General features: G+C 41.0%; 2 protein-coding genes across 5 annotated transcripts in view; one reads left to right on the top strand and one right to left on the bottom strand.

Annotated features, from left to right (window-relative positions):
- Positions 1–15,904: 15,904 nt before the first annotated feature.
- Positions 15,905–49,035, bottom strand: LOC133558305 (G protein-activated inward rectifier potassium channel 1-like). The gene is made up of 3 exons (XM_061909571.1): positions 48,267–49,035; positions 28,310–28,526; positions 15,905–20,413 (listed from the first exon to the last, which is right to left on the bottom strand). Exons 1-3 carry the CDS (start codon positions 48,933–48,935, stop codon positions 19,749–19,751), a joined length of 1,551 nt encoding a protein of 516 aa, XP_061765555.1. The 5' UTR covers positions 48,936–49,035; the 3' UTR covers positions 15,905–19,748.
- A 15,372-nt stretch (positions 49,036–64,407) lies between these two features.
- LOC133558304 (zinc finger protein 281-like) overlaps positions 64,408–72,089 on the top strand; it is a 20,512-nt gene continuing 12,830 nt past the window's right edge. Inside the window, exon 1 of one of the 4 annotated variants that reach the window (XM_061909568.1) lies at positions 64,408–64,639. The gene's annotated coding sequence lies outside the window, so the exon portion shown is untranslated. Of the gene's footprint in view, positions 64,644–64,677; positions 64,795–72,089 lie in introns of those variants that run through there. The other 3 variants (XM_061909567.1, XM_061909570.1, XM_061909569.1) reach the window with 3 other exon arrangements.

The following is a 72,089-nucleotide window of genomic DNA, read 5'->3' as shown; positions in this document are numbered from 1 at the left end:
AGTTTCCTCCTTCGGGTGGCAGGGCTCTCCCTTAGAGATAGGGTGAGAAGCTCCGCCATCCGGGGGGAGCTCAAAGTAAAGCCGTTGCTCCTCCAAATCAAGAGGAGCCAAATGAGATGGTTCGGGCATCTAGTCAGGAACACCTAGGGAGGTGTTTAGGGCACGTCCAACCGGTAGGAGGCCGTTGGGAAGACTATGTCTCCCGGCTGGCCTGGGAACGCCTCAGGATACCCGGGGAAGAGCTGGACGAAGTGGCTGGGGAGAGGGAAGTCTGGGCTTCCTTGCTTAGGCTGCTGCCCCCGCGACCTGACCTCAGATAAGCGGAAGAAGATGGATGGATGGGTCATGAGGACTGTTGTTGTCAAGTTGACTGAACAAATTGCTCATCACAACTAAGAAGAGTTATGACAACTTCACCCAGACAAAAGTGCGGAAACTCATGAAAAACCCGTAATAATAAGTTCAGTGGACTTCAGAAAGTTAGTCAGGTTAAAGTTAAAGAACCACTGATAGTCACACCATACTTGCCAACTCTCCCGGTTTTCCCGGTAGACTCTCGAATTTCAGTGCCTCTCCCGAAAATCTCCCGGAGTAACCATTCTCCCGAATTTCTCCCGATTTCCACCCAGACAACAATATTGGGGGCGCGCCTTAAAGGCACTGCCTTTGGCGTCCTCTAGAACCTGTCATCACGTCTGTTTTTCCTCCATACAAACAGCGTGCCAGCCCAGTCACATAATACATGCCGCTTTTACACACACTTAAGTGAATGCAACGCATACTTGCATACTTGATCAACAGCCATACAGGTCACACTGAAGGTGGCCGTGTAAACAAATTTAACACTGTTACAAATATGCGCCACACTGTGAACCCGCACCAGACAAGAATGACAAACACATTTTGGGAGAACATCCGCTCCGTAACACAACATAAACACAACAGAACAAATACTCAGAACCCCTTGCAGCACTAACTCTTCTGGGACGCTACAGTATACACCCCCCCGCTACCATTTTGTCCAATGCCATTGTTGGTATTTTGTCCATACTATTGTTGGTATTTTGTCTAATACCATTTTTGGTATTTTTCCATTACCATTGTTGGTATTTTGTCCATTACCATCGTTGGTATTTTGTCTAATACTATTATTGGTATTTTGTCCATTACCATTGTTGGTATTTTGTCTTTTACCATTGTTGGTATTTTGTCTAATACCATTTTTGATATTTCGTCCCTTACCATTTTTGGTATTTTAACCATTACCTTTATTGGTATTTTGTCCATTACTATTGTTGGTATTTTGTCCATAACCATCATTGGTATTTTGTTTAAACTATTATTGGTATTTTGTCTATTACCATTGTTGGTATTTTGTCCATTACCATTGTTGGTATTTTGTCCATTAGCATTGTTGGTATTTTATCTAATACCATTATTAGTATTTTGTCCATAACCATTGTTGGTATTCTGTCCATTACAATTGTTGGTATTTTGTCTATTACCATTGTTGGTATTTTGTCTAATACCCTTTTTGGTATTTTGTCAATTACCATTGTTGGTATTTTGTCCATTACTATTGTTGGTATTTTGTCCATTACCATCGTTGGTATTTTATCTAATACTATTATTGGCATTTTGTCCATTACCATCCATCCATCCATCCATTTCCTACCGCTTATTCCCTTTCGGAGTCGCGGGGGGCGCTGGCGCCTATCTCAGCTACAATCGGGCAGAAGGCAGGGTACACCCTGGACAAGTCGCCACCTCATCACAGGGCTAACACAGATAGACAGACAACATTCACACTCACATTCTCACACTAGGGCCAATTTAATGTTGCCAATCAACCTATCCCCATTACCTTTTGTCCATTACCTTTGTAGGTATTTTGTATATTACCATTGTTGGTATTTTTTCTATTACCATTGTTGGTATTTTGTTTATTACCATCGTTGGTATTTTGTCTATTACTATTGTTAGTATTTTGACTTATACCATTGTTGTTATTTTGTCTATTACCATTGTTGGTATGTTGTCTAATACCATTTTTGGTATTTTGTCAATTACAATTGTTGGTATTTTGTCCATTACCATTGTTTGTATTTTGTCCATTACCATTGTTGGTATTTTGTTTATTACCATCGTTGGTATTTTGTCTAATACTATTATTGGTATTTTGTCTATTACCATTGTTGGTGTTTTGTCAATTACCATTGTTAGTATTTTGACTAACACCATTGTTGTTATTTTGTATATTACCATTGTTGGTATTTTGTATATTACCATTGTTGGTGTTTTTTCTATTACCATTGTTGGTATTTTGTTTATTACCATCGTTGGTATGTTGTCTAATACTATTATTGGTATTTTGACTAATAACAATGTTGTTATTTTGTCTATTACCATTGTTAGTATTTTGACTAATACCATTGTTGGTATTTTATCTATTACCATTATTGGTATATTGTCCATTACCATTATTGGTATTTTGTCCATTACCATTGTTAGTATCGTTCATTCTTCTTATATTGTTGTTATAAATTGTTGTAATAATAATTTGTTACCTGTGGTAATACCACCATAATATAACATCCTTGAACAAAATAACAATGCAGCTCAATGTATTAATCACTGACTGGGGAACCGGGGGTGGGATTAAACAAGTAAGTTCCAAGCCGCAGCTGCGATTGGACCTGGATAGCCTCCGGGAAGAAGTAGTGGACTACCAATTGCTTGGCAGTGAAGATCTTCCTCAGGAAGCAAATATTGACCGGTTTTGGGCCATGCTAGGGAGAGATGGAAGATTCCAGACTCTAGTGCATTTGATGAAAGCACTTTTGTGCGTGCCACACCGCAATGCATCATCAAAGAGGGTGTTCAGCATGGTTAGAAAAATAGTGACAGAGAATAGAACAAGGAATGACAATTCAACCCTTAACTCAACAATGAGTAGATGAGTGTTATGTGTGTGCATATGTGTAAATAAATGAACACTGAAATTGAAGTATTTCTCTTATATATATATATAGCTAGAATTCACTGAAAGTCAAGTATTTCTTTTATATATATATATATATAAATATATATATATATGTGAAAAACTTGACTTGGTGATAGCTGTAAATATACTCCTCCCCTCTTAACCCCGCCCCCCCACCCCCACCTCCCGAAATCGTAGATCTCAAGGTTGGCAAGTATGGCACAGGCGTTAGTGCATCTGCCTCACAATACGAAGGTCCCAAGTAGTCCTGAGTTCAATCCAGGCTCGGGATCTTTTTGTGTGGAGTTTGCATGTTCTCCCCGTGTGAATGCGTGGGTTCCCTCCGGGTACTCCGGCTTCCTCTCACCGCCAAATACATGCACCTGGGGATAGGTTGATTGGCAACACTAAATAGGCCCTAGTTTGTGAATGTGACTGTGAATGTTGTTCGTCTATCTGTTTTGGGCCTGCGATGAAGCGGCGACTTGTCCAGGGTGTACCCCGCCCTCAGCCCCAATGCAGCTGAGATAGGCGCCAGCACCCACGCAACCCCAAAAGGGATAAGCAGCAGGAAATGGATGGATGGATGGAAGTTGTTTGTTTCATTTTTAAAATAAGAAATTCTTCTAAGATAATAGTTAAAATGATGATTTAGGAAGTACTTAGTTAATAACCAAAAAAGACATTGATTAAAACAACATGTGGCCGCACACAAATGTGCTATTTGAGTTTGAATTATACCTTGTGCGTCTACGTCTCCAGCAGCAGCAGTAGATTCATGTTTTTTCATAGTTGTCTTTTGCACCTGTAAATGGCTCGTTGTCATGCAAACCGGTCAAAGTTCACCCACCACTCGGCACGTCGCAGCTCGCAGGACTAATGACGACGTGATTTTTCAGCAGCCACCATCTTTCGAGCAATTTTCGCTCATTGACTATGGATGAGCATCTGGTCAACGCAGACGTGTGATGCCATTGCCTCCTGAGTGTTTTTTCTAACCTAACCAGCACGCCTACTGTGTTGCCTGTGCTGTTATTTCTCTGACACATACCCCACATGGTGGCGCTGTTATTGATCCCCAAAGTGGTTTGACAAAAACAGATTATTCTTAAACCTCAGTGATACTAAAATAATGCTGTTTGGTAACAGTAAAAGGGAAAGTCAAACACTAATACAAATAAACAGAATAGAAATTGAAAGAATAAATTATATTACATTTCTAGATGATGATTGATGATAAAATCAACTGGAAATCTTATGTAAAAAATATACAACATAAAGTACCAAGAAACACGTCAATAATGAACAAAGCAAAACATGTTCTGGACCAGGGGTCGGCAACCCAAAATATTGAAAGAGCCATATTGGACCAAAAATACAAAAAAAAAATCCATCTGGAGCCGCAAAAAATTAAAAGCCATACTACATACAGACGGTGTGTCATGAGATATCAATTAAATTATGAGGACTTAAATGAAACTAAATGAGCTCAAAAATAGCTACAAATGAGGCATAATGATGCAATATGTACATACAGCTCGCCTAAATAGCGTGTTAGCATCGATTAACTTGCCGTCATGCAGTGACCAAATATGTCTGATTAGCACTCCACACAAGTCAATAACGTCAACAAAACTCACCTTTGTGTATTCATGCACAACGTTGATAGTTTAGTAGACAAAATGAGACAGAAAAAGAAGTGGCATAAAACACGTCTTAGAAAGTCGGAGAAAGTTATACATGAAAACAAACTACGGTAAGTTCAAGGACCGCCAAAATTAGTAGGACAAAACGGCGCTCGCCAAATACTCGAATCAGTGAAGCATGTTTGATATAAACTGTGTGCTTTATAACAATTAGGGAGGTTTGTGTCATGTTGGTCCTCCTACAGAAACCCTATTAAAACAAAAAATATGTTTTTTCCCCCCATCATTTTTTTCCATTTTTCATACATTTTTGAAAAGGCTCTAGGGAGCCACTAGGGCGGCGATAAAAAGCCTCATGTGGCTCCAGAGCCACGGGTTGCCGACCCCCGTTCTAGACCAAAAATCACTCCATATTCTCTACTGCTCGCTAGTTACCATATCTGAGTTATTGTGTAGAAATATGGGGAAATAACTACAAAAGTGCACTTCATTCATTAACGGTGTTACAAAAAAGATCAGTACAATAACACATAATGTTAGATATAGAGAATATACAAACTCTTTATTTATGGAATCGAAAATACTGAAATTTCACGACATAGTGAATTTGCAAACAGCCAAAATGATAGACAAAGCAAACTATAACCTGCTACCCAAGAATATACAACAATTCTTCTCAAGAGAAGAGGAGAAATATATTCTTAGAGGAAAAATGTAATTTATAACATTTGTACGCACGTACAACACTTTACACCTTCAGTATATCAGTATGTAGAATTAAATCTTGAAATGGACTAAGCAAAGAAATCAAACAATGTACTAAAATGATCCGCTTCAAGAGACTCTTCAAAATTAAAGTGTTTACAAAGTACAAAGAAGAAGAACCATGATAAAGATTCTGAATTTATTTCATACATCCATTCATTTTCTAGATAATCTTACTCATCTAATATTTATTATTTATTTCTATTGTTATTACTTATGGGGTATATTGTAAATAAATAGAGAACAGGAAGTTCACAAATGTTTTAGCAACTTAAAGGAAAAGGGGTAGGATTAAATAAGCTCTGCTTCTTGTTGTATAGAGAAACTGGAAATTGTGATGAATCATGTTGTATGCATGCATGTTCCAAATAAAATCGAACTCAACTCAACTCAAAGTGTAACTCTGGTGACTTGAACATTCCCCACACAGCTCTACAAAACATGGAGACTCTAAGGTGTTTCGTTGAATCATTGAGAAAGTTTGTACATACAAGCATGTGTGTGTAACATTTAAAGGCCTACTGAAATGAGATTTTCTTATTCAAACGGGAATAGCAGGTCCATTCTATGTGTCATACTTGATCATTTTGCGATATTGCCATATTTTTGCTGAAAGTATTTAGAAGAGAAAATTGACGATGAAGGTCGCCACTTTTGGTACTTCCTGAAAAAGCCTCGCCTTTACCGGAAGTCGCAGACCCCTCACATATTCACATTGATTCTAATGGGAGCCTCCAACAAAAACAGTTTTTCGGACCGAGAAAACGACAATTTCCCCATTAATTTGAGCGAGGATAAAAGATTTGTGTTTAAGGATATTGATAGCGACGGACTAGAAAGAAAAAAAACCCCGATAGCATTGGGACGGATTCCAATGTTTTTAAACACATTTAATAGGATAATTCTGGGAAATCCGTCATCTTTCTATTGTGTTGCTAGTGTTTTAGTGAGTTTAACAGTACCTGATAGTCGGAGGGGTACATCCACGGGTGTTGATGTCATGTCTCACGGGTATCGACGGGTGCTGTACGGACGGCACAAGCTCAACTGATATCCGGTAAGTCGCGACTTTTTAACCACAATTTTCTCACCGAAACCTGCTGGTTGACATTCGGTTTGCTTGACCACACTCTGATCCATAGGAAAGTTTCAGCCCCGGGAATTTTAAACAAGGAATCACCGTGTGTTTGTGTGGCTAAAGGCTAAAGCTTCCCAACTCCATCTTTCTACTGTGACTCCTCCAATATTAATTGAACAAATCGCAAAAGATTCAGCAACACAGATGTCCAAAATACTGTGTAATTATGTCGTTAAAGCAGACGACTTTTACCTGTGTGTGCGTAGCGCTCATACTTCCTTAAAAAGCGTGACGTCCTGCGTACACGTCATCATTACACGACGTTTCCAAGACGAAACTCCCGGGAAATTTAAAATTGTAATTTAGTAAACTAAAAAAGCCGTATTGGCATGTGTTGCAACGTTAATATTTCATCATTGATGTATAAACTATCAGACTGCGTGGTGGGTAGTCGTGGGTTTCAGTAGGCCTTTAAGCAAGGTTGGTAATAAAAACATGGCAACAATCAGACAGAAAAGTATTTAAGACCCAACTAACTGTCCGTGAACTCACCATATTTTGCAGCCATTTGTCATTTCATATTGGCGATTTTGAGGGGTTTTACAAAATTGAACTCGTCCTCTACGTTTTGTCTCAGTGCTGTCACATTTGAGCCATGATTACCTGATAGATGGACAACGTTGAAGTCTCGGAAAATATATTTTTTCTGTCTAAGCATGTGGCAAAGCTTGATCCCATTCAACAATCAATGGATTGCATTCATCAGCCTGCTGTAATCCTCTCTGAGCCCTATGGGAGACAAACCTCCCAACATGTTCTTGCAGCTCTTAAGTGCCCTTTAATTGTTTTTGTAAAGCCGGCCCAGTGGACAGGAGTCGTCATCTCAGCGTGTTGTTTAGGTGACGCGTCCCTCAAGGTCACCAGTGTCCTCGCCCTCTGGGAAGGCTGTTCTTTTCATATACTATTCCAAAGTATGGTCCAGTCTGATGGAAATGATGTATTATGACGCAATCTACAGCTAAAATGATGCACAAAGAAAACTATAACCTGGTACCCAAGAATTATTCCCTACAAAAAAGGAGAAATAAATCCGGAGGGAAAACTTTCAATTGAAAACATTTATATGCACGTACCGTGCAACACTCAAGACAGTTCAATTCAACTGGTGGCCTGGGGGTCTATTCCAAACCTATCAGCATCCAAGCTCATTTCAAAGTTTGGTAGCCAAATTCCTAAAACTACTTGAATGCCCCTGTTCTCAGGACAATCAATCACAACTGGACTCTCTGACTTGTCTTAGAAGCAGGGATGGGAATTTTCCACGGATCCGCGGAAATACGCCGTTTTTGGCGCCACCAGGTTGGGGTGTAACGGTACGTGTATTTGTGTTGAAGCGTTTCGGTACGGGGGTTCCGGTTCGGTGCAGAGGAGTACCGAACGAGTTCCACACGAACATATGAAGTAGCCGCCTATGCTAAAGTCTTAACAAGATGCTCCACTCCGTTCTGCCTCTGTGTCTGTCTGTACACAACACCCTGCATTGTCCCTCCCACACAACCATCTGATTGGTTACAACCGTAGCGATAACAAGCCAATCAGCAGTGCGTATTCAGAGCGTACAGTATCGAGTCAGCGCTTCAGCGTCGAGCAGATAGGCGTTTAGCAGGTGAGCAGCGGACTCTCCAAATTATACTAAACACTTCCAAGTCAACTACTTTCAAAACATCACTATAAGCTCACTCGCAGTCCTGTTTGAGGTGAAGGCTAGTTAGCTTTTAGCGTAACGTTAGCTCATTTTGCTGTGTGTGTGTGTGTGTGTGTGTGTGTGTGTGTGCGTGTGTGTGTGTTGAAGCAGCAAAAAAGGACATTATATTAAATGAAGAGTTTGTGTCTCTGATAGTTGATATAATAATATAAGTGCATAATTAAGCCTACATGAACTCCATGGTGTTTAGGTATGAATAGTCTCTCCTATTGCTACTGTAATATTTTTTCAGCTATAGTTATATTAATCATTAGTAATGTAGCAGCCGGGTTTTGAATGGCAGGGTCCCTGCTATCACATGTTGATACAAATATAACATTTAAAAAATAAAAATCAGCTACAGGCTTCCCAAATGCTGTAATAAATTAAGCATGATGAATTGACTTGAAACTGTTTAACGTTGCACTTTTTATATGTAGAAGAAAAGTTGTGTCATTTTATTTCATCTAAGCAACAACTTGAAGCAGTTTAATGTGGATTAACGTGGGCAGAATTATTACAGTTGGTAATAATTGTGGTGAAGAAGGAGCTGAGCCGGAAGGCAAAACTCTCAATTTACCGGTCGATCTACGTTCCCATCCTCACCTATGGTCATGAGCTTTGGGTCATGACCGAAAGGATAAGATCACGGGTACAAGCGGCCGAAAAGAGTTTCCTCCGCCGTGTGGCGGGGCTCTCCCTTAGAGATAGGGTGAGAAGCTCCGCCATCCGGGAGGAACTCAAAGTAAAGCCGCTGCTCCTTCACATCGAGAGGAGCCAGATGAGGTGGTTCGGGCATCTGGTCAGGATGCCACCCGAACGCCTCCCAAGGGAGGCGTTTAGGGCACGTCCAACCGGTAGGAGGCCACGGGGAAGACCCAGGACACGTTGGGAAGACTATGTCTCCCGGCTGGCCTGGGAACGCCTCGGGATCCCCCGAGAAGAGCTAGACGAAGTGGCTGGGGAGAGGGAAGTCTGGGTTTCCCTGCTTAGGCTGTTGCACCCGCGACCCGACCTCGGATAAGCGGAAGATGATGGATGGATGGATGGATGGAATTATTACAGTGTTCCCAATGTTAAAAGGATAAAGCCTGTTGTGATCCGGCTTCCGGATCACACATCTCTAGCATGTTTGTCCTTTTTGTATTGTCCTATGTTTTGCACTCTGCCGATCCCGTTGCTAACACTTCCTTTTTTTGTATTGTCACCATGGCAACCTAATTACGCCTCCTGCACGGACTCACTACGCACACCTGTTTTGAATTATTTGTGTTGTATTTAAGACCACCTGCTACCTTAGTTCCTCCTGGTCGGTTCGTTTGCTCTATGCAACAGTTGCGTTGTTTATTCATTTTTGCATTCAGCCTGCTAATTCGTAGTTTACCCTCCGCGCGCTCGGCTCGTGCTTCTGTACCTGGGACTTTGAACTCTGCCTGTTGCTAGTCTTAGCATTTAGCTTTCCGTGCGTTGGCACACCTTTTCTTTCCGTTTTGGTTATTGATATTAAAACCTGCTCCAACCTCCATTCCTGCCTGCTCCAGTCCTTAGCATCGAGAGGTGAAACTCCTCGCGCATCCAAGATGCATCCTCAACGTAACAAAAGCCATTGTTTACAAAATGTATATTTTGTTGTTTTCTTACTGTACCGAAAATGAACCGAACCATGACCTCTAAACCGAGGTACGTACCGAACCGAAATTTTCATATACCGTTACACCCCTACCGCCAGGGTCATTTCTGTGAATCGTTTAAATCCGGGGAGAAAATTATAGGGGGGGTTAGGTACTTGTGGTTTTTGTCTCTGCGTTGACCTAGTTATCAGTACAAGGCAGAGAATTCCCGCGAAAAATATATTGCCAATGTGTGAAGGCACCAGATTGGCTATCTCTACTATCAGCTGACAACATCAACCAATGACATTGCCCGTTATAGGCGTCTGCATGCGTCGTTTGCCAACAATATCTAGTCACTGATCCTCAATTATTGTGAGCGTTTCTGAACTCGTATTCTGTTTATATTGGTTGTGTAAACTTTATACATAAATTTCATCACATGATACATTTTTATTAAAATATTTTGGTCAGGAGAATATTGTTAGAATTTGACTCAAAATAGCAGGAAATGCATCCTGAGCTAATATATTTAAAAAAAATTCTGGGGGGGCATGCCCCCAGACCGGGCCTTCCGCAAAGCGGTGTTTTAGGTTAAAAAAATGTTCAGCTGATTTTGTAAATCTTCATTCCCATCCCTGTAGAAGACGTTTGGTCTCTCATCCAAGTAGGCTTCATCAGTTCATTCCCATCGACTTAGATTGGTCACATCTAGTCTTACAACATGGATTGGTCAGATATGGATATTATATGCAATTGATCAAATACCCTGAGAATACAATGACCTGGATGAATGAGAACATCCATTGACAACGCTCCTGTTGTATAGAGTTTGAATTGTGTGAAATGAATTATAGAAAAATAATACTGCATTACATCTGTGTGTGGGATTGATTGCGCTGAGCACAAAGGCAAACAAAGTGAAGCAGTGATTTCAAATATTTTTTTTAGCACTTGCAAAATGTTTTGTCCTCTTCTTGCAGTTTTTCTTTTTTTTAAAGCAATAATACATTTGTCCCCTGAAAGCAGCGCAAAAATATTTGTTTGACATGTTGGTAAATCCAATCCGGGTGGGCAGGAAGTTATTTAAAATTGATTTGCATGGACTTGTTTTGTCACATTCAATATATTTCCAGAAGTATTTGGCCACCTGCCTTGACTCACATGTGAACTTGAAGTGGCATCTCATTCCTAACCCATAGGGTTCAATATGATGTCGGGCCACCTTTTGCAGCTACTACAGCTTCAACTCTTCTAAGAAGGCTGTCCACAAGGTTGCGGAGTGTGTTTATAGGAATTTGCCACCATTCTTCCAAAAGCGCATTGGTGAGGTTACACACTGATGTTGGTCGAAAAGGCCTGGCTCTCAGTCTCCGTTCTAATTCATCCCAAAGGTGTTCAGGTCAGGACTCTGTGCAGGCCAGTCAAGTTTATCCACACCAGACTCTGTCATCCATGTCTTTATGGACCTTGCTTTGCGCATGTTGGAAGAGGAAGGGGCCCGCTCCAAACTGTTCCCACAAGGTTGGGAGCATGGAATTGTCCAAAATATTTTGGTAGCCTGGAGCATTCAAAGTTCTTTTCACTGGAATTAAGGGGCTAAGCCCAAATCCTGAAAAACAACCATCCATCCATCCATTTTCTAAAACAACCCCACACCATAATTTCTTCTCCACCAAATTTCACACTCATGTACCGTTCTCCTGGTAACCTCCAAACACAGACTTGTCCATCAGATTTCCAAGTGGAAAAGTGTGATTCATGACTCCAGAGAAGGCGTCTCCACTGCTCTAGTCCAGTGATGACGTGCTTTACATCACCACCAGAGTTTGTTCCCAAAACGCTTCCACGTTCTTATAATAAAGCCGACAGTTGACTTTGGAATATTTAGGAGCGAGGAAATTTCATGACTGGATTTGTTACACAGGTGGCATCCTTTGACAGTGATGAGCTCTTGAGAGCGGCCCATTTTTTCACAAATGTTTGTAGAAACACTCTCCAAAAAAAAAGTCTGCGGGCTATAGAGCGTTTTCCGTTCGGGCTCCAGTACTCTGGAATGCCCTCCCGGTAACAGTTCGAGATGCTACCTCAGTAGAAGCATTTAAGTCTCATCTTAAAACTCATCTGTATACTCTAGCCTTTAAATAGACCTCCTTTTTAGACCAGTTGATCTGCCGCTTCTTTTCTTTCTCCTATGTCCCCCCCTCCCTTGTGGAGGGGGTCCGGTCCGATGACCATGGATGAAGTACTGACTGTCCAGAGTCGAGACCCAGGATGGACCGCTCGTCGGGACCCAGGATGGACCGCTCGCCTGTATTGGTTGGGGACATCTCTACGCTGCTGTTCCGCTTGAGATGGTTTCCTGTGGACGGGACTCTCACTGCTGTCTTGGAGCCACTATGGATTGAACTTTCACAGTATCATGTTAGACCCGCTCGACATCCATTGCTTTCGGTCCCCTAGAGGGGGGGGGTTGCCCACATCTGAGGTCCTCTCCAAGGTTTCTCATAGTCAGCATTGTCGCTGGCGTCCCACTGAATGTGAATTCTCCCTGCCCACTGGGTGTGAGTTTTCCTTGCCCTTTTGTGGGTTCTTCCGAGGATGTTGTAGTCGTAATGATTTGTGCAGTCCTTTGAGACATTTGTGATTTGGGGCTATATAAATAAACATTGATTGATTGATTGATTGATGCCTAAGTGCTCGATTTTATACACCTATGGCCGGCCGGGCCAAGTGATTCGGACACCTGAGATCATTTGGATGGGTGGCCAAATACTTTTGGCAATGTAGTGTATATTGCAAGCAACAAGGGGAAAATAGATCAAATTAGATAAAAAATAGCACTATCACTCATATGAAACTTTTTTTTCACGTACAATACAGCAGTACCTCTGTTTATGTATGTACTTCTAAGATTTTTTTTTTTTTTTTACCAAAATGATGCCTTATACCAGTGGTTCTCAAATGGGGGTACGTGTACCCCTGGGGGTACTTGAAGGTATGTCAAGGGGTACGTGAGATTTTTTTAAAATATTGTAAAAATAGCAACGATTCAAAAATCCTTTATACATATATTTATTGAATAATACTTCAACAAAATATGAATGTAAGTTCATAAAGTGTGAAAAGAAATGCAACATATTCAGTGTTGACAGCTATATTTTTTGTGGACATGTTCCATAAAAGGGTGGAGTGCCATCTCCGGGTTGGGGAGGAGACCCTGCCCCAAGTGGAGGAGTTCAAGTACTTAGGAGTCTTGTTCACGAGTGGGGGAAGAGTGGATCGTGAGATCGACAGGCGGATCGGTGCGGCGTCTTCAGTAATGCGGACGTTGTATCGATCCGTTGTGGTGAAGAAGGAGCTGAGCCGGAAGGCAAAGCTCTCAATTTACCGGTCGATCTACGTTCCCATCCTCACCTATGGTCATGAGCTTTGGGTCATGACCGAAAGGATAAGATCACGGGTACAATCGGGCGAAATGAGTTTCCTCCGCCGTGTGGCGGGTCTCTCCCTTAGAGATAGGGTGAGAAGCTCTGCCATCCGGGAGGAACTCAAAGTAAAGCCGCTGCACCTTCACATCGAGAGGAGCCAGATGAGGTGGTTCGGGCATCTGGTCAGGATGCCACCCGAACGCCTCCCTAGGGAGGTGTTTAGGGCACGTCCAACCGGTAGGAGGCCACGGGGAAGACCCAGGACACGTTGGGAAGACTATGTCTCCCGGCTGGCCTGGGAACGCCTCGGGATCCCCCGGGAAGAGCTAGACGAAGTGGCTGGGGAGAGGGAAGTCTGGGCTTCCCTGCTTAGGCCGCTGCCCCCGCGACCCGACCTCGGATAAGCGGAAGATGATGGATGGATGGATGGATGGATGTTCCATAAATATTGATGTTAAAGATTTCTTTTTTTGTGAAGAAATGTTTAGAATTAAGTTCATGAATCCAGATGGATCTCTATTACAATCCCCAAAGAGGGCACTTTAAGTTGATGATTAATTCTAGGAGTAGAAATTTTATTTATAATTGAATCACTTGTTTATTTTTCAACACGTTTTTAGTTATTTCTACATCTTTTTTTCCAAATAGTTCAAGAAAGACCACTACAAATGAGCAATATTTTGCACTGTTATACAATTTAATAAATCAGAAACTGATGACACAGTGCTGTATTTTACTTCATCTCTTTTTTTCAACCGAAAATGATTAGGGGGTACTTGAATTTAAAAAAAAATGTTCACAGGGGGTACATCACTGAAAATAGGTTGAGAACCACTGCCTTATACCATCTGTTATCGTACTGTTTACACAATTCCGTCTTCGTTGAACCTTTATTTACTAGGAAAAAAGGAGGTACCTCTGTAAAGTCATGAGCACCCGGGAGTGACACCATTTTTTTTGTAAAAAAAGCCGATTGGCTAATGACAATAGATGACAAAAATATATTTATTTTTGTTCATTTCACTAACCCTGGTGATTATTGGTGGTAATACATGTTAGTTTGTGTTTTCTTTAAATATGGCTAATTTTTGATTAAAATATGGATTTACACTATGGCAGTGGTTCTCAACCTTTTTTCAGTGATGTACCCCCTGTGAACATTTTTTTTAATTCAAGTACCCCCTAATCAGAGCAAAGCATTTTTGGTTGAAAAAAAAAGATAAAGAAGTATAATACAGCACTATGTCATCAGTTTCTGATTTATTAAATTGTATAACAGTGCAAAATATTGCTCATTTGTAGGGGTCTTTCTTGAACTATTTGGAAAAAAAGATATACAAATGACTAAAAACTTGTTGAAAAATAAACAAGTGATTCAATTATAAATACATATTTTTAAAGTGCCCTATTTGGGGATTGTAATCCATCTGGATTCATCAACTTAATTCTAAACATCCATCCATCCATTTTCTACCGCTTGTTCCCTTTTGGGGTCGCGGGGGGCGCTGGCGCCTATCTCAGCTACAATCGGGCGGAAGGCGGGGTACGCCCTGCACAAGTCGCCACCTCATCGTAGGGCCAACATTTCTTCACAAAAAAATAAATCTTAAACATCAATATTTATGGAACATGTCCACAAAAAATCTAGCTGTCAACACTGAATATTGCATTGTTGCATTTCTTTTCACCGTTTATGAACATCCATTCATATTTTGTTGAAGTATTATTCAATAAATATATTTATAAAGGATTTTTGAATTGTTGCTATTTTTAGAATTTTTTTTTTAAATCTCACGTACCCCTTGGCATACCTTCAAGTACCCCCAGGGGTACGGGTACCCCCATTTGAGAACCACTGCACTATGGGGTGTCCACATTATTCACATGCGTATAAAGTTAAAGTACCAATGATTGCCACACACACGCTAAGTGGGGTGAAAATATAATCCGCATTAGACCCATCCCCTTGTTCACCCTCTGGGAGGTGAGGGGAGCAGTGAGCAGCAGCGGTGGCCGCGCTCGGGAATCATTTTCATGATTTAACCCCCAATTCCAACCCTTGATGTTGAAGTAACATTAGTGGCGCCCCCTATGGCTTGTGCAGTGCAGTACTTTATAATCATTAGACAAATGTTTAATGATCTATGAGCAATTAGATTGTTTGATGGTGGCCATGTTTTTTAAACCACCCTTGCTCCGTCTTCCACCAAATTTCGTTGGGATTCAGTCAAACACCTCAAGGTTATGGAGGGCGTTTTTTTTTTTTTTTTTCGACAAGTGAGAAATTTTAAGTCAATTTGACACAAAGGGTTTAAAAACAGCACCGCCATGTAGTTATATTTGTCATTAAAAATGTGGGAAAAAGGGAAAACAAGGACAGCCCACGTGAGGGCCGTGCTTCAGAGGATGACCCTGTACTGTACACGTTTCTGCCCAACAGCTTGAGGTATTTCACAGTGAGTTTCAGAAATGTTAACGCTATAGTTGCAAAAACAATACATGTATATTAGTAATATCATGGCAATCAACAAATTGGACATTTCATCTGTCCCCTTATACCACAGTGGCCTTTCGTAAATATAAGAAATAAAAACACACATTGAGTGATTAAACTGTAAATGGCATGAACCTGAATTGTATATCAGTGATTCTCTTCAGTCAAACTGCCAGCTTGCTAACCCTTCCAATGTCTTCCATATTTGTATGAATATTATTGAGTTTGTTGTAATTAACCAGTGTTAAATAAGTCTCACAGTGAGGTATTTGAGGGCCGAAATGTAGCCTCGATGCTGGAAGTTGAATAGGGTATTGTGAACATACTGTTTTGTGTGTCTGTTCATATTCTTATGCTTATCCAAAGTGGGGTTGCGGGGGCAGCAGCCTAAGCAGAGAAGACCAGACTTCCCTCTCCCCAGCTACTTAGTCTAGCTCTTCCCGGGGGATCTCAAGGTGTTCCCCGGCCAGCTGTGAGACATAGACTCTCCCCCTTGGTCTCCTACCGGTCGGACACACCCTAAACAACTCCCCAGGGAGGCGTATGGGTGGAGTTCTGACCAGATGCCCAAACCAACTCATCTCGCTTGTCTCGATGTGGAGGAGCAGCGGCTTTACAGAGTTTCTCACCCTATCTCTAAGGGAGAGCCCCGCCACCCGAAGGAAGAAACTCATTTCGACCGCCTCTACCCGTGATCTTCTCCTTTCCGTCATAACCCAAAACTCATGACCATAGGTGAGGATGGGACCGAAGATCAACTGGTAAATTGAGAGCTTTGCCTTCCGGCTCAGCTCCTTTTCCACTACAACGGACCAATGCAGACCCTGCACCGATCCACCTGTCCATCTCACGATCCACTCATCCCTCACTCGTGAACAAGACCACAAGGTACTTGAACTCCTCATGAGCTGTCTCCAAGTAGGCTTTATCCTCTTTTTTTGTTCGTTTTAACAGCCACGTCATGCTCGGTTCGCCTAAAAAAATAAAATAAGATAGTAAAACTCACGACTCTGTCGTCTGTAGCTGACTGGTGGCTTCTGGCTTTAAGACAGTGATTCTTAACCTGGGTTCGATCGAACCCTAGGGGTTCGGTCAGTTGGCCTCAGGGGTTTGACAGAGCCTCTGTCCATACCTGACTAAATAACAAGTTCAATGTTTTATTATTGTAACCAAATGACAGTAATCATTTCCATGAGATTATTTTCTAATACAAGTGTTTTAGCACACTTACAATGCCAAAAAAACCCATTGTTTTTCATGAGCTCTGTACAAGGTGGGGTTGGAAATAATTTGTACCCCTTTCCGATATCGCATTTTGGTACTACTAAAACATTCACGTGTTGCACAATGAGATGTAAACATGGGATCATGTGTACATTCCTGTAACTTTCTGTTTGTAAAATATATCTTTATTAGTATTTATTTAATATAGTAACATCATTAAAATAAGAAAAAAACATTTTATTTTTCACTAAAGAAGGGTTCGGTGAATGCGCATATGAAACTGGCGGGGTTCGGTACCTCCAACAAGGTTAAGAACCACTGCTTTAAGATGTGTAGCAAAGCCTTTTTTATTTTTTTGTAGGGGTGGGGGGTTCTTTTTAGAACGCTAAATGAGTTTGATGCTTCTAAAGGGACTCATGATACTGGTACAACATCATGAAAAATTGAGAACATTTCATATACAGTAGTGTCTTGTACCACCCACATGTCATATCAGGCTAAAAAAAAATGGTTTTATACTTTGGAATCAAACATGAATTTAACTTGATGCATGTTTTGTACTAAAACGGGTTAGTTGTTAAAAATGTTTTTGTGCGATATGGCAATTTCAACAGTCTTAAAACATATAAACATTGCCATACCTCAACTCCGTCCAGGGTTTGAACCCAGTGCCTGGGCCCAAAAAGACAAGCACCACTAATGCTGTGCATCACAAGAGCTGCTAAGGACTATAAGGTGAAATCTGGCAATATATTATTGTCGGTGATGGAGCAGGAAGCGACTGAGAACTTCATATGGAGAGCCCTTGTATTCATTAAGTCTCACCTTAAAACTCATTTGTATACTCTAGCCTTTAAATAGACTCCCTTTTTAGACCAGTTGATCTGCCGTTTCTTTTCTTTTTCTTCTATGTCCCACTCTCCCTTGTGGAGGGGGTCTGGTCCGATCCGGTGGCCATGTACTGCTTGCCTGTGTATCGGCTGGGGACATCTCTGCGCTGCTGATCCGCCTCCGCTTGGGATGGTTTCCTGCTGGCTCCGCTGTGAACGGGACTCTCGCTGCTGTGTTGGATCCGCTTTGGACTGGACTCTCGCGACTGTGTTGGATCCATTGTGGATTGAACTATCACAGTATCATGTTAGACCCGCTTGACATCCATTGCTTTCCTCCTCTCCAAGGTTCTCATAGTAATCATTGTCACCGACGTCCCACTGGGTCATTATTGTCACCGATGTCCCACTGGGTGTGAGTTTTCCTTGCCCTTATGTGGGCCTACCGAGGATGTCGTGGTGGTTTGTGCAGCCCTTTGAGACACTAGTGATTTAGGGCTATATAAGTAAACATTGATTGATTGATTGATTGATTAAATTACATTATACATCTGTTTCTTCATGCATAACGGGACCCTGTTTTGGATTCTTAAGATTTCCAGAACCTAAACAACTCCAAATACCTTTGAGAGTACCAACCAGGGACGAGCTATTTCTTACCTTAAGGCAGTGTTTTTCAACACTAGTGTGCCGTGAGATACAGTCTAGTGTGCCATGGGAGATTATCTAATTTCACCTATTTGGGTTCAAAATATTTTTTGCAACCCAGTAATTATAGTCTGCAAATTATGTGTTGTTGTTGAGTGTCGGTGCTGTCTGGAGCTTGGTAGAGTAACCATGTAATACTCTTCCATATCAGTAGGTGGCAGCCGGTAGCTAATTGCTTTTGAAGATGTCGGGAACAGCGGGAGGCGGTGTGCAGGTAAAAAGGTGGCTAATGCTTAATCCAAAAATAAACAAAAGGTGAGTAGCCCTAAGAAAAGGCATTGAAACTTAGGGAAGGCCATGCAGAACGAAACTAAAACTGAACTGGCTACAAAGTAAAACAAAAAACAAAATGCTGGAGGAGGGCAAAGACTTACTGTGGAGCAAAGACGTGGTCCACAATGTACATCCGAACATGGCATGAAAATCAACAATGTCCCCACAAAGAAGGATTAAAAAAACACTGGAATATTCTTGATTGCGAAAACAAAGTAGATGCGAGAAATATCGCTCAAAGGAAGACATGAAACTGCAACATGAAAATACCAAAAAAAAAGAGAGAAAAAGACACCAAAATAGGAGTGCAAGACAAGAACTAAAACACTACACAGAGGAAAACAGCAATAAAGTCAAAATAATGTAATAATAATAATAAGTATTTTGAGACAGGAGCTTAAGCGATGCATGCTTGGTTATGGTTTAAAGTCATATCCAAAAATTGCGACAACGATCTTTCACTGTCAACTGAGTTTCGTTTTTTGATGATTTCTGCCGGTGGTGTGCCTCAGGATTTTTTCCACGCAAAAAATGTACCTTGGCTCAAAAAGGGTTGAAAAACACTGCCTTAAGGGTGCTCCTTAAGCGGACAAACAGGCTTATATATCTTTGATTGTGGTTTTAGACCCCTTTATCGTACTTGATCCTGAATTCCACAAAGTAATTTGACCTTCCAAGGCGAACCAAGCAGAGAAAAGAAGGGTTAGCAAACAATCAGTCGGCATCAGCCCCACTTTGGTGCTTTGTTTACTGACAGTCTATGTAATCTCGTAAGAAAGTGTGTGAATGGAAATGAAAATGTTGAAGGACAGATGGCGAGCTATCAAAACCACTTGCGGTATGTGTGGGCGAAGGGCTTCTTGACTTTCTAAAAGCAAATAAAACCTGCAGTTAAATGTTGTGACATCACAGTATTTCATTGTTTCAGAATGCCCATAAAGTCTCAGGTTTGGTCCTTAGCGTTAGCGGTCGGCGTTCATCCTGCGCAGTTTGGCAGGCAAGTTGTCTTCCAGCCGCCCCCCGGCAAAGGAACTCGGGTTCTGGGTGGTGATGGTGCTGATGGCCGACGGCGGTCTGTGCTTATCCACGTCTGCCTCCTCAGCGTCCCCATCCAAGGACAGGAGCTGGACCTGCTCCTCCTGGCGTCCTCCCTGACGAGCGGCGGGGATGGAGCCGGACCTCAGCCTCTGGATGCTGAGCGGCAGGTCGCCCGTGCTGGAGGCCTTCCCGCCGGGCAGGGCCACCCCTGATTTCCCCCCCCGCCACAGTTGCTCCTCCCTGGTGGAGCTCATGCGTTGCAGTTTGCTGGGCAGCTTGGCGGCCTGGTCTTCCGCGTGATCGGCGTGGTCCGCCGAAAGGAGCCTCCCCCGGCGGCTTCCTCGTCCGCAGTTACCCGCCGGCGGGGAGGACGACGCAGGAGCCACGGGGAGATGGTTAGATGCCGTCAGCGATGACTTCTCCTCCTGCTCTTTGACGCTGTACGGAGGCGTTGGCACCTCAAAGGTGTTGTGAAACTGAGAGTAGTCCACCCTGAAGAAGCCCTCCTCCAGCGACATGACAGGAAGGAAACGATGTCCCCACAGGACTTCGTCTTCCGTGTACGACGTCCGGGCCTGGCATGTCATACCTGCCACAGGGGGGGGACCACTCATAAATGGAGAGGAATTTTTCCAATACCAAAGAAGATGAGTTGAAATGCAGGGAAATTGAACCATTAATAAAAAATGATCCAGACAGACAGAAAGACTGATGTATACATATAAAAAAAAAAAAACATGACAAGAGATGGAGCCGGGCATTATTTAACACCATTAATTAAACATTCTGTTAAATATTGCACCGTATGTTGGAGAAAAATGTTGTACAAAGACACAGATTGAGGTTTGGAAGTTATTACTTAAACATGAAGCTCCAAATTGGCAGCACAGCGGAGCTCGTCTGCATCGGGGTGCCAATCCCTGGTCGGAACATGTACTCATCGTGCTCGCGTGGGTTTTCCCCGGGTACTTCCTCCCACGTCCCAAAAACATGCATGTTTCTTGACCGTAATCAAGTCATGGTTTAATATAGAGCCCCAAAAATGGTGTTTGAGTGGTAACTCAACTTAAGAGCTCCGCAACTTAGAACTGTCTCTGATTGTTAGGATTTAAGTGGCAAGCAAAAATCTGAGTTACAAGAATCCCCACCGTTAGTTGGTGTAGAACAGGGGTCCCCAAACTACGGCCCGCCAGCGTTCAAAATCCGGCCCACGGGTACACTGCAAAAACTGAAATCTTAGTAAGATTAAATATCTCAAATATGGATGATATTTGGGGCTTCACGGTGGCAGAGGGGTTAGTGCGTGTGCCTCACAATACGAAGGTCCTGCAGTCCTGGGTTCAAACCCAGGCTCGGGATCTTTCTGTGTGGAGTTTGCATGTTCTCCCCGTGAATGCGTGGGTTCCCTCCGGGTACTCCGGCTTCCTCCCACTTCCAAAAACATGCACCTGGGGATAGGTTGATTGGCAACACTAAATTGGCCCTAGTGTGTGAATGTGAGTGTGAATGTTGTCTGTCTATCTGTGTTGGCCCTGCGATGAGGTGGCGACTTGTCCAGGGTGTACCCCGCCTTCCGCCCGATTGTAGCTGAGATAGGCGCCAGCGCCACCCGCGACCCCAAAAGGGAATAAGCGGTAGAAAATGGATGGATGGATGGATGATATTTGCTTATTTTCTATCTGATAAGATAATTATTATCACTAAGCAGATTTTATGTTAGAATGTTTTACTTGTTTTAAGGGTTTTGGTCCTAAATGATCTCAGTAAAATATTAAAGCTTGTTGCTAAGATTTTATGAGCTATATTAAGTAAAACGTGCTTGAAACTAGAATATCAACTGATGCAAAGTTGTGTCATTAACACTCACGAGTATAAAACTACTTTTTTAAAGTCATAATTTCTTACTTCAAGCATGGCAAAAAAAAAAAAAATCATGATGCCGACCGCATATCATTATGTTAAGATAATGGCACTAACATTTACTTAATTTAAGAATATTTTTTAACATATTGAGCAAAAAGGTCTCTTTTTTTCTACCAATAAAAGTGCACTTGTTATTAGTGAGAATATACTTATTTTAAGGTATTTTTTGGGTTTATTGAGGTTAGCTAATTTAACTTGTTTTGGAAAGTCTTGACAAGCCAAATTTTCTTGTTCTATTGACAGATAATTTTGCTTACTTCAAGTAAAATACCCCTCATTTTTGTATTTTTTTTCTTGTTTTTGAACACTGACTTTTTGCAGTGTAGGCCTGAATAAAAAAATAAAAAAGTTTCATTTATTATTATTTTTTTATTATTATAATTTTTTTAATCTGTCCTTTCTATCCCATCCAGCAATCCATTTTCTACCGCTTGTTACTCTCAGGGTCTCCTCGCCGCACAGGCAAGTCATATTGTTTAGAAATGCATTTTCCCATCGATACCATGACATCATCACGTGCACGCCCTTTTAGTCAATTAGTGCAGGAGGGGGGGAAAAAAATGGCAAAATCGGTTGGGCAACGTAATATAGACTCCGAGTGTAGAGTTTTTAAACATCAGTGGAGATGTGATTTATTTCAGTTTATTTATATATATATATATATATATATATACACACAAAAAAAAAAATAGATAAAAAAAAATATATATATATATATATATATATACTGTATGTGTGTGTATGTATATATATATATATATATATATATATTTTTTTTTTTTACATATATATATATATATGTAAAAATAATATATATATATATTATATATATATATATATATATATATATATATATATATATATGCGGCCCCCGGGTCAAAAAGTTTGGCAACCCCTAGAGTAGAAAATGTCCCAATGAACCCTGTAAGATTCAGCCAAAACATCTTTTTTATTTGAATTAGCTTACAGCTAGAGATGGACATCACTATGTTTTCCAACCATGGGAAAGAAGAAGGTGATTGTGACCCAAAGTGCTGAGAAAAAGAAGCGGATTATATTTGTTGACTTAAAAGAATAAATAAATCATAGGACGGCGTGACCCGGTTGGGAGAGTGGCCGTGCCAGCAACCTGAGGGTTCCTGGTTCAATCCCCACCTTCTACCAACCTAGTCACGTCCGTTGTGTCCTTGAGCAAGACACTTCACCCTTGCTCCTGATGGGTCGTGGTTAGGGCCTTGCATGGCAGCTCCGGACATCAGTGTGTGATTGTGTGTGTGTGAATGTGAAAATAGTGTCAAAGCGCTTTGAGTACCTTGAAAGGTAGAAAAGCGCTATACCCATTTAACCTATTTACCATTTAAAACATGACAGAGCGTGTAGGTAGCTAACTTGGGGAAGCAGTTGGAGCCTATCTCTGGAAGTCTGACCATACTGAAGCAGAAGGAGTCTTACGCCAGTCAGGGATGTTGAAATATTATCTCTACGGCGGACAGTTATGCATGAAAATTTTAAAAAAGCTGCTGATGGTGTGTTTGACAGAGATGCAGCTAGAAGGAGAAGTCCACTATCCATGGTAAATGTTGTACATTATTATTACAATACTTTTTAAAACTAATGTAGTTGTTAGTAGTACATTCTATTGTATCGTTTTTATCGAACATTTCCTATCTTAAAGTTAGTTTTTCTTTTTAAAAGGGAGCCAAGCACCAGATAAATTGATTTTAGTTTATTTTAATGAGAGACGTTGGAAATACAAGTGTTTCCAGATAAAAGCTTTGTCACAGAACCAATTAAGCTTGCAAGTCGAGGAACTTTCTTTCTTTGTTTCTTTAGTTCATTTCGAACATGAACACACTTACTGCATAATACATCACACAATTTCATATCATTTCTCTTTACAACATGTCCGAAAAGAAGTCAAATACATACGTTCATTTACTAACTTCTTTTTTATAGCACAATGACATCAGTGGATGATTAAAATAGCCATTCTTGAAATAGATAATTAAGTCAGTCATGATAAACATACTGAGATGAAAAATATCCCATTTTCAATAAGGTTGAAGGTGTTTCGCATAATTATTCTTCTGGGTACTTTGTAAGCACTATTAATGTGAACAGTTTCTTAAACTGGATCATATCTGTACATTGTAGGGGTGTAACGTTACACAGAAATGTTGGTTCGGTACGTAGCTCGGTTTAGAGGTCACGGTTCAGTTCATTTTCAGTACAGTAAGAAAACAACAAAATATAATTTTTTGGGTCGGTTGTGTCCTGAACAAGACACTTCACCCTTGCTCCTGATGGGTGCCGCCTTGCATGGCAGCTCCCTACATCAGTGTGTGAATGTGTGTGTGAATGGGTAAATGCGGAAGTAGTGTCAAAGCGCTTTGAGTACCTTGAAGGTAGAAAAGCGCTATACAAGTACAACTTATCCATCCATCCATTTTCTACCGCTTATTCCCTTTCGGGGTCGCGGGGGGCGCTGGCGCCTATCTCAGCTACAATCGGGCGGAAGGCGGGGTACACCCTGGACAAGTCGCCAGCTCATCGCAGGGCCAACACAGATAGACAGACAACATTCACACTCACATTCACACACTAGGGCCAATTTAGTGTTGCCAATCAACCTATCCCCAGGTGCATGTCTTTGGAAGTGGGAGGAAGCCGGAGTACCCGGAGGGAACCCACGCATTCACGGGGAGAACATGCAAACTCCACACAGAAAGATCCAGAGCCTGGATTTGAACCCAGGACTGCAGGACCTTTGTATTGTGAGGCAGACGCACTAACCCCTCTGCCACCGTGAAGCCAACTTATTTATCATTTATTTATGGGTTATTTATTAACAAAATTTGCAAAATCTTCCACCAAAAATTTTTTTCTAAGTGGAATATTTGATGTGAAGTAATGGGAACCTTGGATAGGTCAATAATTAATAAAAACATTGATTTTGATTCAATATCATGTTTTGAGCAATGACAGTTTGAAAGAAAAAAAACAGTTTCGTTTAATTAGTCAACATTGCAACTTTTTCTAAATTATATTTAACCTTCAAGCTTTTTTATTTCACTTTTGTTATGTTTTTGTTTATTTTAATAGTATTTTTAGAATGTGCCGTGGGCCTTTAAAACATAAGCTGTGGGCCTCGAATGGCCTCCGGGGCACACTTTTGACACCCCAGCTATTGATAATAAAAAAATAAATCTGAAAAATCAATGGATAAGAACAGAGCCTGGAGACGCATGCGCGTTTATCATAACTCTCTCGCTCTCTCTGTCTCTGCCCTTCCCTCACGAATGCTGCTGTTAAGCGCACAATGTGTTTTGTTTTTAACCCCTTCTTAACCCTGAACGTACATTGAAAATACACGCAACCATAACTCCAAATGCCGGACATTTGAGGCGTTTCAAAAACCCTGCCCTGACAGCCCTTACTGATCATACGTCCTCTTTTCACCGGACATGTCCTCTTTTGCAGGGCTGGCAGGGCAGAGTTTCATAAATGCCTCAAATGTCCGGCATTTTGAGTATTGTTTACGCCAGGGGCGCTCACACTTTTTCTGCAGGTGAGCTACTTTTCAATTGACCAAGTCGAGGAGATCTACCTCATTCCTATTTATAATTTATATTTATTTATTTATGAAAAATAAATTTTTGTTAACAAGTTAATGGTGTTTAATGATAATACAAGCATGTTTAACACACATAGATTCCTTTCTTTCATGAAGACAAGAATATAAGTTGGTGTATTTGATTCTGATGACTTGCATTGATTGGAATTAGACAGTGGTGCTGATAACGTCCGCATTTTCAAATGGAGGAAAAAAAAAAGTCCTCCTTTCTGTCCAATACCACATGAAAGTGGTTGGATTTGGCATCTCATTTGTCCAACTTGCATACTCGTTTTTAAACACTTTGTTATGAGAGTAGCATATGTGTGTGGCCCTTTAATGTCTGGCAGCAGGTGAGTGACGTCAGTGACTGTGCGGATGGGCAAGCAAGTGAGAAAGCGGTCGCTGAGGGCGGGGGAGAAATACATTGGGATCAAACTCCGTAGCTTGCTAGCTTGTACACGCTAGCTTTCTGAGACTCTTATTTTGTTAGCACAGGCAGGATGAAACAGGTCTTTTATGGTGAAGACAGGAACTGTGCTGTCGGTCTTTAGAGTTTTGACAGTAGGTACGGAGTCTCTAGAAATAAAATGTGTTTCTCTGCGTCCGCCCTGTTAGTGATTTTTTTCTTAAATATGAGTTCGCAGCAGCCAGCGTCATCTCACAAGATCCTCGGGTGCCGAGAATGTCAAACAACTGACGAAGGTGAAGTCTTGGTATGATTGATGATTGCTCATTTTTATGTCTATTTTTTAATGCCTGGCTTGAGATCGACTGACACACCCTCCGAGATCGACCAGTCGATTGCGATCGACGTAATGGGCACCCCTGGTTTACGCTACTTAATATGTCCGTCTGGAAACTCCTTCAGTACAACTCAGCACTGAACCGAAGCCCCCGTACCGAATCGGTTCAATACTAATACACGTGCCGTTACACCCCTAGTACATTGTTTAACTTCTTTACTTAATCCATTCCATAATTTAATTCCTCATACTGATATGCTAAAGGTAATTAATGTTGTACGAGCATACAAATGTTTTAATTTAGTTTTCCTCCAACGATTTTTTTTTCTCCTTTTTAGTTGAACTACTGTAATACAGAAATAAGGATTAGGTTACTCATGTACCTGCTGCCATCTATTATAGAGCTTTTAATGGACATTATGCCGCACTGGACAAGAGCCAAGAATTAAGATAATACATTATTTGTCGTGAATTACGTGACATTTTAATTTCCCGTGGCACACCTGATGATTTCTCACAGCTCACTAATTTGCCACGGCGCAGTGGTTTGGAATCACTGTATTAGGCTAATTAGGACTGTAAATTGACCAGGACATGGTGTACCCGGAATTCACCTGGGACAATCTCCAGCTGAGTCTAATAAGAAGCAGCGATACAGAAAACGGATGGATGGATAAAAACTAGAGATGTCTGATAATGGCTTTTTTGCCGATATTCCGATATTGTCCAACTTTTAATTACCAATTCTGATATCAACCGATACTGATATATACAGTCGTGGAATTAACACATTATTATGCCTAATTTTGTTGTGATGGATATATTAAACACTGTAACAAAGTTTTCCAAAACAAATCAACTGAAATTATGAAAAAAAAAATGCCAACATGGCACTGCCATATTTCTTATCTTGCCGATTGTATTGTACCATATGTCCCGGCAAGAAATCTGCGTTCAAAGGACTCCGGCTTATTAGTGATTCCCAAAGCCCAAAAAAAGTATGCGGGCTATAGAGCGTTTTCCGTTCGGGCTCCAGTACTCTGGAATGCCCTCCCGGTAACAGTTCGAGATGCTACCTCAGTAGAAGCATTTAAGTCTCACCTTAAAACTTATTTGTATACTCTAGCCTTTAAATAGACTCCCTTTTTAGACCAGTTGATCTGCCGTTTCTTTTCTTTTTCTTCTATGTCCCACTCTCCCTTGTGGAGAGGGTCCGGTCCGATCCGGTGGCCATGTACTGCTTGCCTGTGTATCGGCTGGGGACATCTCTGCGCTGCTGATCCGCCTCCGCTTGGGATGGTTTCCTGCTGGCTCCGCTATGAACGGGACTCTCGCTGCTGTGTTGGATCCGCTTTGGACTGGACTCTCGCGACTGTGTTGGATCCATTATGGATTGAACTTTCACAGTATCATGTTAGACCCGCTTGACATCCATTGCTTTCCTCCTCTCCAAGGTTCTCATAGTCATCATTGTCACCGACGTCCCACTGGGTCATTATTGTCACCGATGTCCTACTGGGTGTGTGTTTTCCTTGCCCTTATGTGGGCCTACCGAGGATGTCGTAGTGGTTTGTGCAGCCCTTTGAGACACTAGTGATTTAGGGCTATATAAGTAAACATTGATTGATTGATTGATATTATTGAAGTCACAAAGTGCATCATTTTTTTTTAACATGAATCAAAACAGCAGCTTGGAATTTGGGACATGCTCTCCCTGAGAGAGCATGAGGAGGTTGAGGTGGGCGGGGTTAAGGTGGGGGGTATATATTGTAGCGTCTCGGAAGATTTAGTGCTGCAAAGGGGTTCTTGGTATTTGTTCTGTTGTGTTTATGTTGTGTTACGGTGCGGATGTTCTACCGAAATGTGTTTGTCATTCTTGTTTGGTGCGGGTTCACAGTGTGGCGCATATTTGTAACAGTGTTAAAGTTGTTTATACGGCCACCCTCAGTGTGACCGGTATGGCTGTTGACCAAGTATGCCTTGCATTAACTTGGGTATGTTAAGCCGTAGACATCATGTGATTGGTCCAGCACGCCAAGGCAGAGCCTTTAAGGTTTATTGGCGTTTTTAAAAGTCATAAATTTTACTTTTTGAAACAGACACCGACAAATTCCGATATAACATTTTAAAGCATTTATCTGCCGATAATATCGTCAGTCCAATATTGTCAAACATCTCTAATAAAAAACATTTTTTCTCCAACCTGTGGTCTCAACGATGCCTTCCAGGATGACCACGATCTCGAACTGCTCGTTCACAAGCGAACGTTGCGACAGGTCGAAGAAGGGGCTCCTGCTGTTGATCTCGTGGCAGATGGTGAGCGGCGACACCAGGAAGAGTTGGTCCGCCCCGGTGCCGAAGCCCACGTCCAGCTCGCACTGGTCCAGAGGCAGGAACTCGCCTTCCGGGGTCTGCCGTGACTGCGGGACACACAACAACAACAATGAGGGCACAGCCAAGGACTTTGCCTTGCAGCCTCCCTGATTTATGAAGCACAATGTAACAGGTGATGGGGAGAATATGTGATATCTCCAACATCGTCTGTGTTTAAAGGAGGTGCTCTCAGGGGGGCGTCATGTCTCCAGGAAGCAGCAAGTACGGCCTCAGACTAAGAATCTCTAACTGCTAGAAAATACTTAATTTGGTAGTAAAAAAAATGAATCCTTCGCCCCCCGCGACCCCAAAAGGGAATAAGCGGTAGAAAATGGATGGATGGATGGATGCTACATAAATTCAAATTAAAAGAAACATCCATCCATCCATTTTCTGCCACTTATTCCCTTTGAGGTCGCGGGGGGCGCTGGTGCCTATATCAGCTACAATCGGGCGAAAGGCGGGGTACACCCTGGACAAGTCGCCACCTCATCGCAGAATTAAGGCTTATTTAGCTTCAATTGAATTGGTGAGAAATCACAATGTCCATCCATCCATTTTCTACCGCTTGTGCCTTTTGGGGTCGCTGGGGGGGTTGGAGCCTATCTCAGCTGCATTCGGGCGGAAGGCGGGGTACACACATGGACAAGTCGCCACCTACTCGCAGGGCCAACACCGATTTTAAATGTTTTATTCTACTTGCAGTTTTTCTACTGCTGTTTTTTTGTTGTCATTGAAAAGTCAAACACATGATTTTATATGTTTGTGTAATTACGCATAACAAACATATCTACGGACTCCAATTAAGCTGTAGGAACGTCTCAAGGATGATCAGTTGAAACAGGATGCACCTCTGCTCACATTTCAGCTTCTTGGCAAAGGTTTTTGAGGACAATAATGAATTTATTCCACTTTGGAATAAGGTTGTAACGTGACAAGATGCGGAAAAAGTGAAGTGCTGCGAATAATTTCCAGATGCACTGTACATACCCTACATCTATGCATCAACAGATACACTTATCTGTATGTATTTATAGGGACACTTATATCCATGTATCAATGGGGTGCCTGTATTTGGGTATAAAATATACTGTACCTATGTATCACTGCGGATGTCTACACTACAGTCAGGCATACCAATTGTTAATATACTGTAAGTAAGAAGACAGTTTTATCCAAAGACTGGAAAATGGGATACTTTTTAGTCAAATAAAACCTGTAAAAAAGAATATTGAAAAATAAAGTGCTGTGTTTAACATTTAAATACGAACTACGGGAGACCAGGCTTTCTGCTCCGATGCTCCCAGTCCGTGGAACACTCTCCCTAACCACCTAAGGGCACCTCAGACTGTGGATGCTTTTAAAAAGGCTTAAAAACCCTTTTTTTTTTTTTTTTTTTTTTTTTAAAGCGTTTTTATAGATATACATACTTGTTCTAGCTGTTAGGCTGTTCTAGTTTTTATATTTCATTTATTTTTATTATCGTTTTATTATTATTATTATTTATTTTTTTATACTGTGGCACTTTGAGGTTGTTTGCTCAATGTAAAGTGTTTTTTTACAAATAAAATATATTATTATTATTATTATAATTAGCCCAAATATCATCAAAACAAATCAAATTGCTCGTAAAATATTATTGTTTTCTATTTGGCAAATAAAATTAAACCCTTTTTACACTTTCCAAAATAAACGTTGTTTATGAATGCAAATAAATACCTACAATAGTATAATCAAACTTCTACCCTTAACATAGGAAAATGTGCCTTTCAATAACTTCCACTCGAGTGAAATCTTTGCACGTTCAGTTTCCAGTACAGTGTAAAAAAACAAAACCATGATCCTGTATTAGTTGAAAACTGTAAGCAGTCGCCAGTCAAGCCCTGCAAGTTAGCATTGAGGACAGTTTTTGATGCTTTCCATGTTTTTGAGTGAGTGGCCACAGATGGCAACCAGATCGTGATTTGTATTCACAGCGATGTGGAGGACGGAAGGGTGTGACATTTCACAGGGAGACGTCTGCGCTCAGAGATCCCTGGCTAGCCGCCATTACGTGTTACTCAGTACACACCACCACCACCACCACCACCACCACCAGCCCCTGTGGGATGTGATTGACCGTTAAAAGTTTGACACGGCAGCTTTTCAACCATTGTGGTCCCCACATGGCACCACCGTCCCTCCACTTGTTGGTGACATTTTGGCTCAGAACGTGACATTCAGCTTTTACTGTGGGGACATTTCTCTTTTTGGGGATGCGCAGTGGAGAAAGGTTAGGAACTAGAACTCACTAACGAACGCACAGCATAAGAAGGGGCGGCCTTGGTGGGGACATCAATCTTTTGGGGACATTGGATGGTCCACAAACAAACAAAATATGTTCCTGTCATTCTATATTTATGTGAGGATGTGTCCTTTTGAGGACGTCTTGTCAAAACAACAAAAACGTGTTGTTGTCTTTCTGTCTTTGTGTTCTACCTCCCTTGTTGGGACATGTTGTACAAAAGTCTTTCCTTGTGAAATGCCACATAATTTTCATTTTCATCATGGTTCGGCAAATATTTCCCCCTCACTGTATGCACTCTTTTTGGGGATGCAAAGAGCAGAAAGGTTAGGAACTAGTACTAACTAACGAACGCACAGCATAAGGAGGGGCGGCCCTGGTCGGGACATCAATATTCTGGGGACATTGGATGGTCCACAAACAAACAAAATGTGTTCCTGTCTTTCTATATTTATGTGGTACTACCAGTGAGGATGTGTCCTTTTGAGGAAGTTTTGACCACACAAGAAAAAAGTGTTATTGTCTTTCTGTCTTTGTGTTCTACCACCCTTGTTGGGACAGTTTGTCATTGTTGGGATGTGTTGTACAAAAGTCTTTCCTTGTGAAATGCCACATAAGCCGCATTTCATCATGGTACGGCCAATATTTCCCCCTCATTGTATGCACTCATTTTAGGGAAGCAAATGAGAGAAAGGTTAGGAACTAGTACTAACTAACACACAGCATAAGGAGGGGCGGCCTTGGTGGGGACATCAATCTTTTGGGGACATTGGATGGTCCACAAACAAACAAAATGTGTTCCTGTCTTTCTATATTTATGTAATACTATCTGTGAAGATGTGTCCTTTTGAGGACGTTTTGGCCACACAAGAAAATCGTGTTGTCTTTGTGTCTTTGTGTTCTACCACCCTTGTGGGGACATCTATCTTTTTGGGAACATTTTGGCTGGTCCACAGAAAGGAAATGTGAGCTTGTCTTACTATATTTATGTGGCATTATCTGTGGGCACATGTCTTTTCGGCCACACAACAAAAAAGTGTTGTTGTCTCTCTGTCTTTGTGTTCTACCACCCTTGACGGGACATGTTGTCATTTTGGGGACGTGTTGTACAAAAGTCTTTCCTTGTGAAATGCCACATAAATTGCATTTTCATTTTGGTACGGCAAATATTTCCCCCTCACTGTATGCACTCTTTTTGGGGAAGCAAATGAGAGACAGGTTAGGAACTAGTACTAACTAACACACAGCATAAGGAGGGGCGGCCCTGGTGGCGACATCAATATTTTGGGGACATTGGATGGTCCTCTAACAAACAAAATGTGTTTCTGTCTTTCTATATTTATGTAATACTATCTGTGAAGATGTGTCCTTTTGAGGACGTTTTGGCCACACAAGAAAAACGTGTTATTGTCTTTGTGTCTTTGTGTTCTACCACCCTTGTTGCCATTTTGGGGACGTGTTGTACAAAAGTCTTTCCTTGTGAAATGCCACATAAATTTCATTTTCATCATGGTTCGGCAAATATTTCCCCCTCACTGTATGTACTCTTTTTGGGGAAGCAAATGAGAGAAAGGTTAGGAACTAGTACTAACTAACTAACGCACTGCATAAGGAGGGGCGGCCTTGGTGGTGACATCAATATTTTGGGGACATTGGATGGTCCAAAAACAAACAAAATGTGTTCCTGTCTTTCTATATTTATGTGGTACTACCTGTGAGGATGTGTCCTTTTGAGGACATCTTGGATACACAAGAAAAAAGTGTTAATGCCTTTGTGTCTTTGTCTTCCACCCTTGTCGGGACGTGTTTTCATTTTGCGGACTTGTTGAAGAAAACTATTTCCTTGTGAAAGGCCACTTAAAAATTGCATTTTCATCATGGTTCGGCAAATATTTCCCCTCGATGTATGCAAATCCCATGTTTGTCTATTTTTAGTGCATTCTATTGATTTATTAATGAAGTGCGCATTAACATTAATGACACAAACACAAGGACGGTTGTCTTCTTAAGTTATCGTGCATTATGTATACAGTATGTGCAGTCCAGGGAGAGGACCTTATTTAACGGTTGTTTTAATTTGATTCCAGCAGAAATGATGAATAATGCCTAGTAATACATCCATATAACTATTTTCTTGCTTTTTTTAAATGTAATTAAAACAAATAAGAACATAACTAAATCAACAGGAAAAACATGTGGATGTATTTTAATGTAATGTATTTCATTTTTGCTGGAGCCTATCTCAGCTGCATTCGGGCAGAAGGCATACTTAACAAAAAAAGGTGAAATAACTGACAACATGTTTTGTATTCTAGTTTCTTCAAAATAGCCTCCCTTTGCTCTGATTACTGTTTTGCACACTCTTGGCATTCTCTCGATGAGCTTCAAGCACACCTGTGAAGTGAAAACCATTTCGGGTGACTACCTCTTGAAGCTCATACGTATACATTTGGACAAATGTATGCGTCTGGATAAAACCTTCATTTGAGTTGTTTACCATGTAAGGCCAAATCTAATCTGTTTTCGAGTTGCCATGTCGGGCATATTTCGCATGAGAAATGCTGCCAAAAATGTATTAATGGTAGAGATGTCCGATAATATCGGCCTGCCGATATTATCGGACGATAAATTCTTTAAAATCTAATATCGGAAATGATAGTTATCAGTTTCAAAATTATCGTATCGGTTTTAGAAAAAGTTAAATGTATGTCTTTTTAAAACGGCGCTGTGTAGAAGGACGTAGGGAGAAATACAGAGTCCCAATCAACCTTAAGGCACTGCCTTTGCGTGCCGGCCCAGTCACATAATATATATGGCTTTTTTCACACACACAAGTGAATGCAAAGCATACTTGGTCAATAGCCATACAGGTCACCCTGAGGGTGGCCGTGTAAACAACTTTAACACTGTAACAAATATGCGCCACAATGTGAACCCAGACCAAACAAGAATGACAAACACATTTCGGCAGAACATCTGCACCGTAACAGTACATAAACACAACAGAACAAATACCCAGAAGCCCTTGCAGCACTAACTCTTCCGGGACACTACAATATACACGCCCCGCTACACCTGCAACCCCCACCTCAACCCCGCCCACCTCAACCTCCTCATGCTCTCTCAGGGAGAGCATGTCCTTAATTCCAAGCTGCTGTTTTGAGGCATGTTAAAAAAAAGAATGCACTTTGTGACTTTAATAATAAATATGGCAGTGCCATGTTGGCATTTATTTCCATAATTTAAGTTCAAGGTTCAAGTTTATTCGTCACATGCAGACTACACCACAGTGAAATGCTTTTTTTCCATGCTCTTCAGATATTGCATGCAATGGGATCCAATCACTACTTGCAGAATCTAATATACTAAATACAAAAAATACAGAAAATTGAATAGCGCTGATGTACATTAATTACAAGACAATTAAGTTGCACAATAAGTCACAGTAGTTATGGTAGAAGTATTCAGTACAAGTAGAAGTACAGTAGTCAAATACAGTACCAGTGCAAGATCAAATAGTATAACATATAATAATATAATATGTACAGTATAGGAAGCAACAAATATTAAGGTGTCTACAGTTGTTTGGCAGTCGAGTAGTGACAGTAGTTTGAACATTTATATCTGGCCCTCATTGCTTTTTTTATCCTGCACTACCAAGAACCAATGCAACAAAATGTCATTCTTATTTGTACTGTAAAGTTCAAATTTGAATGAAAATAAAAATGAAGTCTAAGTCTAAGTTTAAAGTTAATGGAACAGTATGACTTCTTTATACTCCTGTTTTTACATTATTTTTACATTATTGCATCATTGAATGAAGAGTATTGTAGTCCGGTAATTACAGTGGTAAGTAAAGTGTTTTTACATTATTTTTTTACATTAATTACAGTCATTGAATGAAGAGTTTGTGTCCGGTATTTGTAGTGGTAAGTAAAGTGTTTTTACATTATTTACAGTCATTGAATGAAGAGTATTGTAGTCCGGTAATTATTGTGGCAAGTAAAGTGATTCTTGTGCATGCGGTTTTGTGCAATTGTGATGAGTGTTCATCAGCGGTGCAGTTGAGCAGTCTGATGGCTTGGGGATAGAAGCTCCTCCTGAGTCTCTCCGTGTTGGCCTTGAGACTCCGGTAGCGCTTGCCTGACTGCAGCAGTGAGAAGAGGCAGTTGCTTGGGTGGCTAAAGTCCCACCAAATCCTCTTGGCCTTGGATCTACACCGCCTGGTGTAGATGTTGCAGATGGTTGGGAGCACACCTCCGACGGTGCGCTCGGCTGATCTCGAGTTGATTTATTTTGGAAAACCTTGTTACATTGTTTAATGTATCCAACGGGGCATCACAACAAAATTAAGCATAATAGTGTGTTGATTCCACGACTGTATATATCGTTATCGGTTAAAATCGGTATCTGTAATTGAGTTGGACAATATCGGAATATCGGATATCGACAAAAAAAGTAATTATCGGACATCTCTAATTATTTGCACAGCTTATGTTATTCATTTTACGTAGAAAGAGTAATTTTCTATATTATTTATGTTATGTAATTCTGTGCTACTCAATTTATTTTCTGTGCTGTTAATACCCATCTTGACTAACTGGGTTAATAAAAGTGCCACTGACCGTTTAGTGTCATTTACTTTAATTTCAGCCAATCTTGCTCAAAAATGAGTATCTTTACATGTATACTTTCACCAGAAAATATATCAAGATATATACCGATATATATCGACTTTAAGTAAAAATACAAACCCCGTTTCCATATGAGTTAGGAAATTGTGTTAAATGTAAATATTAACGGAATACAATGATTTGCAAATCCTTTTCCACCCATATTCAATTGAATGCACTACAAAGACAAGATATTTGATGTTCAAACTCATAAACTTTTTTTTTTTTTTCAAATAATAATTAACTTAGAATTTCATGGCTGCAAAACGTGCCAAAGTAGTTGGGAAAGCGCATGTTCACCACTGTGTTACATCACCTTTTCTTTTACCAACACTCAATAAACGTTTGGGAACTGAGGAAACTAATTGTTGAAGCTTTGAAAGTGGAATTCTTTCCCATTCTTGTTTTATGTAGAGCTTCAGTCGTTCAACAGTCCGGGATCTCCGTTGTCGTATTTTACGCTTCATTATGCGCCACACATTTTCAATGGGAGACAGGTCTGGACTGCAGGCGGGCCAGGAAAGTACCTGCACTCTTTTTTTACGAAGCCACGCTGTTGTAACACTTGTCTTGCTGAAATAAGCAGGGACGTCCATGATAACGTTGCTTGGATGGAAACATATTTTGTTCCAAAACCTGTATGGACCTTTCAGCATTAATGGTGCCTTCACAGATGTGTAAGTTACCCATGCCTTGGGCACTAATGCACCCCCATACCATCACACATGCTGGCTTTTGAACTTTGCGCCTATAACAATCCCATTGGTTATTTTCCTCTTTGTGTCCCCTGTTTCCAAATATAATTTGAAATGTGGACTCGTCAGACCACAGAACACCTTTCCACATCAGTCCATCTTAGGTGAGCTCGGGCCTAGCCAAGCCGGCGGCGTTTCTGGATATTGTTGATAAATGGGTTTGGCCTTGCATAGTAGAGTTTTAACTTGCACTAACTGATAACAATCCGGATGGTTATTTTCCTCTTTGTTCCAGAGGACATCACGTCCACAGTTTCCAAATATAATTTGAAATGTGGACTCGTCAGACCACAGAACACTTTTCCACTTTGCATCAGTCCATCTTAGATGAGCTCGGGCCCAGCGAAGCCAGCGGCGTTCCTTGGTGTTGTTGATAAATGGCTTTCGCTTTGCATAGTAGAGTTTTAACTTGCACTTACAGATGTAGCGACCAACGGAAGTTACTGACTGGTTGTATGAAGTGTTCCTGAGCCCATGTGGTGATATCCTTTACACACTGATGTCGGTTTTTGGTGCAGTACCGTCTGAGGAATCAAAGGTCCGTAATATCATCGCTTACGTGCGGTGATTTCTCCAGATTCTCTGAACTTTTTGATGATTCTACGGACCGTAGATGGTAAAATCCCTAAATTCCTTGCAATAGCTCGTTGAGAAATGTTGTTCTAAAACTGTTCGACAATTTGCTAACAAAGTGGTGACCCTCGCTCCATCCTTGTGTGTGAATTACTTAGCATTGCATGTAAGCTGCTTTTATACCCAATCATGGCACCCAACTGTTCCTGATTAGCCTGCACACCTGTGGGATGTTCCATATAAGTGTTTGATGAGCATTCCTCAACTTTATCAGTATTTATTGCCACCTTTCCCAACTTCTTTGTCACGTGCTGCTGGCATCAAATTCTAAAGTTAAGTTTGAACATCAAGTATGTTATCTTTGTAGCATATTCAACTGAATATGGGTTGAAAATTATTTGCAAATCATTGTATTCCGTTTATATTTACATCCAACACAATTTCCCAGCTCCTATGGAAACGGGGTTTGTATATTGAGATAGACTTTTTCGTCCATATCGCCCAGCCCTACTTGAGCCTTTATAATATTTGCCATCCAAACTCCAACCAAATCCCTTCTTTTTCGAAGTCCATCCATCCATTTACTACCACTTGTCCCATTCGGGGTCGCGGTGGGTGCTGGAGCATATCTCAGCTGCATTCGGGCGGAAGGCGGGGTATACCCTGGACAAGTCGCCACCTCATCACAGGGCCAACACAGATAGACAAACATTCACACTCACATTTACACACTAGGGACCATTTAGTGTAACCAATCAGCCTATCCCCAGGTGCATGTCTTTGGAGGTGGGAGGAAGCCAGAGTACCCAAAGGGAACCCACACAATCACAGGGAGAACATGCCAGAATCGAACCCAGGAACTGCGTCTTGTGAGGCAGACGCACTAACCCCTGTTCCACCGTGCTGGTCTCTTTGAAGTCAGAATCATTAAAAAATGATGGCTGCAAATTACACTCTACTCCCATTTTGCGTAAGTCAATTTGACTGGAGAGGTACATACTCTCCCAAATTTGCCATTATTCTGAAATATATGCATGCTGACAAAGGAACACAGAGGCCTTAGAAAGACTGGAATTGTCTTGACTTCTTGTGTACCTGCTGTAAGACTGCAGGACACGGCTTAAATCTAACGTGTCCTTGCAGAAAACATCAAAGTCGGCCAAACCTAAAAGTGTCCGTGTTGCAGATGTTCCGTCTTAGCGCAAGAGTGACTAAAAGAGATAGAAAGGCTCACTAAGTACACAAATTGCTGTTTTAATCAATGCGCGTACAGTCCGCCACCTATATTGTCCCCCGGGGGCGTATCCATCTCAGCTGAGGACATTTAGAGCCGGCGTTGAACTTATAGAGATACAGCCCGCTGAGAGCTTTTCTGCTGACGCAGTGAGGACGCTGTGTGATGACCCTGCAGCAGGTGCACTCAGCTCGGCCATGAAGAACGAACATCGCACAAAGTATGTGGGAAAATTGTTCGTCGCCGATATAAACGAGGTCTCCACAAGGCTTGATTGCACGGTGGGAAGCTGCAAAATCCAAGCTACAGTGAATGCAATCCTAAGAAGATGTGTTAACAAACAATAACAAAGGAGGGTCTCCTATTTTGTAAGAGTTTGACAAGTTGACCCCGCGATCCCGAACGGGACAAGCGGTAGTAAACGGATGGATGGATGGACAATTTGACTATTTTATCCTTAGAGAAGTGACCAGCAGTGGATGATGTCACCTATGTGGTATCAGCTTGGCTTGCTTGGACCAGGGACTAGGAGTACTCACCCTAATATTGGACAATATTTTCTTAAAGTCTAAAAAATATTGCGTGTCTTATATTTGGAGTATAGAGAGAAGTACTGTGCATTGAAACAAGCAGATTGCAACTTTTCCTTAAGCGAGTCAGAGCTTTAAATTTTTTCACTCACACACACACACACACACACACACCCACACACACACAGCAGTGACCAACAAGTATCTCAAAGATTGTTAGAAAGTTAGTAAAAAACAGAGAGTTATGATGCTAATTTCAAAATTAAGCAGCTAAGAAATATGATATCCTTTTTTACATGCGGAAGCTAAGGCCCCATTTACACTGCTTAACAAATCCCTTTTTTTTAACCCTCAAATGACACAGATCTGATTTTTTTTTTCCAGTTTAAAAACTTCAAAATAGATGTAGCAACAAACTGTAGTTACTGACAGTGGTTTTCCTGAGCCCTTGTGGTGATATCCTTTAAGCGAGTCAGAGCTTTTCATTTTTTCACTCACACACACACACACACACACACACACACACACACACACACACACACACACACACACACAGCAGTGACCAACAACTATCTCAAAGATTGTTAGAAAGATAGGAAAAGACAGAGAGTTATGATGCTAATTTCAAGATTAAGCAGCTAAGAAATATGACATCCTTTTTTACTTGCGGAAGCTAAGGCCACATTTACACTGCTTAACAAATCCCTTTTTTTAACCCTCAAGTGACACAGATCAGATTTTTTTTTCCAGTTTAAAAACATCAAAATAGATGTAGAAACAAACTGTAGTTACTGACAGTGGTTTTCCTGAGCCGTTGTGGTGATATCCTTTACACACTGATGTCAGTTTTTGATGCAATACAGCCTGAGGGATCCAAGGTTATGGGCATTCAATGTTGGTTTTCGGCCTTGCCGCTTACGCACAGTGATTTCTTCGGATTCTCTTAACCCTTTGTAGATATTACGGACTGTAGATGGTGAGATCCCTAAATTCCTTGCAATAGCTCGTTGAGAAATGTTGTTCTTAAACTGTTGGGACAATTTGCTCACGTATTTATTTACAGAGTGGTGACCCTCGCCCCATCCTTATTTGTGAGTGACTGAGCATTTCATGGAAGCTGTTTTTATACCCAATCATGGCACCCACCTGTTCCCATTCAGCCTGTTCACCTGTGGGATGTTCCAAAGTAGTGTTTGATGAGCTGGTTAAAACTCTACCATGCAAAGCGAAAGCCATTTATCAACAACACTCAGAAACGCAGATGGCCTTCGCTGGGCCCGAGCTCATCTAAGATGGACTGTTGCAAAGTGTTAAAGTGTTTTGAGGTCTGACGAGCCCACATTTCAAATTGTTTTTGGAAACTGTGGACGTAGTTTCCTCCAGAACAAACAGGAAAATAACCATCCGGATTTTTATAGGTGCAAAAATGAAAAGCCAGCATCTGTGATGGTATGGAGGTGAATTAATGCCCAAGGCATGGGTAACTTACACGTCTGTGAAGGCACCATTAATGCTGAAAGGTACATACAGGTTTTGGAGCATCATATGTTGCCATCCAAGCAACATTATCATGGACGCCCCTGCTTATTTCAGCTAGAAAACGGCAAGCCACGTGTTACAACAGAGTGGCTGGTACTAGAGTGGCCTTCCAATATTCCAGACCATATTGGGGCCACATTGGACGGTGTGTGTGTTTACACTGGAGTCTGATAAACATTACATTTTACTTGCAGTGTAAACAGTAAGCTGGAAAAAAATTAAAATATCGAAAAAATCAGATTTGGGACACTTTGGTCTGCAGTGTAAACCTGGTAAATGTGTCTCTGTCCCTAAAAGGGTGGAGGAAGGCCCGCAAACAGGTTTTATCCGGCCCGCGGGATGAGTTTGCTGAGTATTAAAATGGGCCAAAATTTTTGAATGAAAGACACTGCTATTCTAAATGTGTCCACTAGATGTCACAATAGCAATTATTTGTATAATTGTAGTATGTATATGTAAAAAAAAATAAACCACATGATGAAAATTTGCAAACTACATGAATAACATCCTGTAATTTGATTTTAATATATTTTTTATCTTGATTGATTGGAAATTAATACCAATGAGTTGACTGATGAACATTATCACATAATTTAATCAGAAAATATAAATAACGACAAATAAAGATAGAATACTATAAACCGCAACATGAAAGTGTAAAAAAAAAAACATTATGATTTGTACATTTTCAGAATGTGCTTGTTCTGTTTTTAAACAAAGAAAACAATCTGAAGTTGTCTTTATTTTTAAGTTATCGTGCCGTGATTTTATGAGTCCGGCCCACTTGGGAGTAGATTTTTTTCCATGTGGCCCCCGATCATAAATGAGTTTGACACCCCTGAGTTAGAGCCTTGATGCAAAAATACAATATCATTATAACTCTCTATTTAGTATAGACTGATGTTCCTACTTCTGATTGCAATATGCCATAACGGCTATGGTGGCCCTCAGGGGTCACAATTCATGTAATGGAAATCGATGCAGCGCGGGAGTAAGTGCACATAAACCTAACGAGTCTTTTAGAGCAGTGTTTTTCAACCTTTTTCTGAGTCATGGCACATTTTTTTCATTAAAAAATTCTGAGGCACACCACCAGCAGAAAACATTAAAAAATTAAACCCAGTAGCCTATACTGACAATAAAAAGTCGTTTTCGCAACTGTTGGATATGAACATCACTACACATCGCTCGTCTCTCAAGGTACTGTCACGACCTGTCACATCACGCCATGTTTGGTGTTTTCCTGTGTGTAGTGTTTTAGTTCTTCTCCTGCGCTCCAATTTTGGATGGCTTTTCCTCTTTTGTTGGTATTTTCATGTCTTCCTCGAACCCTATTCCCCGCACCTGCTTTGTTTTCGCCATCAATACTATTTAAGTTGTGCGGACGTTATCCTTCTTTGCGGGGACATTGTTGATTGTCATGTCATTTTCGGATGTACTTTGTGGACGCCGTCTTTGCTCCACACGCTTTAAGTCTTTGCTGTTGTCCAGCATTCTGTTTTTTTTTTTTACTTTGCAGCCAGTTAAGTTTTAGTTTCATTTGGCATAGCCACCCCTAAGCTTCAATGCCTTTTCTTGGCGGCACTTAGAGACTCTAGCCTCTTGTTTATTTTTGGTTTAAGTGTTAGATACCTTTTTTAAAAAGTTCAATTTAAAGTACCAATGGTTGTCACACACACACGCTAGGTGTGGTGAAATTATCTTCTGCCTTTGACCCATCACCCTCACCCCCTGGGAGGTGAGGGGAGCAGTGAGCAGCAGCGGAAGCTGCGCCCGGAAATAATTTTGTAGTGATTTAACCCCCAATTCCAACCCTTGATGCAGAGGTAATGGGTCCCACTGTTATAGTCTTTGGTATGGCTCGGCCGGGGTTTGAACTCACGACCTACAAATCTCAGGGCGTAAACTCTAACCACGTTTCCTCCCGCCTATTGTGATCATGACAAACCATGTTCCGGACATCTGCAAAGCAATGCTGCCACCTACTGGTATGGAAGAGTATTACAAGGTTACTCTGCCAAGCTCTAATAGCACAGACACTCAACAACAGCACATTTGCGGATAATAATTACTGGCTTGCCAAAAATATTTTTCATCCATCCATTTATTTTCTACCGCTTGTCCCTTTCAGGGTGGCAGGGGGTGCTGGAGCCTATCTCAGCTGCATTCAGGTGGAAAGTGGTGTACACCATGGACAAGTCACCACCTCATCACAGGGCCAACACAAATAGACAGACAACATTCACACTCACATTCACACACTAGGGCCAATTTAGTGTTGCCAATCAACCTATCCCCAGGTGCATGTCTTTGGAGGTGGGAGGAAGCCGGAGGGAACCCACACAGTCACGGGGAGAACATGCAAACTCCACACAGAAAGATCCCGATCCCGGGATTGAACTTGGGACCTTTGATTTGCTTGTTCTATTTTTAAACAAAGAAAACAATCTGAAGCTGTCTTTATGTTTAAGTTATCGTGCTGTGATTTTACCAGTCCGGCCTACTTGGGAGTAGATTTTTCTCCATGTGGCCCCAGATCTAAAATGAGTTTGACACCCCTGAGTTAGAGCCTTGATGTAAAAATACAATATCATTGTGACTCTTGGGAGTCATTTTTTCTCCATGGCTCCACTTGGCGACCGCGTGGTGAAAGTTGGGAGAGCAACCTAAGGGTTCCTGGTTCGATCCCCAGCTTCTACCAACCTCGTCACGTCTGTTGTGTCCTTGAGCAAGACACTTTACAAATTGCTCCTGATGGGTCGTGGATAGCGCATGTACCTCACAAGACGAAGGTCCTGAGTAATCCTGAGTTCAAACCCAGGCTCGGGATCTTTCTGTGTGGAGTTTGCATGTTCTCCCCTTGACTGCGTGGGTTGTCTCTGGGTACTCCGGCTTCCTCCCACCTCCGAAGACATGCACCTGGGGATAGGTTGATTGGCAACACTAAATTGGCCCTTGTGTGTGAATGTGTGGGTGAATGCTGTCTGTCTGTCTGTCTGTGTTGGCCCTGTGATGAGGTGGCGACTTGTCAAGGGTGTACTACTACAGTTTGTTGCTACATCTGTAAGTGCAAGTTAAAACTCTACTATGCAAAACAAAAGCCATTTATCAACAACACCCAGAATTGCCGCTGGCTTTGCTGGGCCCGAGCACATCTAAGATGGACTGATGCAAAGTGTAAAAGTTTTCTGTGGTCTGACGTGTCCACATTTCAAATTGTTTTTAGAAGCTGTGGACGTCGTGTACTCCAGAACAAAGATGAAAAGAACCATCCGGATTGTTATAGGTGCAAAGTTCAAAAGCCAGCATCTGTGATGGTATGGAGGTGAATTTAAGCCCAAGGCATGGGTAACTTACACATCTGTGAAGACACCATTAATGCTGAAAGGTACATACAGGTTTTGAAGCAACATATGTTGCCATCCACGTTATCATGGACGCCCCTGCTTATTTCAGCAAGACAATGCCAAGCCACGTGTTACAACAGCCTGGCTTCATAGTAAAAGAGTGCGGGTACTAGACTGGCCTGCCTGTAGTCCAGACCATATTGGGGCCCCATTGGACAGTGTGTGTGTTTACACTGGAGTCTGATAAAGATTACATTTTACTTGCAGTGTAAACAGTAAGCTGGAAAAAATTTTTAATCAGATTTGGGCCACTTTGGCTTGCAGTGTAAACCTAGTAAATGTGTCTCTGTTCCTAAAAAGGTGGTGGAAGGCCCGCGGGATGAGTTTGCTAAGTACAAAAATGAGCCAAAATTTTTGCATGAAAGAAACTGCTGTTGTAAATGTGTCCACTAGATGTCGCAAAAGCAATTCTTTGTATAATTGTAGATGATGCTTCATATGTTGCCGAGACACCCAAAGGGACTAGCGGTAGAAAAAGGATGGATGGATGGTGTGAGTGTGAATGTTGTCTGTCTATCTGTGTTGGCCCTGCGACTGGTCCAGGGTGTACCCCGCCTTCCGCCCGAATGCAGCTGAGCTAGATTCCAGTTCCCACCGCGACCCCAAGAGAAACAAGCAGTAGAAAATGTATGGATGGATGGACGGGTCGTGGTTAGCGCCTTGCATGGCAGCTCCCCCCAGCAGTGTGTGAATGTGGAAATAGTGTCAAAGCGCTTTGAGTACCTTGAAGATAGAAAAGCGCTGTACAAGTATAACCCATTTACCATTTACCATGTGGCCCCCGGTCATACTTGCCAAGCTTGAAACCTCCGATTTCGGGAGGTGGGGGTGGGGGGCGTGGTCGCTAGTGGGGCAGAGGCGTGGTTTGGGGGTGTGGTTGGGGCGGGGGGCGTGGTTAAAAGGAGATTATATTTACAGCCAATTCACCAACTCGAGTATTTCATATATATATATATATATATATGAAATACTTAACTTTCAGTGAATTCTAGCTATATATATTTATTTATTTTATTATATATATATAAATAAAATAAATAGTTGAATTTCAGACGGCACCTATCAAATACACAGTAATAAAAACACAGTTGTTCTACTAACTGTACTGTGCTTGCCGGTTGCTAAAAAAACAACAACATTTACCTTTCACTACGTCACTTCCAAATTTCCAGAAGATGGCGCATGTATGTGCTTTGCCCTGCCGTCTCTCGCTGTCAGCTCTGTTCATTTTTGTGTTGTTTGCGTCTATTTTCGTCTCTGTCAGCTCACTGCTTGTGTATGACCGCCAAACACTGTTGGATCTTTGCCCCTTTCCCACTGATATGATCAACTTCGGCGTTGGTTTTTGGACGTCCAAGTCAGCTTTTTCACCTGGCCGGATTCCTGCTTTCCTTTCCCGCTTCGTGGCTCCTCTCCCCCGCCACCTGCGGGCTGTGTGTCGGGCCCCACCTGGATTAGCTGCGCCCTTGGACGTGCTGGCCCCCGCCAGGTTCGGTCTTGTGAATGCAAGCTCTTTGACAAACAAAACGTATATCCTGAAGGATTTCTTCATTTCCCGCGGACTCGACTTCCTCTGTGTGACGGAAACATGGCTGAGAGCCGGTGAGTCCGCCCCTCTTAATGTACTTCTGCCTCCGGAGTGTTCCTACTTTAATTCTCTGCGGTTGTCCGGTCGAAAAGGAGGAGGATTAGCAGTCGTTTTTAAAAATGCTTCTAACTTTGCATTTTTGAGCTGGAGGGGGGGTGGCCTCCAGATCCAGCTGAATTTCGGGAGATTTTCGGCAGAAAATTTCTTCCGGGAGGCTTTCAAGAGAGGTGCTGAATTTCGGGAGTCTCCCGGAAAATCCGAGAGGGTTGGCAAGTATGCCCCCGGTCTAAAATGAGTTTGACAACCCTGAGTTAGAGTAGGCTGACCATACGTCCTCTTTTCCCCGGACATGTCCTCTTTTGCGGCGTTGTCCGGCGTGTTCTGGCGGGTTTTTTTAAATGCGTCAAATGTCCGGCATTTTGAATTAGGGTTGCGTGTATTTGTTGGCTGAGTTCTTAACGTTTACTTTCGGAGCGTGCATATCACAACATACTAGATGTCGTCATGGCGACACACTACCCCCCTTTACAAGGCTACCGCGCATGCTCGTCACTCCTGTTGCATGTTGGGTAGTGTAGTCCTTTTATTCCCTGGCTCATAACATCACACTAGCTGTAAATATTGTAGCGGCTTGCTACGGGGTGTTAGCCAATGGCTTTGGTTGGGTGGCGGGACTTCCGGGGAAGTTAGGGAAGTGACGCTATTGATAGAAAGTATTGGTTCGAGTTTTGCCGGGAAAAGGAAATAGACTTCTTGGGAAACACTAAGGTGAGTGTAAGACTCCAGAGATTTAAGCGTTAAATATAAAATGTATGTATGCCCTGGCACGCCATTATTATCATTTCTGACCCAAGCAAAACACTTTTTACACTTTTATACTGAAATAAATACACCTACAACTTATTAAATAAAAACATAGAAAAAACTACCAGCAGCGGTAAAGTTTAGATCCATGAAGGGAAGAAGAAAGTGAATGAATGTTTATAACTGAATACATTTACATATGTATACAAATTTGTTTTCTTTTTTTATTATTTTTTTAAATGAATTAAGTAACATTTATGACAACCTTTTTCCAAAACACGATATAGAATGTGAGATACAACAGGATAATGAGTACGTTTATCATTTGTTTTCAAAACGCTTACAAAAAAGTGGGACCCCAAAAATTTACGGTGGGACCCCATTTTTATGACTTGATGGGGTCCGTGGGACCCAATTTTAGAAATCCCTAGCGTCAACACAGCCGTCAACAGAGGAGAAAAAATGCTTTACTTAAATAAATACACACAGATAGACAGACAACATTCACACTCACATTCACACACTAGGGCCAATTTAGAGTTGCCAATCAACCTATCCCCAGGTGCATGTCTTTGGAAGTGGGAGGAAGCCGGAGTACCCGGAGGGAACCCACGCATTCACGGGGAGAACATGCAAACTCCACACAGAAAGATCCCGAGCCTGGGATTGAACCCAGGACTGCAGGACCTTCGTATTGTGAGTGTGAATGTTGTATGTCTATCTGTGTTGGCCCTGCGATGAGGTAGCGACTTGTCCAGGGTGTACCCCGCCTTCCGCCCAATTGTAGCTGAGATAGGCGCCAGCGCCCCCCGCGACCCAAAAGGGAATAAACGGTAGAAAATGGATGGATGGATATTATTTATAAAGCAAGTTCGAGTATCATTGGCAAATTTTCACCTACTCCCGGCCTTGGCGTGCTGCCCGCCTTGGCACGCAAATATGTTTGATTGATTGATACTTTTATTAGTAGATTGCACAGTTCAGTACATATTCTGTACAATTGACCACTAAATGGTAACACCCGAATAAGTTTTTCAACTTGTTTAAGTCGGGGTCCACGTTAATCAATTCATGTGTCCTCTTTTTGGGATTTCAGAATATGGTCAGCCTATGTTAGAGTCGTTATGCAAAAATACAATATCTTTATGACTATCTATTTTTATTTTCTACTTCTGCTTGCAATATGCCATAACGGCTATGGTGGCCCTCAGGGGTCACAATTCATCCGAGGAAAGTAATGGAATTCGACACAGAGCGGGACAAAGTGCACATAAACCTCTAACGCAGGGGTGCCCATTACGTCGATCGCGAGCTACCAGTCAATCGCGGGGGGTGTGTCAGTCGATCTCCAGCCAGGCTTTTAAAAAAAATAGACCTAAAAATTAGTGATCATCAATCTTCACCAAGACGTCACTTAAATGACATTCACGGTACCGGAGGGTCTTGTGAGATGACGCTGGCTGCTGCAAGATCATTATTATGAAAATATGACCGAGAGGAAGGCGAGAAACCCTTTTTATTTCAACAGACTCTCGCGCCGTACCTTCCGTCAAAACTCTAAAGGCCGACTGCACATTTCCTATCTTCACAATAAAAGCCCTGCTTCATGCTGCCTGCGCTAACTAAATACAGAGTCTCGGAAAACTGGCGTGCACAAACGATCCCTCAGAAAGCTGGCGTGCACATCACTTGTGCACGCCAGCTTTCCGAGACTCTTATTTTGTTAGCGCAGGCAGCATGAAGCAGGGCTTTTATTGTGAAGATAGGAAATGTGCAGTCGGCCTTTAGAGTTTTGACGGAAGGGACGGCGCGAAAGTCTGTTGAAATAAAAAGTGTTTCTCGCCTTCCTCTCTGTCATTTTTTCATAATAATGAACTGGCAGCAGCCAGCGTCATCTCACAAGACCCTCGGGTGCCGTGAATGTCAATCAAGCAAGCTACGGAATTTGCCGTCAATGTTTTTCTTGTAAAGTGTATGGAAGCTGGATGAATTAGATGCCAAAAACCAACCACTTTCATGTGGTATTGTACAGAAAGGACAACTTTTTTTCTCCTCCATTTGAAAATGTGGGCGTTATCATCATTACTGTCTGATTCCAATCAATGCAAGTCATCAGAATCAGGTAATACACCAACTTATATTCTTGTCTTTGTGAAAGAAAGACATCTATATGTGTTACACATGTTTGTATTATCATTAAACACATTTAACTTGTTTACAAAAATGTTTATTTCATAAATAAATAAATATAAATGATATATATAAATGAGGTAGATCCCCTCGAGTTGGTCAATTGAAAAGTAGCTCGCCTGCAGAAAAAGTGTGGGCACCCCTGCTCTAACGAGTCTTTTAGAGTAGAGTAGGAGTAGAGTTGAACTTCGGCTGCAAGTTCCAACTCACCTTAATGACTTTGCACCGGATCTGCGCCGACACCATGTGGCTGTTCCTCAGGTTGCCCACCCGGAACATGAGGCACAGCTTGCCGTCCCGCTGCGAGACGACGGCGTCCTGGCTGAACATGAGCGTCTCGGCGCGCTTCTTGGGCTGCGACATCTTGATGAACATGCAGCCGATGAGGAAGGCGTCCACGATGGAGCCCAGCAGCGACTGGAAGAGGAAGAGGAGGATGCCCTCGGGACACTTCTCCGTGATGTAGCGGTAGCCGTACCCGATGGTGGCCTCCGTCTCGATGAAGAAGAGGAAAGCAGAGGGAAAGTTGTAGACGTTGGCCACGCAGGGCGTGTAGGACGCGTCGTGGCCGCCGCGGCTCAGGTCGCCGCGGATGTAAGCGATGAGCCACCACATGGAGGCCATCACCAGCCACGCCACCGTGTAGGTGAGGATGAAAATCAGAAGGTTCCAGCGCCACTTTAGGTCCACCAGCGTGGTGAAGAGGTCGGAGATGTAGCGGCTGGTCTCGCCGCCCAGGTTGCCGTGTTGCACGTTGCAGCGGCCGTTTTTCTCCACGAAGCGCTGCCGCTTCCTTTTGGCCGGCGCGCAGAAAGTCGCGCCCCGGTCGGTGTTCACCACCTGGTAGTCCTCGCCGAATTTCCTCCGTAAGGCTGACATGGTGCACGATAATACCGTTGTTGTTGGGTTTTTTTTTTTTTTTTGTTTTGTTCAACTTTACAGTCAATACTTGAAGACAGCAGTCCGCTTCTTCAAGCAAGTTCCGTGCACCCCCACCCGCCCGGCCGCCCCCCTGCGAGGAGAAAGCCTGCACATCCCGCCCGACCCTCGCATCTTCTGAGGGTGCAGATGCGCGTCTCTCCCGCGTCAAGAAGCCCTTTTTATGGATTCTGCGCATTACGCGCACGCGCACACGGTCTTTTTTACGCAAGAAAAAAAACAACTTTGTGGCTCATCTATGTCAGGGGTTCTCAACCTTTTTTCAGTGATGTACCCCTTGTGAACATTTTTTTAATTCAAGTACCCCCTAATCAGAGCATAGCATTTTTGGTTGAATAAAAGAGATAAAGAAGTAAAATACAGCACTATGTCATCAGTTTCTGATTTATTAAATTGTACAACAGTGCAAATTATTGCTCATTTGCAGTGTTGTTTCTTGAAGTATTTGGAAAAAAAGATATAAAAATAACTAAAAACTTGTTTAAAAATAAACAAGCGATTCAATTATACATAAAGATTTCTACACATAGAAGTAATCATCAACTTAAAGTGCCCTCTTTGGGGATTGTAATAGAGATCCATCTGGATTCATAAAGTTAATTCTAAACATTTCTTCACAAAACAATAAATCTTTAACATCAATATTTATGGAACATGTCCACAAAAAATCTAGTTGTCAACACTGAATATAGCATTGTTGCATTTCTTTCCACAGTTTATGAACTCACATTCATATTTTGTTGAAGTATTATTCAATAAATATATTTTTCAAGGATTTTTGAAATGTTGCTATTTTTAGAATATTTTTGAAAAATCTCAAGTACCCCTTGGCATACCTTCAAGTACCCCCAGGGGTACACGTACCCCCATTTGAGAACCACTGGTCTATGTGGATCCAGATCAATAAATCAATCAATGTTTATTTATATAGCCCCAAATCACAAATGTCTCAAAGGACTGCACAAATCATTACGACTACAACATCCTCGGAAGAACCCACAAAAGGGCAAGGAAAACTCACACCCAGTGGGCAGGGAGAATTCACATCCAGTGGGACGCCAGTGACAATGCTGACTATGACAAACCTTGGAGAGGACCTCAGATGTGGGCAACCCCCCCCCCTCTAGGGGACCGAAAGCAATGGATGTTGAGCGGGTCTAACATGATACTGTGAAAGATCAATCCATAGTGGCTCCAAGACAGCAGCGAGAGTCCCGTCCACAGGAAACCATCTCAAGCGGATCAGCAGCGTAGAGATGTCCCCAACCGATACAGGCGAGCGGTCCATCCTGGGTCCCGACGATCAATGTGATAATATCTGGTTCAGGTCATATAGTTAAAGTAACTGTAAAAAAAGGGGGGGGTTTCAAAAAGTGTATATTTCTTCCCATTACCTTTATATATAATATGTTTAACCCATCCATCCACCCATTTTCAACACAGATAGACAGACAACATTCACACACATTTACACACTAAGGCCAATTTAGTGTTGCCAATCAACCTAGCCGCATGTGCATGTGTTTAATTTTATTGTATTTTTTTTTCATTTATCAAATTGTCTTTTATCCATCCATTATCTACCCATTATCTCTTTTGGGGTCGTGGGGGGGGGGGGGGTTGCTGGGGCCTATCTCAGCTGCATTCGGACGGTAGGCGGGGTACACCCTGGACAAGTCGCCACCTCATCGCAGGGCCAACACAGATAGACAGACAACATTCACACTCACATTCAAACACTAGGGCCAATTAAGTGTTGCCAATCAACCTGTCCCCAATGTGCATGTCCATCCATCCATTTTCTACCGCTTATTCCCTTTGGGGTTGCGGGGGGCGCTGGTGCCTACTTTAGCTACAATCAGGCGGAAGGCGGGGTACACCCTGGACAAGTCGCCACCTCATCGCAGGGCCAACACAGATAGACAGACAATATTCACACACATTTACACACTAAGGCCAATTTAGTGTTGCCAATCAACCTAGCCGCATGTGCATGTGTTTAATTTTATTGTATTTTTTTTTCATTTATCAAATTGTCTTTTATCCATCCATTATTTACCCATGATCTCTTTTGGGGTCGTGGGGGGGGGTGGGGGGGGGGGTCGCTGGGGCCTATCTCAGCTGCATTCGGACGGTAGGCGGGGTACATCCTGGACGAGTCGCCACCTCATCACAGGGCCAACACAGATAGACAGACAACATTCACACTCACATTCACACACTAGGGACCATTTAGTGTTGCCAATCAACCTATCCCCAGGTGCATGTCCATCCATCCATTTTCTACCGCTTATTCCCTTTGGGGTCGAGGGGGGTGCCTATCTCAGCTACAATCAGGCAGAAGGCGGTGTACACCCTGGACAAGTCGCCACCTCATCGCAGGGCCAACACAGATAGACAGACAACATTCACACTCACATTCACACACTAGGGCCAATTTAGTGTTGCCAATCAACCTATCCCCATGTGCATGTGTTTTGTTTTTTTTGTATTTTTTATTTATTTATTAAATTGTCTTTTGTCCATCCATTATCTACCCATTATCTCTTTTGGGGTTCTGGGGGGGAGGGGGGGGGGTGCGCGGGTTGCTTGGGCCTATCTCAGCTGCATTCGGGTGGTAGGCGGGGTACACCCTGGATAAGTTGCCATCTCATCACAGGGCCAACACAGATAGACAGACAACATTCACACTCACATTCACACACTAGGGCCAATTTAGTGTTGCCAATCAACCTATCCCCATGTGCATGTGTTTTATTATTATTATTTTTTTTTTTCATTTATTAAATTGTCTTTTGTCCATCCATTATCTACCCATTATCTCTTTTGGGGTCGCGGGGGGGCTGCTGGGGCCTATCTCAGCTGTATTCGGGCGGTAGGCGGGGTACACCCTGGACAAGTCGCCACCTCATCGCAGGGCCAACACAGATAGACAGACAACATTCACACTCACATTCACACACTAGGGCCAATTTAGTGTTGCCAATCAACCTGTCCCCAATGTGCATGTCCATCCATCCATTTTCTACCGCTTATTCCCTTTGGGGTTGCGGGGGACGCTGGTGCCTACCTTTGCTACAATCAGGCGGAAGTCGGTGTACACCCTGGACAAGTCGCCACCTCATCACAGGGCCAACACAGATAGACAGACAACATTCACACTCACATTCAAACACTAGGGCCAATTTAGTGTTGCCAATCAACCCGTCCCCAATGTGCATGTCCATCCATCCATTTTCTACCGCTTATTCCCTTTGGTGTCGAGGGGGGTGCTGGTGCCTATCTCAGCTACAATCAGGCAGAAGGCGGCGTACACCCTGGACAAGTCGCCACCTCATCGCAGGGCCAACACAGATAGACAGACAACACTCACACTCACATTCACACACTAGGGCCAATTTAGTGTTGGCAATCAACCGATCACCAGGTGCATGTGTTTAATTTTATTTTATTTTAATACATTAATTAAATGTTATTTTCTTTTTTGTGACAATACTATTCCATTGAGCACAACATTGTTTACTGGAGATATGTATGCATATTATGTACTACATGTATGACCCTGAAAGGGACAAGTTTCCACCCAAGCAGGCCAGGCCCATGACCAGGTTTTATCTGGACCGGAGAATGAGTGTGCTAAGTATAAAAATGAACCGGAAATTTTTGAATGAAGGAAACAACTGGTCTAAATGTGTCCACTAGATGTCACAATAGCAATTATTTGTATCTTTGTAGATGATGCTACATATGTACAAAACAAACCACAAGATGTCAGTACATCAGTTAAGGAAAATTATCAAACAACATAAAAAACATACTGTAATTCATCTTGATTGATTGAAAATTAACACCAATGAGTTGACTGATGAACATTATCACATAATTTATTCAGAAATATTGATAAAAACAAATAAAGATAGTGTAAAAAGTGTTTTAAAAAAAACCTACGACATTATGATTTGTACATTTTCAGAAGGTGCGTGTTATACTTTTAAACAAAGATCTGAAGTTGTCTTTATTTTTAAGTTATCATGTCATGAATTTACCAGCGCGGCCCACTTGGGAGTAGATTTTTCTCCATGTTGCCCCTGATCTAAAATTAGTTGGACACCCCTGTTTTAAATCTTTAAAGCAGAGATGGGCAAACTATGGCCCACAGAATTGCCACAACAAAACTAATACAAGATTTCGACACACTGGCATAAAAAGGGTGCTCAACAACACTGCTCCCAATGATAGAGAATGTAAGTGTTAACACTGTAATACCATTTTTGTGTTTCGTCAAGGTACTGATATGATATTGTTGAAAATAGATGTACAGCTCGTGTTTGGGAAGGCTACTCTTAGTTCCAACCGATATGATATGCTTTGAAATACATCATGTGCTCGCCAAGCCCGTTTGTCAAATTTCCGAAGCCAACGTGACCCATGAGCCAAAAAGTTTGCCAACCCCTGCTTCAAAGGACATCTGTATTATATGTGTGAAGCCTGTTGATTATTTCCAGCAGTGCTGCCACTAAGTTGGAGACTTTTGTATCATTCAAATATGAGAAAATATGCTAAGTCCCTTGCCTCTCAGACCCCCCGTGACACGCCCCACTATTTGAGAAGCAGTAGCTCGATACAGAGATGGATAAAGAGTTGCAGCTACTAAGGGTTGGAATTGGGGGTTTAAATCACCAAAATGATTCCCGAGCGCGGCCACTCCTGCTGCTCACTGCTCTCCTCACCCCCCAGTGGGTGTAACAAGGGGATGGGTCAAATGCAGAGAGTAATTTCACCACACCTAGTGTGTGCGTGACTATCAGTGGTGCTTTAACTTTCACTTAGTAACTGTTCATAAAATTTTGGAAATAAACACATGACCTCCAATAAAATGAATGATGAGATAGAAAATATAATATAGTACAGTACAAATATAGTAGTAGTTTTCAACAATATGTGGGTGCAAATAAAGCTCTCCTCTATAATGAACTCCTTGCCTCGAGCAAACATCTTGTACATGCACTCAGCTCCTGAGTAGATAAACACCTTCGGCCACTGTAGGTATACAAATATAAGCGAAATAAAAAAATAAAAGCCCCCTCAATATTTGTCATAAATTGTGTGAAAAAAGTATTAAATAGCATTCAGTGTATTGCAACAAATTAACAGCCTGCACTCAAAAAACACCAAAAGTAATGTTATATTATTTGCAGTTGACTAAAGAAACACCTGCCACAATTTGAAGAAATACAAGATAGATTGTTAAAGCGTGCAAGGGTCCTCTCTAGTAAATACCTTTCCTTTAACAAACATCCTGTACACTAAACGCCTCGGGCCACTGAAGGTAGAAATACGAGCGAGTTGAACAAATAAAAGCCCCCCGCTCTCGATAATTGACAATGTTTGCATGGAAAAGTATTAAGTGTACTGAAGCAATTTTAATGGCTTCCACTTAAATGAAGTAATTTATTGTGCTATTTGCAGTTGAGTAAAGAAACACCAAACATTATGTGAAGAAATTCAAGGTCAGAGCGTGGCGTCTTCTCCCGTAAACAACTTACCTTTAACAAACTTGTACACTCTTGTACACTCGGCGCCTGAGTAAATAAAGGCCCCCGACCACAGATGGTAGGAATATAAGCGAAATGAACAAATAAAAGCCCCTCTCAGTTATATTTGTCGTCATTAGTATGGAAAAAGTATTGAGTGTACGGCGACAAATTAAGGGCCTCAACTTTAACAAAACACCTGACCTCTAACAAATATATAGGAATATTTGCAGTTGAGTAAAAAATACCTGCACTGTGTGATGAGTGTGGCCTCCTCTCGAATAAACGCAGTGCCTCAATCAATTGCCGAAATTTCAAAAGAAAAGTATATATGGTACACATTTGTATATAAATAGTTATCAGCATTATATGTGTAAAAAATAGTAGAATGCACGTGTAGTAGGCTGTATAATGACTCCTATGCAATAAACACGTCACCTCTAACAAATGCCTTGTCCTCTCTGCGCTTGAGTAAATAAATGCCTCTGGCCACTATTGGAAGAAATGCGATACCATTTTTCCTCAAATAGTGGCCTTACACGACGTGCCTTCCTTATTACGGAAATAAATAAGTGTGTCACCATAAGCTTTATTAAACATTATACAATGCACTGGTACAAATAAGTGAACACCTCACCTTACACAAACGCCAAATACTCTTGAGTAAATAAAGAAATCTAGCCATTATTTGATGAAATATAATAGATGGCATGTATATTTAATCAAAAAGTGGCATCCGGTCTAATACACACTAGGCCTCGATTAATTGCCATGGAGCCACTTGGACAAAAGAACGCCATACTACCAACAAACATCAAAATACTCCACATATAGATAGGTGGATAGGTTAAGGTGAGCTACACTACTGTACTGTAATGCATCTTGAGGAAAATACTGTATGGCAAAATTGTGTTCAAGTCTTTTGAAAGCTATTTAGTTCCCCCTAGTGTTGCTGCAGGGGAACTAAGTTTAATGTGACACTGCACTGAATAAAGGACATACATAGTTGTACTTTGAGGACTTACACTTTGTATCTGTCTTGTATCTCTGCCAGGGTAGATACTCGGAGTGAAAATGAGCACAAGATATCCAGTGGTAATTATTATCAGATAAATGGTCTTTATAGCAATGTGTTGTCTACCATGATGGAATATGAATATTGTATGAATCTTTGGTGGCTGCTGCCCTGGACATGTTGCTGTCCCTAAGGACCTATTATGATCCAGTAATGAGCTATTCGTTAGCGTGAATGGGCTTCTTATCTGACAGCGCACGTCCTCTGAATAAATAATTCCAGATTTAGGAGTGTGAAGTAGTTTAATCATTGTGGCCATATGGTATACGAAAAATGCAGTGCTTTAAAACAGTGTTCAAGCCCTGAAAATGAAATGATTAAAGCCAACAAATATGGCCATAAAGTCACTTTTTATGCAACAATATTTTCTATTGTATTTTTTTCATGCAAAAGTGACTATTTTGTAATTCATTAATATTGATTTTGTAAACACTATTAACAGAAAATAATATGTAACAGTCCATCCATTTGTGTTTTGGTTAAATACTTTACCTCAAATAAATACCCAATGCACTCTGCATTTGAGTAAATTAATGCTCCCAGCTGAGGCCACAGTATTTCCCCACATCTTCATTCTAATATAATCAAAATCAGAATCAGAAATACTTTATTAATCCCCGAGGGGAAATTAACATTTTCAGCACAATCCCATTCAAGATCAGACAAACATTACATCGAGAGGAGCCAGATGAGGTGGTTTGGGCATCTGGTCAGGATGCCACCCGAACGCCTCCCTAGGGAGGTGTTTCGGGCACGTCCAACAGGTACGAGGCCACGGGGAAGACCCAGGACACGTTGGGAAGACTATGTCTCCCGGCTGGCCTGGGAACGCCTCGGGATCCCCCGGGAAGAGCTAGACGATGTGGCTGGGGAAAAGGAAGTCTGGGTTTCCCTGCTTAGGTTGTTGCCCCCGCGACCCAACCTCGGATAAGCGGAAGAAGATGGATGGATGGATGGATAAAAACTTGTTGAAAAATAAACAAGTGATTCAATTATAAATAAAGATTTCTACACATAGAAGTAATCATCAACTTAAAGTGCCCTCTTTGGGGATTGCAATAGAGATCCATCTGGATTCATGAACTTCATTCTAAACATTTATTCACAAAAAAAGAAATCTTTAACATCAATGGAACATGTCCCCAAAAAATCGAGCTGTCAACACTGAATATTGCATTGTCGCATTTCTTTTCACAGTTTTTCACATTCATATTTTGTTGAAGTAGTATTCAATAAATATATTGATAAAAGATTTTTGAATTGTTGCTATTTTTAGAATATTTTTGAAAAATCTCACGTACCCCTTGGCATACCTTCAAGTACCCCCAGGGGTACACGTACCCCCATTTGAGAACCACTGGTCTAGATTTACTGAGCAGTTGTGCAAATAAACACTCAAGAAATACCCTATTTCCTCACTGAGTTGCCTCCTCTCTAATATATACCATACTTCAGTTATTACTGGGAATCTTTGAAGAAAATGTTTTAAATCTGTTTTATCTGTGGTTTGGCTAAACACCTTATCGCAAGAATGCAAAATACACTCTGCAGTTGAGTACTCAAATGCTCCCATTTAAGGCTGTACATTAAATACCGTATTTAATGTACCATGGTACATGTACCATTTTCCCTCACATAGTGGCCTCTACCTTAATTGACACTGAAATGGGGGGTATGACCATAAATCTATATTGCAAATACTATTCTTTGCAACTTCCTGCCGTAAAGATACAGTATGAATCACAATACAAACCCTGTTTCCATATGAGTTGGGAAATTGTGTTAGATGTAAATATAAACGGAATACAATGATTTGCAAATCATTTTCAAACCATATTCAGTTGAATATGCTACAAAGACAACATATTTGATGTTCAAACTGATTAACATGTTTTTGTTGTTGCAAATAATCATTAACTTTAGAACTTGATGCCAGCAACACGTGACAAAGAAGTTGGGAAAGGTGGCAATAAATACTGATAAAGTTGATGAATGCACATCAAACACTTATTTGGAACATCCCACAGGTGTGCAGGCTAATTGGGAACAGGTGGGTGCCATGATTGGGTATAAAAGCAGCTTCCATGAAATGTTCAGTAATTCACAAACAAGGATGGGGCGAGGGTCACCAATTTGTAAGCAAATTGTCGAACAGTTGTAGAACAAAATTTCTCAACGAGCTATTGCAAGGAATTTAGGGATTTTACCATCTACAGTCCGTAGAATCATCAAAAAGTTCAGAGAATCTGGAGAAATCACTGCACGTAAGCGATGATACCACGGACCATTGATTCCTCAGACGGTACTGCACCAAAAACCGACATCAGTGTGTAAAGGATATCACCACATGGGCTCAGGAACACTTCATACAACCACTGTCAGTAACTTCAGTTGGTCGCTACATCTGTAAGTGCAAGTTAAAACTCTACTATGCAAAGCGAAAGCCATTTATCAACAACACCAAGGAACGCCGCTGGCTTCGCTGGGCCCGAGCTCATCTAAGATGGACTGATGCAAAGTGGAAAAGTGTTCTGTGGTCTGACGAGTCCACATTTCAAATTATATTTGGAAACTGTGGACGTGGTATCCTCTGGAACAAAGAGGAAAATAACCATCCGGATTGTTATATGCACAAAGTTCAAAAGGCAGCATCTGTGATGGTATGGGGGTGCATTAGTGCCCAAGGCATGGGTAACTTACACATCTGTGAAGGCACCATGAATGCTGAAAGGTCCATACAGGTTTTGAAGCAACATACTGTATGTTGTCATCCAAGCAACGTTATCATAGACGTCCCTGCTTATTTCAGCAAAACAATGCCAAGCCACGTGTTACAACAGTGTGGCTTCGTAGTAAAAGAGTGCGGGTACTTTCCTGGCCCACCTGCAGTCCAGACATGTCTCCCATTGAAAATGTGTGGCCCATTATGAAGCGTAAAATACGACAACAAGACTGTTGAACAACTTAAGCTGTACATCAAGCACGAATGGGAAATAATTCCACTTTCAAAGCTTCAACAATTAATGTCCTCAGTTCTCAAACGTTTATTGAGTTTTGTTAAAAGAAAATGTGATGTAACACAGTGGTAAACATGCCCTTTCCCAACTACTTTGGCACGTGTTGCAGCCATGAAATTCTAAGTTGATTATTATTTGCAAAAAAAAATAAAGTTTATGGGTTTGAACATCAAATATCTTGTCTTTGTAGTGCATTCAATTGCAAAATCATTGCAAATCATTGTATTCCGTTTATATTTACATCTAACACAATTTCCCAACTCATATGGAAACGGGGTTTGTACATTGTTTGGGATATAAATAATAACAGAATCGTTTTAAAATGAAGTTACAAAGGCTCCTAATTTGTCTTTTGACATAAGCAGTAACATATTGTGCAATTTGTGATTGTATTATTTTGTTAAAACTATCTTTAATCTACTTGATAATTTACTGTTAATATCTGGCTACTTTCTGCTGTATCATGGTTTCACCTACACTTCTGTTAAAATATAATAAGTATTTATTGTATCAATCAAAATAATATTGTAATTATTTCCTGGCTTTCATTCAAATCCTTTGTCTTGTCCTTAAATCCTCCTGTGTCTAGTGACATATTTCCTGAGTTCGTAAAAATAATAAAAAAACAGCTACATAATTATTTGATCATTTAAAAAATCACGATCTAACTTTTGTAGTAGCTATTTTACTTGATATTGTTACTGCCTGTATTTCTATCAATCTGCCCACCTTTGTTTACTTTAAAGAGCTCTCACTTGCGGCGAGAGGTTTGCTAACTTAGCTTATCCCCAGACGGTCTGTACTGGAGAATGTTTAGCTATTCCTGGTCGTTTAGTGGTGATATTTGTAAGAAACATAGTTTATTTGCCACCATGAAAACAAGGTTTGCTGACTTAAGAGTGGCTTTGCACTGTGGAGGGACGTTAGCTGATGCTAGCAAGAATGCTATAGTGCGTTGAGGACGGATTGATGCTGTCAAATTTGCAGGACACAGCTATGATGTGTCATCAACATGCATTATTACTAGGGCTGTGAATCAATATCGATTCTTGGGGTCACGATTCGATAATATATCGATTTTTTTCGATTCGATTCGATTTTCGATTCAAAAACGATTTTTTTTTTTCCCGATTTAAAAGGATTCTGTATTCATTCAATACATAGGATTTCAGCAGGATCTACCCCAGTCTGCTGACATGCTAGCAGAGTAGTAGATTTAAAAAAAAAAAAAAAATTATAATTGTAAAAGACAATGTTTTATCAACTGATTGCAATAATGTAAATTTGTTTTAACTATTAAACGAACCAACAATATGACTTATTTTATCTTTGTGAAAATATTGGACACAGTGTGTTGTCAAGTTTATGAGATGCGATGCAAGTGTCAGCCACTGTGACACTTTTTTTTTTTTTTATAAATGTCTAATGATAATTTCAATGAGGGATTTTTAATCACTGCTATGCTGAAATTATAACTAATATTGATACTATTGTTGATAATATTTATTTTTGTTTCACTACTTTTGGTTTGTTCTGTGTCGTGTTTGTGTCTCCTCTCAATTGCTCTGTTTATTGCAGTTCTGAATGTTGCTGTGTCAGGTTTGGTTTTGGAATTGGATTGCATTGTAATGGTATTGCTGTGTATTGTTGTGTTGGATTGATTAAAAATATAAAAAATAAATTTAAATTAAAAAAAATTAAAATAAAAATAAAACGATTTTTTTAAAAATGAGAATCGATTCTGAATTGCACAACGTAAACGATTCGATTCGTATTCGAATCGATTTTTTCCCACACCCCTAATTATCACCATGTAATGATAGTATTAAAAGCTCTATAGTTGGCCAAATTTGAATCATTTTTATCGTATATATCACGTCACTCTAATAAACACCATACCTAACTTAATTATTACTCAAAATACTTTTGTTTTGCCTTAACACCTTATCTTTAACAAATGTCTAATACAATCTGCAGTTGAATAAATTAAAGATACCAGTCAAGGCAATACAATGGATACCCTTTGCCTCACACTCCACTGTAATAGACACCATACCTCAATTACCAAGAGTCACTTGAAGAGAAATGTAAATTCTATCCATCTGTGTTTGGGTTGAATATCTTACCTTTAACAAATGCCTAATTTACTCTGCAATCAAGTAGATGAACGCTCCAAGTCATGGCTACACCATAGATACCTTAATTCCCCACAATCCACTCTTAATAGACGCCGTGTCTTAATTACTAGGAGTCACCAGAAGAAAGTGTTGATTCAATCTATGTGTTTTGGCTGAAGACCTTATCTTTAACAAATGCTGAATAAAACACTCCCTGTCATGGCTATGTGATAAATACCCGATTTTCCCAAACTGCGCTCTAATAGACATCGGATCTCAATTACTAGGGGTCACCTGAAGAAAAGTGTTGATTCCATCTATCTGTGACTGAACATCTTACCTCGAACAATTGCCTAATGCAAATTAGTTGGAAAAAAAATAAACGTTGTCAGCCAAGGCTGGACCATAATACCCTATTACCTCACATAGTGGCCTGCACTCGTATGGACGCCATACTTGAAATAATTATTACTAGGAGTCGTTTGAAAAAAAACATTTATATCTATCTATGTGTTTTGCCTTAACACCTTCCCTTTAAAAAAATGCTGAATGCACTCTGCAGGTGAGTAAATTAACACTCCAAGTCAAGGCAATACAATAGATACTGTATTTCCTCACACACCACTCTAATAGAAGCCGTACATCAATTACTAGGATTAATTTAATGAGAAATGTTAATTATTTTTTATCCGTGTTTTGATGACAACCTTACCTTTAACAAATGCCTAATGTACTCTGCAGTTGAGTAAATGAGTGCTCCTCAATTTTCATTTCATCGTCACCACATAGACAAAAATAAGACCTTTTGGAGGAAAGTTCTGTGGTCAGATGAAACAACAAATGAGCTGAATGGCTACAATACCCAGCAATATGTTTGGAGAAGAAATGGTGAGGCCTTAAATCCTAGGAGCACCATGCCTACCATCAAGGATGGTGGAGGTAGTATTATGCTCTGGGCCTGTTTTGCTTCCAATGGAACTGGTGCTTTACAGAGAGTAGATGGGACAATGAAAAAGGAGGATTACCTCCAAATTCTTCAGGACAACCTAAAATCATCAGCCTGGAGTTTGGGTCTTGGGTGCAGTTGGGTGTTCCAACAGGACAATGACCCCAAACACAAGGAAAAACTTGACCCAGTGGGATGACAATGAGAAACCTTGGAGAGGACCGCAGATGTGGGTGACCCCCCCTCTAGGGCGACCGGTGCAATGGACGTCGAGTGGATCTAGCATAATATTGTGAAAGTCCAGTCCATAGTGGATCTAACGTAATAGTGAGAGTCCAGTCCATAGTGGGGCAAGCAGGAGACCATCCCGAGCGGAGACAGGTCAGCAGCGCAGAGATGTCAATCAATCAATCAATGTTTATAGATGTCCCCAACCAATGCACAGGCAAGCGGTCCACCCTGGGTCCCGACTCTGGACAGCCAGCACTTCATCCGTGGCTACCGAACCTGTGCCTCCCCCTCTCTCCCCGAGGGAGAGTGGGGCAGAACAGAAAATAAACGGCAGATCAACTGTTTTAAAAGAGGGGTCCTGGGGGTACTTGAAGGTATGCCAAGGGGTACGTGAGATTTTTTTGAAATATTCTAAAAATAGCAACAATTCAAAAATCCTTTATAAATATATTTATTGAATAATATTTCAACAAAATTAGATAGATTAGATTAGAAAGTACTTTATTTATTCTGTCAGGAGAGTTCCTTCAGGAAAATTAAAATTTTCAGCACAATCCCATTCAAGTTTAGACAAACATTACAGGGAGACAGAACAGGATCGCTGACGGGTCTGAATATATGAATATATAAAATATGAATGTAAGTTCATAAACAGTGAAAAGAAATGCAAAAATGCAATATTCAGTGTTGACAGCTAGATCTTTTGTGGACATGTTCCATATATATTGATGTAAAGATTTCTTTCTTTGTAAAGAAATGTTTAGAATTAAGTTCATGAATCCAGATGGATCTCTATTAAAATCCCCAAAGAGGGCACTTTTAGTTGATGATTACTTCTATGTGAGGCTTCACGGTGGCGGAGGGGTTAGTGCGTCTGCCTCACAATACGAAGGTCTGAGTAGTCTGGGGTTCAATCCCGGGCTCGGGATCTTTCTGTGTGGAGTTTGCATGTTCTCCCCTTGACTGCGTGGGTTCCCTCCGGGTACTCCGGCTTCCTCCCACTTCCAAAGACATGCACCTGGGGATAGGTTGATTGGCAACACTAAATTGGCCCTAGTGTGTGAATGTGAGTGTGAATGTTGTCTGTCTATCTGTGTTCGCCCTGCGATGAGGTGGCGACTTGTCCAGGGTGTACGCCCCCTTCTGCCCAATTGTAGCTGAGATAGGCACCAGCACCCCACGCAAGCCCAAAGGGAATAAGCGGTAGGAAATGGATGGATGGATTGCATTGTTATAGAATAGAATGGAATAGAAATTACTTTATTGATCCCTGGGGGAAATTCAGTACCACAGTTTGCTCACAATAAACAATAATAATAATAAATAGTATATGACATATATTATACATATAATATATCCATCCATCCATCCATTTTCTACCGCTTATTCCCTTTTGGGGTCGCGGGGGGCGCTGGCGCCTATCTCAGCTACAATCGGGCGGAAGGCGGGGTACACCCTGGACAAGTCGCCATCTCATCGCAGGGCCAACACAGATAGACAGACAACATTCACACTCACATTCACACACTAGGGCCAATTTTATCAATCAATCAATCAATCAATCAATGTTTACTTATATAGCCCTAAATCACTAGTGTCTCAAAGGGCTGCACAAACCACCACGACATCCTCGGTAGGCCCACATACGGGCAAGGAAAACTCACACCCAGTGGGACATTGGTGACAATGATGACTATGAGAACCTTAGAGAGGAGGAAAGCAATGGATGTCGAGCGGATCTAACATGATACTGTGAAAGTTCAATCCACAATGGATCCAACACAGTCGCGAGAGTCCAGTCCAAAGCGGATCCAACACAGCAGCGAGAGTCCCGTTCACAGCGGAGCCAGCAGGAAACCATCCCAAGCGTAGGCTTTTAGTGTTGCCAATCACTTCCAAAGACATATAATATATGAATAATATAAATATATTCTACATATATTCTACATTTAAGTGCAGTCAAGAAGGAACATATGCATTATACAGTCTGATGGCTGTCGGTATGAAGGACCTCCTGTGTCGTTCCGTGTTGCATTTAGCGAGTCTGAGCCTTCCACTGAACGTGCTCATTCTCTCCGCAAGGTCCGAGTGTATTGGGTGGGAGGTGTTGTCCATAATGGCTAGGAGTTTTGCTAGACTTCTCCTCTCCGACACCACCGCCAGAGAGTCCAGCTCCATTCCCATCACGTTACTGGCCTACTCTACCAACTTGTCCAGTCTGTTTGCGTCCCTCACTTCCAGCCCGCCACCCCAGCAGGCAACGGGGTACATTATGGTATTGCTGTGTATTGTTTTGTTGGATTGATAAAAAAAAAAAAAAAAAAAATCGATTAAAAAAAAAAGAGAATCGAGTCTGATTTGCACAACGTGAGAATCGCGATTCGGATTCGAATCGATTTTTTTTCCACACCCCTAATAATATGTAATAACAAAAAGTGCTCATTATCTTAAAGCACAAAGGCGAGTGATCGTGCGAGTACTTATGGTGTATGCACATGCAAATGTCTCCTTCGAGGGGTGTTTGCATGACTATAGTCTCACCTCCGTCAGCAGCAGCCGCCTGTCTCCTCTCACGACCCGTCCCCTGCACCCATAATCCCCCGCGCCAGGACAAGATGGAAGAAAGCAGCGGCCGCCGGAGAACAATGTTTTGGCAATAAAACCCCCAAAAAGCTGCGCGTACGGAGGCAACACGGACACGATCCAAGCCGTCTGCGGTCATGTGTAGGTGAGCGACGATCCAACCCGGCCGCCGCGCCAGGCTTCGGCGGCGGATCTAGCGAGATAATCGGCGTCGCAATGCTGGGGTGAACCGTAGGGAGATGCACCGAAAGGCAGCATCATTGTTTCTGATGCATGGGCCCTAATGCGGCTTTGCGGTATGCTAACTGCTAGCCTGCATGCTAATAGCCACTCAGCTACCGAGCTAACGAGGCTAGTTTGATTGTTACACGCTCAGCCGCCTCCCGACTCAAGTGTTTGTTCGAAATGAGGGAGTCGACGAGAAGCTGGATTAAAAATAGAACTATTTTAGCCGCCCGACACGAACACGGCAATCATTATCCGCTCGTAATTACGGCTAAAGTTAGCTATCAATAAATGGAGCGCCAGCCTCGCTCGCTCGCAGCCAGATTTCATTTCCAAGCGTCATCAAAGGTCGGGAATGAACATTACATTCCACTGAAGCTTACTTTAGGGCCAACTTAATGCTTCGTTTAACACTTTAAATACCTTGTATTCATATGTAAATGGACTGGAATTGGCCAATATTGCATGAGCCGCTGCTGCATTTTTAAATAGCCTATATCAACACATTTAGCACAAGATAGCTAGTGACACGGCTAATTGTTATTATGACAAAAAAAGGTCACATTCTACTTATTCCGTTCTGTATAAAATAACCTCACGACTATATAGTGTGGTTTTTCAAGCGACTTGCTCGTTTTTGGAGGGTGAGAGACTCGATGATGCATTGATTGTTTCATTGTGGCAAGCCGGCTAGGCGTGCTAATGTTGTAGGCACAATACCAATGTGAGCAATTTGCAAAATGCGGTAGCAATTTTTTTTGCTGGATTTTTTTTTTATCTATCCAACAAAACAATACACACTAATACCATAACAATGCAATCCATCCATCCATTTCTACCGCTTATTCCTTTTGGGGTGCTGGTGCCTATCTCAGCTACAATTGGGCAGAAGGCGGCGTACACCCTGGACAAGTCGCTAGCTCATCGCAGGGCCAACACAGATAGACAGACAACATTCACACACTAGGGCCAATTTAGTGTTGCCAATCAACCTATCCCCAGGTGCATGTCTTTGGAAGTGGGAGGAAGCCGGAGTACCCGGAGGGAACCCACGCATTCACGGGGAGGACATGAAACTCCACACAGAAAGAACCCTGACTACTCAGGACCTTCGTATTGTGAGGCAGACGCACTAACCCCTCTGCCAAACCTGACCCAGCAACACTCAGAACCGCAAAAAAAGAGCAATTGAGGAGACACAAACACGACACAGAACAAACCAAAAGTAGTGACACAAAAATGAATATTATCAATAACTGTATCATTATTAGTTATAATTGCAGCATAGCAGTGATTAAAAATCCCTCATTGACATTATCATTTGACTTTTGACAAGAACAAGAAAGTTTGATCATGTTGTTGTAGGCACAACACCAATGTGAGCAATTTGCAAAATGTGCAACCGCATTTTGCAAATTTGTATAATGCGCAATCTTTTTGCAAATTGCTTCCAGCTATATATTTGAATAATTTGTGGTGCACATATTGCAAATCAATGGGCGCAAATACATGTTTTTGGTGTCAAAATAATTAATTAAATACTTATATAAATCTATTCATCTGTAGTCGGGACAATATAAATGAGTATTGCCCTCAAATCAGTCCAACCCTAACCACTATACAGTGTTCATCCAAAACTAAACTACTGACTAAACTACTACCACAACTTGGTTTACTATTTATAAAATAAAATAATGTATGGTTACTGACTAAACCATCCACAAAATCTCGTCTTAAATCTCGTCTTGCGATATGCAAATTGCTTGCGCACAATGGAATTGACGTATAATTTAGTTACTGACTAAACCATCCACAAAATCTCATCTTAAATCTCGTCTTGCGATATACAAATTGCTTGCACACAATGGAAATGACGTATATTTTGCAAAGTGCGCGAGATTGGTGAAATGTTTACAACACTAACAAGCTGGCTAACTATTATCTGCTGCTGTCTTGTTAAAGGCCTACTGAAATGAGATTTTCTTATTTAAACAGGGATAGCAGGTCAATTCTATGTGTCATACTTGATCATTTCGCAATATTGCCATATTTTTGCTGAAAGGATTTAGTAAAGAACATCCACGATAAAGTTCCCAACTGAAGAAAAGCCCTGCCTCTACCGGAAGTCGCAGACAATGACGTCACATGTTGATGGCTCCTCATAGATTCACATTGATTTTAATGGGAGCCTCCAACAAAAACAGCTATTCTGACCAAGAAAACGACAATTTCCCCATTAATTTGAGCGAGGATGAAAGATTCGTGTTTGAAGATATTGATAGCGACGGACTAGGGGAAAAAAAAAACCGCGATTGCAATCGCGTTGCATTGAGACAGATTCGTATGTTTTTAGAGAGATTTACTAGGATAATTCTGGGAAATCTCTTATCTTTCTATTGTGTTGCTAGTGTTTTAGTGAGTTTAACAGTACCTGATAGTCGGAAGTGTACGTCCACGGCCGTGTGTTGACGCGCAGTGTCTCGGGGAAGTCGACGGCAGCTGTACGGGAGGCGCAAGCTCAGCTGATATCCGGTAAGAGGCGACTTTTTAACCACAATTTTCTCACCGAAACCTGCTGGTTGACATTCGGTTGGGATCCATGTTCGCTGTGATCCTTAGTAAATTTTCACGTCCGTGAATTTTAAACAAGGAATCACGGTGTGTTTGTGTGGCTAAAGGCTAAAGCTTCCCAACTCCGTCTTTTTACTTTGACTTCTCCAATAATAATTGAACAAATTGCAAAAGATTCAGCAACACAGATGTCCAAAATACTGTGTAATTATGCCGTTAAAGCAGACGACTTTTAGCTGTGTGTGTGTGCAGCGCTCATATTCATAACAGCCCGTCACGTCACACGTACACGTCGTCATTACGCGACGTTTTCAAGAAAAAAGTCCCGGGAAATTTAAAATTGCAATTTAGTAAACTAAAAAGGCCGTATTGACATGTGTTGCAATGGTAATATTTCATCATTGATATATAAACTATCAGACTGCGTGGTGGGTAGTAGTAGGTTTCAGTAGGCCTTTAAACTACTACCACAACTTGGTTTACTATTTATAAAATATCATAATGTAGGGTTACTGACTAAAACATCCACAAAATCTCGTCTTAAATCTTGTCTTGCGATATGCAAATTGCTTGCGTGCAATAGAAATGACATATAATTTGCAAAGTGCGCGAGATTGGTGAAATGCTTACAACACTAACAAGCTGGCTAACTATTATCTGCTGCTGTTTTATGTCTTTCTTTGACTAATGTTGTAAGCACAAGACCAATGGCGCGCAATTTGCAAAATGCGGTTGCGCATTTGACAAATTTAATGCCAAATCAAATCAAATGTTAACTGGATTCATCACTATACAGTGTACATCAACGAGTAAACTACTGACTAAACCAGTGGTTCTCAACCTTTTTTCAGTGATGTACCCCCTGTGAACATGCTTTTAATTCAAGTACCCCCTAATCAGAGCAAAGCATTTTTGGTTGAAAAAATTTGATGAAGTAAAATACAGCACTATTTCATCAGTTTCTAATGTATTAAATTGTACAACAGTGCAAAATATTGCTCATTTGTAGTGGTCTTTCTTGAACTAGTTGGAAAAAAAGATATAAAAATAACAAAAAACTTGCTGAAAAATAAACAAGTGATTCAATTATAAATAAAGATTTCTACACATAAAAGTAATCATCAACTTAAAGGGCCCTCTTTGGGATTGTAATAGAGATCCATCTGGATTCATCAACTTCTTTCTAAACATTTCTTCACAAAAAAAAAGACATCTTTAACATCAATATTTATGGAACATGTCCACAAAAAATCTAGCTGTCAAGACTGTATATTGCATTGTTGCATTTCTTTTCACAGTTTATGAACTTACATCCATATTTTGTTGAAGTATTATTCAATAAATATATTTATAAAGGATTTTTGAATTGTTGCCATTTTTTAGAATATTTAAAAAAAAATCTCACTTACCCCTTGGCATACCTTCAAGTACCCCCAGGGGTACACGTACCCCCATTTGAGAACCACTGGACTAAACTACTACCAAGTGTGGATTCAGGCCGGGTGGCCTATTTGAAGTTCCAGGTAACCCTACATCATTATATTTTATAAATAGTAAACCAAGTTGTGGTAGTAGTTTAGTCAGTAGTTGTGTCGTGGATGTACACTGTATAGTGATGAATCCAATAAACATTTGATTTGGTTTGCTTTGATTTGACATTAAATTTGCAAAATGTGCAACCGCATTTTGCAAATTGTGCGCCATTGGTATTGTGCTTACAACACTAACGCCTCTTTTTATGGGATGAATAATAAAAAAAAATTCCACTGCTAACATAGCGTTTAGTCACAGGACTATGACCGAGTCAAATTACTCAAATGTCAAAGCCCATTTGACCTAAATACCGTTTGTTTTAGGCAAGACCACTGAGGCGTCTAATTAGCAGTTTAAACCGATGGAGCCACGGGTTTTCTATAGAGGAGCATTAAAACAACAATACTACTTGTCTATTCTTCAAATGCAAGTCATTTTTGCTCAATCATCACCACCAAAAAAAAATGCTGTATAAATAATGTCAACACAACTTTCAGTAAAATTTTGGCGATAGTGTGTGTATTAATTAAAATTCATGTATAGATTTTTATCCCCATGTATCCTTTTCTATACCACTTCTCGGGTGGCGCCTCCAACCAGGACAAATTGCCTGTCAATCACAGATGTAGACAAAATATTCACATTCACACCATCATTTGCAAACAGCTAAAATTTAATAGGGCTGCGAATCTTTGGGTCTCCCACGATTCGATTCAATATCGATTCGTGGGGTCGCGATTCGATTATATAACGATTTATTTTTAAATTTTTTTTATTCAACGCGATTCTCGATTCAAAAACGATATTTTTCCAATTCAAAACGATTCTGTATTCATTTAATACATAGGATTTCAGCAGGATCCACCCCAGTCTGCTGACATGCTCGCAGAGTAGTAGATTTTTTTTTTAAAAAGCTTTTATATTTGTAAAGGTCAATGTTTTATCAACTGATTGCAATAATGTAAATTTGTTTTAACTATTAAACAAACCAAAAGTACGACTTATTTTATCTTTGTGAAAACATTGGACACATTGTGTTGTCGTGCTTCTAAGATGCGATATAAGTGTAAGCCACTGTGACACTATTGTTCTTTTTTTAATTTTTATAAATGTCTAATAATAATGTCAATGAGGGATTTATATCACTGCTAAACTGAAATTATAACTAATATTGATACTGTTGTTGATAATATTCAATTTTGTTACACTTCTCTTGGTTTGTTCTGTGTCGTGTTTGTGTCTCCTCTCAATTGCTCTGTTTATTGCAGTTCTGAGTGTTGCTGGGTCAGGTTTGGTTTTGGAATTGGATTGCATTGTTATGGTATTGCTGTGTATTGTTTTGTTGGATTGATTAAAAAAAAAATCGATTTAAAAAAAAAAAAAGAGGGAATCGATTCTGAATCGCAATTCGTATTCGAATCGATTTTTTCCCACACCTCTAAAATTTAACTATAATCTGTTACCAAAAAATATACAACAATTATTCTCAACAAAAGAGGAGAAATATAATATTTGAGAAAAATGTAATTTAAAACATTTGTATGTACGTACAACACTTAAGACCTTCAGTACATCAGTATTTGGAATTAAATTATGGAAAGGATTAAGCAAAGCAATAAAATAATGTACTAATATGATCCACTTCAAGAAACTCCTCAAATTTAGTGTTTCCAAAGTACAAAGAAGAACCACGATAAACATTTTTAATTTATCCCATCCATCCATTCATTTTCAAGATAATCTTACTCATTCATCATATGAAATATAACTTACTTCACCAATTACTATGTATGTATATATTTTATTGATATTACTTATAGAGTATTTCGTGAATAAACTAAGAACAGTAAATGAAAAGGTGTGGGATTAAATAAGCTCTGCTTCTTCCTACTCCTGAAACTGGAAATGTGAGATATCATGTATGCATGCATGTTCGAAATAAACTCAAACTCAACTCAACCACGAGCTTGGAATATATAACGAGATAATAATTCAGCAAAAAATATGTATGTATTATGATGAAATATATAAATCGTGCAACTCTGGTCAGTGAACCAGATAGTAAAAGGATAAGAAGAACGTTTACAGCAATTGGCACTGTGATCCAACACTTCATAATTTGATCTTTTCATTTAGATCAATGATGGCGACGAAAACCGATGATGTCAAACATGGCCCGCCACTGCTGAGACTTTTTTTTTTTGATTACGATCTGCCACTTGTGAGTTGAAAAAGAGCTTCTTGGTGAACACAGTTTGGCGCTAATGAATTATATAAATGTGTCGGTTGATAGAGTTTTTAATACTATCGTGATAATGAAACAAGCGAACAAAGGCGTCCTCAAAGCAATATGGCTTTCCCGTTAGTGGTTAATGGTCCTCCACGGTGCCGCTTCTAAATCAATAATTCTGGCCTCAGTGGCAGAAAATAAACTGTTTCTTACAAGTAACTTTATCACTGAAGGAAAAGGAATAACTAGATCTGCTAAACTACACACCATAGGAGGATACAAAAAGCATGGCTAACTACTAAAGTAGAGCTCTGGATTATAAACGGGTGAGCACATCCATACTAAGCATATGATCGATTTTTATTGTAATAACAAAATCATATTTTGTTGTGATTGTTTCCAAATTTAGGAATAAAGAGCCATTTCTATTTTCTTAGGTTTTTATAAACTATTAACTATTATAAATTGTGTATGTAATATAAATGATTAGGAAATAATTAAAGTATTAATTGTTACACAGCCTTCATGTGTTTTTGTTGAATGGATAAGGCAAATCAATACTGCCCCTGCAACTACTTGGTATTGGATCGATGCCCAAAACTAATGAAATCGTCCAAAGAACAAAATTAGTGTTTAGTCCATTTTAAGATTAGTGTCAATCAATCAATCAATGATTATTTATATTGCCCTAAATCACTAGTGTCTCAAAGGGCTGCACCAACCACAACACAAGCCACTACGTCATCCTCGGTAGGGCCCACAATGGATCCGCGTTACAACAGAATGTTACTAGATATTAAGAGTAAATAAGCAAATAGTTTAATGATATTGAGAAAATATAATGACTGGAAATGACGCAGTATGTTACCACATACATCAACAGCTAAATTAGGAGCATCTGTAACCCATTTTTTAAATGGTTCTCTTAAAATAATAAAAAAAGAAAGTTTAATTTTCAAGAGTGTACAAAACAGCCAGTATTGTAAAGACAATCTCAAAGTCTGACTACTTAAACAAATATATATAGCAACA

This window comes from Nerophis ophidion, linkage group LG08 (assembly GCF_033978795.1).
Source record: "Nerophis ophidion isolate RoL-2023_Sa linkage group LG08, RoL_Noph_v1.0, whole genome shotgun sequence".
Classification (NCBI taxonomy): domain Eukaryota; kingdom Metazoa; phylum Chordata; class Actinopteri; order Syngnathiformes; family Syngnathidae; genus Nerophis; species Nerophis ophidion.
This window is presented reverse-complemented; position numbering and strand designations above follow the sequence as displayed.

Bases quoted from the DNA above. Each gene is read 5' to 3' on its own strand.
- LOC133558305 (XM_061909571.1), bottom strand. From the start codon at position 48,935: ATGTCAGCCTTACGGAGGAAATTCGGCGAGGACTACCAGGTGGTGAAC. The intron at 28,527-48,266 runs GTGAGTTGGAAC...TGTGTCCCGCAG, and splicing joins TCCGGTGCAAAGTCATTAAG to TCACGGCAGACCCCGGAAGG. The intron at 20,414-28,309 runs GTTGGAGAAAAA...CCCCTGTGGCAG, and splicing joins AGGCATCGTTGAGACCACAG to GTATGACATGCCAGGCCCGG.